The following is a 67,875-nucleotide window of genomic DNA, read 5'->3' on the forward strand; positions in this document are numbered from 1 at the left end:
CCCATGTGCATTGGACCTAAGATGGTTAGCCAGTCCGAGTTTTCGAGGGGGTCGACTGACATCAAAACGGGTAATTGATGAGTGAGCTACCCAGCTTTCCTGAGTTTAGACTTTTAGGCTCATTCATCAATAGGACATGGCTTATCCTGGAAGGCATGTAGATTCACTGGGGGCCTGTCCTAAATGTGGCACAATGTGCCAAAGCTTTGGCTAAAATTAAGTCAACCAATAGGTGGTGTAAACCAACAGTGTCTAAAGATGCACCAAATTCAGCCACTGTGATAGATGTAGAAGAAAATTATTTCAGCATTTCAGTAATAGCATTGATGAATAAACCCCAGCATGGGTATTCAACTGCTTACATGTTCCGAGCGGGAGCTTTTATGCCATGACTAAGAGCTCCCGCTCGAAACATGTAAGCAGTTGAATACCAATGTTGGGGTTTTTATCCATGCTTTTACTGGAATGCTTAATTAAAGAAGCCTTTTTATCCATGCTTTTACTGGAATGCTTAATTAAAGAAGCCTTCTATGCTGCCTGAGTAGCTCAAAAAATGTTCTTTTTTTTATGGTTATTAACAGTGGCTCTCTGCTTCTGTGCACTTGGTGAAGTGGAATAGCAAGGCTGGGCAAGCTGACAATTCATTCAGTACTGTGGTAAATTAGATGTATTTTTAGACTGCCTGGTTTGGATTTACGTCTAACTAGTAGACAGGATTGGTAAATTTGCCCCAATATTTTTGCCCAGTGCAATGATTTGGTGAAGAATTGCATAGTGTGATGAAAATGTGGAGCACTTTTGGTCTTCAGAACATTTGGGTAAATGTATGTGTAGTTTTGTAATCTTATATTTTTTAGACAAGCTTTCCAAAATTTCCAATTTTATTTTGAAAATGCATACATGCTAAAATACATTGTGATGATATAAGTAATTTTTAGAGAGGAAATCACAAAAAAACAGGATGCGCTGCTATTAGAGATGAGCGAACGTACTCGGTAAGGGCGATTTTGCAATCGAGCACCGCAATTTTCGAGTACTTCACTACTAGGGTGAAAAGTACTCGGGGGCGCTGTGGGTGAGCGGGGGGTTGCAGAGGGGAGTGGGGGGGGGGGAGGGAGAGAGAGAGCTGCCACCTGTTCCGCGCTGCTACCCCCCACGCCCCACAGCGCCCCCGAGTACTTTTCACCCGAGTAGTGAAGTACTCGAAAATCGCGGTGCTCGATTGCGAAATCGGCCTTACCTAGTACGTTCGCTCATCTCTAGCTGCTATTATCATCATCCGTACTTCATTACTAAACTTGAATGTACTGTTATTTGTATGATAGTGGGATTGCATTTGGATTTTCTCTTGTCTTGTTTAGTCTTCAGTCATAAGAATATCCATGAAAAAGCATCAATTATACTAAATTGCATTGGCAGTAGCAACACGTTGTGGCTGTGAGACCCTGAGGTTATTGTCCTCTCTAGTTACCTCAAAACTCTCTGCTTGCTTTACTGGCTCCAGTACAATTGTACAAAAGAACATACTGATAACATTTTGCTGTAAGTATCTACTCAGTGTTCCAAATACATCATGGGGATTATATCTTATTATTGCTGCTTAGATGATCAGAAAATCTAAAACATGAGTCCAAGGGAAAGATATCCATAAAGACTGGATTTGGCAGCCATCGAACAAACATCGCTATTTTTTTATATCCTAGTAAAAGTCATTCTGCATGAACAATTGCATTGTTCTTTAATGAAAAAATTCTTTGGCTGTGACAATTGGCTTTAGTAAGCAAGAAAACAGAAATTTGTGACTAATACATTTTCTGACCAGTAGAAAACATTGCATTGAGGCTTTATTCACACAAGTGCCACGATAAAACGCTCTCCGAAAATCACCACCATCTAATACATTGGATTCCAATGCATTTGTTCAGATGGGCGATTTTTTTATTTTTTATTTATTTATTTTTTTATGCGTAAAATCGGCCAGCCAGAAAAGATAGTGCACACAGTGTGCATTCTGGCCAGCCACATTTACGCTGACTGGAAAAGATAGGCATGGACCTATCTTTTGCTGGCACATGCTGGCCAGTCCCATAGACTCCTATGGGGGCCTACGAGAGCTTCCGGAAAAGGGGGAGTGGCTCTGCTAAACTTCCCCTTCCCTTGCCCTCTCCGCCCCTTGCCAGCTGCCAGCAGAGGGAGAGGGTGGAAGAGGGTGGGAGATTAGCACACTAGCTGTGCTAAACTCCCACCCTGTCCTGCCCCCTCCCCTTGCCAGCAGCCGCAAGGGGCGAAGAGCTCCTGTCCCATCCGGCACGCTACCTTTGCCGGAAGCCGGCAGAGAGTACCATCTTGGCAACTCTTCTCTGAACTTACTCTAGTTTGTCGATATCTTTTTCTTAAACTGGGGTGCCAGAACTCAACGCAGTATTCCAGATCAGGTCTGACTAATGGCCCTTTTACACGCACCGAGAATCTACTGATTGTCATTTGACCGACGGAATGAGCAGGTAATGTCATCACTAGCTCATTGGCTCTTGGGCAAAATGTTTAGATTGCACAATTCTCTTTGAGACTCATGCAGTAAGTGGGCACTTACCATTCATTGTTTCAAATTCCTACATGAATCACTGAACGAACAGTGTTTAAATGGCATGATAAGTCCCCGAGCCAGTGCTGGATTATATCCCAGCTGAGACTGAATGACCAACGAGAAGTGCGCAACTCTTATTAGTTTCAGTTTCGTTTGTTTGAAATGGGCATTAGGAAGAGTAGAGGGAGATCGTTACCTCACGTGATCTAAACTCAATGCTTCTCTTAATACATCCCAGACTTGTGTTTGCCTTTTTGGCTGCTGCTTCACATTGTTGAGGCCTCATGTCCACGGGGAAAATCGTGCCCGCTACGGATTCTACATGTAGAATCTGCAGCGGGTCCCTCCTGCCCCGCGGACATGAGCGCTGAAAATAAGAATAAATGACAATAAACTCACCTCCCATCCGCTCCGTTTCTTCTCTTCGCGGCGGCGTCATCTTCTCTCGTCGCGGCCGGATCTTCATTCTTCGGCTCGGCGGATGTGCACGATGACGTCGGTGACGTGCCCCGCGCATGCGCCGGGCCGAAGCAAAATGATCCGGCCGCGGCTGAGAGAGGATGGCGCGGCGCCGAAGAGAAGAACCGGAGCGGGTAAGTAAAATGTGATTTTTTTTTTTGTGTCCCGCGGATCCGGACGGCTTCCATAGGCTTCAATAGAAGCCCGCGGGAGCCGTCCCCGCGGGAGACCCGCATGAAAATGGAGCATGGTCTAGATTTTTTCATGCTCCATTTTTAAAAAAATCACTTTTATTGACGATCCGCGGGTATTTATCTACCCGCGGGTGGTCAATGCATCCCTATGGGGTGCGGATCCGCGCGCGGGAGAAGAGTTAAAATCCGCTGCGGATTTTAATTCTTCTTTTCCCCGTGGACATGAGCCCTGACTCATGTTCAGTCTATGATCTATTAGTATACCCAAGTCTTTTTCACATGTGCTGCTGCTTAGCCCAATTCCTCCCATTCTGTATGTGCTTTTTTCATTTTTCTTGCCCAGATGTAGGATCTTGCATTTCTCCCTGTTAAATACCATTCTGTTAGTCGCTGATCACTGTTCAAGCTTGTTTAGATCTTTTTTTTCTCTCTCCCTCTTCTCTAATGTTAGCTATCCCTCCTAGCTTTGTGTTAAATTTAATCAGTTTCCCCTCAATTCCCTCCTCTAGATCATTTATAAAAATATTGAACAACAGTGGGCTCAGGACGGAGCCTTTTGGTACTCCATTTGACACATTCTTCCACTTGAATGTGCAGCCATTTATGACCACTCTTTGAGTACGATCACTCAGCCAGTTGTGGAACCACCGTTTTATATTTGGTCATTTTTTTCAATAAGTATGGTCTGAGATACTTTGTCATGCTTTACTAAAGTTAAGATATACTATATAGACCACATTTTCCTGATCAACCCAATTCCGTGATTCTGTCATAGAAGGAAATTAGATTACTGTAGAGTGGCATAATGTGTTTGTTACAAATCCATGCTGGCTCTGGTTAATTACTCCATTCTCATCCAATTACTTAGATATATGCTGCTTAACAAATTGTTTAAAGATCTTTCCCGGTATAGAAGTCAGGCTCACAGGTCTGTAGTTTTCTGGATCCACCTTATTCCCTTTTTTAAAGATGGGGACAACATTTGCCCTTCTCCAATCTTCTAGGACTTCTTCAGTTCTCTAGAAATTTTCAAAGATTATGGCGAGTGGTACAGAAATTACCTCTGCTGCTTACTTTAGTATCCTAGGATGTAATTCATCTGGACCTGTAGACTTGAATTAATTTAAGATAGCTAATGGTCCATTTACACAGGATGAATGTTGGGCAAATGATGCCCGACACTTGTCCTTGTGTTTTACTGAATGGCCGCTATTTACACTGAGCGATTAGTGATCAGCTCATCGTCCATTGTTCAGTGTAAATAGCGGGCATTCAGTACTGAACGGCTGCTGTATTAAGTCAATGCAGAGGGAAGGGGAGCAAGAGGAGAGAAATCTCCTGCACTGCCCCGCCCCTCTGCTGGCCACTCTGTGAGCGAGCCAGCTCTGCTAGCTCCAGTGCAACAGCATGAGAGCTAAGCCATGCAGAGACAAGTGTCAGGCAACGTTTGCCCGACATTCATCCAGTGTAAATGGACCTTAAATGTTCCCTCACTATCTCTATGCTTACAGATAGCCTGCATTCTTTTATTCACCCAATAGCACAGAGAAGATCAGTTGATGTTCCATTTACTTTCTGAGAGAAAACAGATACAAAATAGGAAATTAAATGTTCGGCCTTCTCAATATCATTCTTAACCAATTCACTATTTTCCTCTTGTAAACATCCTATAGCATCTTTGTCTTTTCTTTTGCTTTTGACATACCCCAAAATCCATTTTTATTTATTTTGGCCTCTGTTGCAAGCCTCAATTCATTATCAGCTTTAGCTTTTCTGACACTTGCCCTGCAGCTTCTGCAGACGGCATTACATTCTTCTTTAGATATTCCCCCCCTCTTTCCATTTGATAAACATATTTCTTAGGTGTTTAACGTGTTCAAGTTCTGTGTTTATCCATCCTGGTCTCTTTAAATGCTTCCCATTCTTCCTTCTTTTAGGGATTGTTAATGATTGTGCTTTGAGATTCTCATTTCACAATATTTACCAACCTTCCTGGACATTTCTTTCCTTGAGGGCCCCTGCACACTAGCATTTTTCATGCACTTTTTTTTACGCGGTATCGCTGCGTTTTTTTAACGCAAATGTCAATAGGACTTTCTAATGTTAAAAACGCATTGCTCAAAAGTCGCAAAGCACAAACTTGCAAGTTTTGTGCAATGCGTTTTTGAAATTAGGAAGTCCTATGACTTTTGCGTTAAAAAAACCCAGCGATATCGCCTGAAAAACGCTAGTGTGCAGGGGCCCTAAGGGCTCTATCACACTAGTGCTTTTCTTCTGCATTTTTTTGCACGCGATATTGCTGCATTTTTTTTTAGCACGAATGTCAATGGGACTTTCTAATGTTAAAAACTCATCGCACAAAAATCGCAGAAGCACAAACTTGTGCTTTTTGTGCAATGCATTTTTAACATTAGAAAGTCCCATTGACATTCGCATGAAAAAAAATGCAGCAATATCGCGTGAAAAAAACGCAAATAAAACTCACAAGTGTGAGAGAGCCCTAAGAACATCCAGTTATTGGATCCTTCCTTCCCTCTTTCTGAGTCCAAATCTGCCTTTCTGAAATTCAACCTTGAGGTCTGAGTTTTCTCAGGTCTTCCTCCCCTTTTTATCCACACTGCAAGGACACCATGATCACTGCCTCCTAAGGTCCCAGCCACCCTTACTTCCTCAACCATTTCCTCCCTGTTGGTAAGAATTAGGTCCAAGATAGCAGATCCCCTTGTTTTCTCTTAAACCTTTTTGGAAGATTAAGTTGTCAGCAAGCTCAGATAAGAATTTGTTGGATCCATTACTTTTACCTAAGAGAGATTCCCAACAAATGTCTGGATAGTTAAAATCTCCCATAATCACCAAAGTCATGCTTTTTTGAGAGTTTGGCCATCTGATGTAGAAAGAGTTCCTCAATATCTTCTGCTTTTCCAGGTAGCCTATAGTAAATGCCTACAATGGTGTCCTTTCTGTTGTTCTCTCCTTGTATTCTTAACCAAACAGTTTCTACAGAACTACCATGCTCTGAAGCTTGAATCTCTGTGAAGATGAATGTTTTCCTAACATACAACACAATACCTCCTCCCCTTTTTTTTTTTTTTTGTTTCTTTTAAATAAGTTGTATCCTTCAATCACTGTATTCCAATCATGTGTATTAGAGAGGAGCGAATATACTCGTTTCGAGTAATTACTCGATCGAGCACCACGATTTTCGAGTACTTCCGTACTCGGGTGAAAAGATTCGGGGGGCGCCATAATATCCATCTGCTATCCCACCGCACTGCAGATTTCAAGAGTTAACCATCTCAGTACTTTGATTAAGCCTGATGGGTATTATTGTACCTTGACGCCACCAGAACTGGTGGGTGTGCCAGAGGGGGAAGGTTGTTTGACAGCCAGGTGATGACCCTGCATGTGATTGGCTGCAGTCATGCCTCCACTTTTTCAGGTTCACAGGTCCTAGTAGTCTGCACTTCTGCTACTCACAGGCCACTTATTGGAGTGTTCTGCTGTGCTGCCCCCGCTGTCAATCTAACCTGTGCCGGCCTCCACTGGCATTGTCCCCGCTGGAGGTTTAATGTACTGCGGCGGCCCCCGATGCCGCAGACATTGTCCATGTGCTGTGGTGCCCTTGCTCGTGCCCTGGCTCTCAGCGTAGCCGGCGGCGGCAGACGCCGCTCCCACTGTCCCTGCTACAGGTTGCATGTGGTGCGGATCCCCCGACGCTGCAGGCACACTCCCCGATGGAGCTACCATGTGCAGCGGCCCCCTGTTCCTCCCCCTGCTGTCACTATATCCGCCGACGCCCTGGCAGCTGTGCTGTGAGTGTGGGCGACGGCGGAATGCCATCTCCCCTTACCAGCTGCCGGAGCCGCTCTCCCGCTGCACAGCATCTGCGTGTCAGCGGAGACCCCAGGACTCAGTGGGTGGACAGGAGAGGTGCAGCACGGCAGGGAAAAGTGAGGCCGGAGTGATCATTGACTGTCAGGACCTGTGAGTTGGAGCACGGCGAACGCACCCTGCAGCCATATAAACAGGGGGGCGTCACCTGGCTGTCAAACAGCCTTCACCTTCTGCACACTCACCAGTGGTGTCAAGGTACAATAATACCAGCCTGATGACTGCACGGTAAAATGGGAAGGACCAAGAGATTTCCATACACGTGAAAAGAAAATGCATGTTCTTCCAATGGTTAAAAAGGAAAAAAATCGCATGCAGATCACATCGCAGCTGAGTGTACCTCTACTTAACATGCACAATATATTATACAATATGATTCAGCAGACAGCGTGGTACAAAGGCATAGCACTAATGCAACGAACAAAACAAAAACAGAAGCTACATAACAGTAACAAGATACCCTTAGAGTGATTGGTGCCCTTGGGAGTTTACAACCTAAAATAATTGAGTGACAGAGGCAAACAGCTGCTCATAGTGCTAAGCTGTTTCACGGAGACAGGAGTTCTTAAATATGCATAGCACTTGTAGGACAGACAGAAATCAGAATGACATAGTTGCATAGTACAGTTAAAAAAAGACCCGTGCCCGTCAAGTTCAACAGTTCAAGTATAGAAGAGGAAATGGATGAAAAAGGAGGGGGTAAATCCTGATATACTCATATCAGATTAAAGGGTTTGTACCAGAATTTCAAGTTATCACTTGATAGGGAGTAACTTGCTGATCGGTGCGGGATCTCACTGCTAAAACCCCCAGCAATCTCAAGAAGGGGGTTCACTGTCCTCTTCACTGCAGGGTTAACGCTCCCCCTACAGTGAGGAAGAGACTCGAGTGCACCCGCGATCCATGTGCTTTCAATGGGACTCCCGAGATACCCAAACGGCACCTGCTCGAGTATTTCTGTCAGCTCTATTAAAATGAGTGGAGTGATGACCATGCATTTGCAACCAGCGCTCTATCCAGTACACCACTGCGAGGGGAATAGTGATAGGGAATACCTTGAAATTCTGGTACAGCCCCTTTAAGGCAAACAACTTAGAAGGCCTGTGCCAGATTTAATCAACTCTCAAACAAGTTTTCCTTATTTTAACTTTTTCACTATAAGCTGATCTATAGCCCTGCAAATTGATAGTGCAAGTAGTACTATTTTTTTAAAATACTCTGTTCTACCACTTCTGTACTGAGAACTATAGCTCCTAGATGAATACCGGGAAAGATCTTAGAACAAATTATTAAACAGAATTTATGAAAGCACTTGGATAAAAATGGAGTAATTAACCAGAGCCAGCATGGGTTTGTAAGAAACTAGTCATGCCAGACGAATCTAATTTCCTTCTATGACAGAATCACTGACTGGGTTGATCAGGGAAATGAGGTGGATATAGTATATCTTGACCTTAGTAAAGCATTTGACAAAGTATCTCATACCCTATGTATTGAAAAAAATGACCAAATATGGAATTGACAAAGCAACTGTTAGGTGGATTCACAACTGGCTGAGTGATCGCACTCAAAGAGTGGTCATAAATGGCTGCACATCCAAGTGGAAGAATATATCAAGTGGGAACCACAAAGCTCTGTCCTAGGCCCAGTGTTGTTCAACATTTTTATAAATGATCTGGAGGAGAAAATTGATAGGAAACTGATCAAATTTGCAGACGACACAAAGCTAGAAGGGATAGCTAACACTAGGAAAGAGAGAGAGAGAATTCAAAAAGATCTAGAAACGCTTGAACAGTGGGCGGCGACTAACAGAATGGTATTTAACAAGGAGAAATGCAAAGTCCTACATCTGGGCAAGAAAAGTTAAAAAAAGCACATGCAGAATGGGAGGAATTGAGCTAAGTAGCAACACATGTGAAAAAGACTGGCATACTAACAGATCATAGACTGAACATGAGTCAACAATGTGATGCAGCAGCCAAAAAGGCAAACTGAATTCTGTGATGTATTAAGAGAGCCATAAAGGCTAGATCACGTGAGGTAATTATCCCCCTCTACTCTTCCTTAGTCAAGTCCTTCCCCGAAAATCATCGCTGCGGGGGTTGTCTGCAACCCACTACCTTCAAAAAGACATAGACAAACTGGACCAAATTCAGAGAAGATGTACCAAAATAGTGCAAATGAGGAACAGTTAAAGGATCTGGGAATGTTTAGCTTGCAAAAAAGAAGGCTGAGAGGAGACTTAATAGCTGTCTACAAATATCTGAAGGGTTGTCACAGTACAGAGGGATCAGCCCTATTCTCATTTGCACAAGGAAAGACTAGAAGCAATGGGATGAAACTGAAAGGGAGGAGACACCAATTAAATATTAGAAAAAGCTTTCTGACAGTGAGGGTGTTTACTGAGTGGAACAGGTTGCCATGGGAGGTGGCGAGTTCTTCAATGGAAGTGTTCAAACAAAGGCTGGACAAATATCTGTCTGGGATGATTTAGTGAATCCTGCACTGAGCACGGGGTTGGACCAGATGATTCTGGCGGTCCCTTCCAACTCTACCATTCTATGATTTCATGAATTATGTGGACCTACACATATCTATCTACAGGTTATCATCAGGATATCCCACTCCTCTTTACTATCAATAATTTTTCATTTTTGCCAACTGGTAATATTTCAGCCTGGCATTATATTTAAGCATATGGCAAAGGTGAAATAGAGGTTGTTACATCATTCACACTCACCAACTGGCGAAACTCTGGCGGAACTCGGAAACAGCGGACATCACTCATGGACAGACATAACACACTGACTAACAAACGCTCAAAACATGAACAAGCATACCCACATGCATAGACAGATGTAAATTGATATAATGCGAGATATTGGTTTGTATTTTGGCCAACATATTTAAGCCCCCTAGCCCACTTAAGGGGTTCTCGTTGTCTCGCGGGTCCCTACTCTAAGGAAACAACTTCCACATGAAACTTGCCTGTATCCTGGGCGATTGTCCTGACAGGGATTACTCCGCGCTGGAACCTAGGAACCTACCTAGATGACAAATGAAACACAGCAGGACTGAATGCAGCTCACACCAACACGCCAGGGATTTACATACAGCACAGAACACCATGCACCCTGAACAGGACTGCCCACACCTCATGTCCGGCACCCTGCATCGGCACCGGCACGCAGGAACATGACATTGTTTATACTGAACAGAGGAAAGCCCCAGCAGCCTTTAGTAGAAGAGCTGATTTATATGAGCAGCAGACCTGGGGGATTGGCTGGCTGGAGAAATCCACACCCAGCCAGTTCAATCAACCTTCACCTGTGGGACTGTGCTGCTGGAAACCCATGTAGAACAACAGATCCCAGCAGCACACCCTAACAGTACCCTTCCCTTAGAGAGGGGCCTCCGGAGACAGGCACCCAACATACAGGGGTCTGAGACCCGGGAGACTGGCTGGCTGGCTGGAGAAATCACCACCCAGCTAGCTCAATCAACCCCCACCTGGGATTGGGCTGCGCTGTGCTAGAACCTAACAGAAGTCTTCACACAGTAGATGTACTGTCTCTTTCATCTTTATTGAGATTGTATTACTGGAGCTTTGGATCAAGCCCTTCAGAAGACCTGCACCTTTATACTTTTTAACTTCAGTGCTACAATACCTTTACGTTGTCGAACCTGATGCGGAGCTTATATAGCCCATTGCCCACCCACTGTCAAAATCCTACTTCTCAGTCAGTCTGCATTGCCCATTCCATGACTGTCTGCCAGTCCCAACTCCTTTGTTTCATCAGTCTTGTCTCCAGCTGATGAGGTACCACCTGATGATCGGTCCAGATACCACAAGCAGATCATCTATTTACCTCTGATGTTGCTATGGGAGTTTGCGATGCCACTACATTCTCTAGCAAGGTCAGGATTTATTTGCTTCCTGTTTTATCCTCAACATTTACAAGGTTAGTTTGTATTATAAAGTTTTATAGCTGCATGATCTTGATTTCTTATTGAAAAGACTTTTTAACAGAAAACACTTTCCTAAAAAAAACGAATAAATAGAACATATATTTTCATATATACAGACAATCAGGAGTGCCTGATTAGGATATATATAGGTATATATGGGTGGGTGCTGGTGCATTACGTCTCCATCAGATGTATGGGTGGAGACATGGGTTGGTCGCTGTCAGTGACACGGAACTCCCAGGCCACGTGGGTTGACTAGTGTCACTGACAGGGAACTTCCAGGGCATGCCTCCCTCAAATCCCGCATCCTCCTGAAATGGCCCTGGCTGCGCTTATACCCACATGGCTGTGGAAGCTGACACATGTCTCCGTCGGAGTCCCATCTGCACTGGTGTCCCCCCACCGCCATGCCCATACCTCACCTCCGCTCCTGTTCCCCTCCTCCCCGCTGTCACTCTGCATATCGCTGTGTCAAACATCGCTCTCTCTGGCCATGTCCCCCTAGTGGCTCTGTCAGTATCCTCGCTGTGCCACTGGCGCAAAGACCGCTCTCACCCTGCATCTCGTTGCTCGCCCCACCTTCTCCCCGCCGGCTTACTGAGATCGGAGGATCCACGGATCTATGGCAGTTGAGGGAGCGTTGGCTGGGAGTTGCCTGTAACTTACAGTGGCAAACTCATGTCTCCACCCATACATCCAGTGGAGACATAATGCACCAGTACCATATGGGTGTTAGTCAGACTCCGAAGGTTAAAGTTTATTTATGTTCATGTGCTAAATTATCACGTCCACTGTAGATAGCTATGGTCCATTTTGGACTTTATGCTATGTTTCTAGGGCAGTACATTTTTTTTTTGTTTCATAGCACTGGAATGAAACTTAGACAACCAATTTATATCAGGTCCGCCTATTATTTTCAGTATATTAAACAAGACGTTTGTTTGCAATGTTGTTTCAAGCCTAAGGCCTCATGCACACGGACAGGTCGGATTCCGACTGCGACATTCTCACAGCGGGATGCGACCCGTGCGGTGACCTCTCGCTTACCTGTCTGGCGTCTTCTCTCTCTGCCCTCGATGTGCCGGCTGGCGCGCATGCACAGAGCTGGTGCATCAGCGGTGATGTTTCTGAGCGAGCCTCTGCGAGGCTTCCACAAAAATAGGACGTGCCACAATCAAAATCGCAGCTGTCTGCATGGGATTGCAGCGTGTAACAGCAGAAATTCTGCGTAGAATCTCACTGCAAAATTTCCGTCCGTGGGCATTGGGCCTAAAGGTTACATATATTGAATGAGAAGACCAGGAATCGGTAAAAAATCAACTATAGTTGTCACAAACTGTGACACATTCATGTGCAATCAATAAAGCAAGCAAAAGACTGTTGTTCGTTTAGATCCACTGGGCTTTCCAACCTCATTTTTTGAATCCACATGACTTCCTTCCTCAACAATACATTGTCCCAATTGCCTTCTCTTTTTTTTCTGGGGAAGGGCAATATGCCCAAAGAATAGGGCTGATCCCTCTGCACTATGACAGCCCTTTAGATATTCGTAGACAGCTACTAAGTCTCCTCTCAGCCTTTTTTTTTTGGAAGCTGAACATTCCCAGATCCATTAACCGTTCCTCATAGGACATGATTTACAGACCACTCCCCATCCTGGTAGCCCTTCTCTGGACTTGTTCCAGTTTGTAAATGTGGTTTTTTTTTTGTTTGTTTTTTTTAAATTGGGATGCCTAAAACTAGACGCAACATTCCAAATGCATTCTGACTAACGAAGAGTAGAGGGGCATAATTAGCTCACTTGATCTAGACTCTATGCTTCTCTTATTACATGGCAGAATTGTGTTTGCCTATTTTGCTGCTGCATCACACTGTTGACTCATGTTCAGTCTGTGATCTATAAATATATTTATAGTCTTTTTAACATGTGTTGCTTCCCCAATGCATCCCATTATTGGTATGTGTTTTTTTTTCATTTTTCTTGCCCTGATGTAAGACTTCGCATTTCTCCCAGTTAAATACCATTCTGTTCAAGCTTGTCTAGATCTTTTTGAATTGTCCTTCTCTGTTCTCTAGTGTTAAGGCCCTTATTATTGTTAGTTGTTCAAAACCCCACGCTCCCACTGGGTTTTGAACAATAGTCACCCCTTGCACATGCATGCAGAGACTGAATGACTGGACAAGAGTTGTCCAGTCATTAAGCTTCAGCATGCTTGAAAACCAAAGACTAGCCGTTCAGTGTAAACAGCAGTACTAAGCGATCCAACAATACTCGCTCCTGTGTAACAGCACGGGAGCAAGTATAGACGGGGATGAGTGTCGGGCATTGTTTGTCTGACACTCGTCCCATGTAAATGGGATTTTAGCTATCCCTCATACCTTTGTGTCGTCAGCAAATTTGCTCAGATTTCTCTAACACGCATCAAACCTTTATGCAATTAATGATCGTAATGGACCAACATATACATAAATTGAGACACCAACACATGGGAAACTCAATATAGGAGTGGGAACGCTTTCCCTAACCAACTTCAGCTTGGCAGAACCAACATAAAAGCAGGGTAATTGTCCTGATAGGGACAGCTCCATTTCTCGAGCCTAGGGAACCTAGTCTGTCCCTAGTTGGAGAATTTTATATAAATCTTGTTACTTGTATAGCACCAACTTATTCCACCCAGCAGGCTGGGTACTCACCAACCTCCGAAGGATGAAAGCCTGAGTCAACCTTGAGCCGGCTACCTAAACCTTGCGGGGATTGAACTTGCAACCTACAGGTTGTAAGCAGAGTTTAGGACTGCATTTCTGCTGCCTTAACACTCTGCGCCACACAAGGCTCTAGTGAATATATATATTATATGCATATATATCAGCATATATATAATAGAGCTTAGCAAAGATGAGTAAGCCCCACAATAAAAGTATCACCAGACACCTCAGACAGAAAAATAAGCAACATCCATGTAGAGGTAGGCCCAGGATAAATACACTTCCATTATGGCTGATTCGCTATCTAAAGGAAACATCTCCATTGTTGTCCAATCAGTTCATACATCACAGGAGAAATTGTAGCAGGGGAGCGAAAAAGGGAACATTAAACACTGAGGCATTCCTGACATACAACACCTAAGGGAACTTCGGCAGTGACAAAAAAGAGGCACTTATTGGCACTAATTGCTGAATGACAGGGCATCTACTGAAGGTGCGACTATCTGGGCTGGGGCTGACATCTTGACGCCACCTCGGTTCTACTTCCTGATTACAGCCAGGGTGCTGCAACAGTCCATTTTCATTAACTTTAGTCTAATGTGCATGAGCACCTTTAGCTCACACAGCAGCCATCTTGAATTTTATCTATGTATATGAACAAAGTGAGTACTCATGAATATACATTAATGCAGAGGCCTCGTAAAAAACATCAATTTGCAGCTTATTAGTTGATAATATCACCTGACATACCTTCCTTTAACTGGTTTAACTGGTCACAGCCCACACTGCAGCTCAAACCTTTAGACTCGTTCAAACACAAGTCAATCCTTTATACTCATTCACTTCAAACTGTAAGTTACTGAAAATGGCACAAAAGGGACACTAAAAAGTTGTTAATCGTTTAGTAGTTCACGACCCTCGGTGACCGTAAAGGCGAGCTCCATGCCTCTTTTTTTTTTTTTTTGCACTGCTTCTTTCAGTTGTGTGATATCCATGCCAGTATCAGCTCTGACAGTATCAGCCATCGTGTTCTTTGGCAGGCAGGGCTTCTTTTGCTACTGATCTGTCCAAGCATTATAGATTTTTCTAGAGACTCTACTCCTGTTACATGGCCAAAATCCGTGAGTCTGATCATCTTGTCCTCCAGCGATATACCGGGTCTTATACGATTCAGGACTTCTCTGTTTGTTACTCTCGCCGTGCAGGACATACGCAGCAGCTTTCACCAGCACCACAGCTCAAATGCATCAATCCTCCTCCTATCACCTTTTTTCGAAGTCCAGCCTTCACATCCATACATGGCTATGGGGGAAACGGTGGTTTGCACTATTCTGCATTTAGTTGCTATGTCGATCTCCCTACTTTTCAAGATTTTGTTCATGTTTAGCATTGCACTTCACTCTAATGCTATCCTACGTTTTATCTCTGGCATAGATTCTCTCTCCTTGTCAATTTTTGAACCAAGGAAGATGAAGTCTCGCACACATTCTATGGCCTCATTGTTGATTTTGATTTGAATTTGGCCTTTTTTGCAGTTGTCATAATTTTAGTCTTCATTAAATTCAGGTAGAGGCCCATTTCTTCACTTTCAGTTTTAATCTTACATATCAGCGGCTTTAGACCTGCTTCTGTTTCTGCAAGCAGAGTTGTGTCAACTGCATAATGGAGATTGTTGATGTTTCTGCCAGCTATTTTCACCCCAATTTCCACTTCGTCTAGGTCAATTTTATGCATGATCATTTCTGCATACAGGTTAAACAAGAAGGGTAAGAGGATGAAGCCCTGTTGGACACCTTTGCCAATCCCAAACCAATCTGTGTGCCCATACTGTGTTCTCACAGTAGCTTCTTGATTGGTATGAAGTAATTTTTTTCAGCTTGACTAGATGTGCCGATATGCCCCACACTTCAGCAACTAAATGCCAATTTTCATCAAGTGGCAAGGAAAGAGAAGGAAATGGACTGGAATGAGTGTTGCAAACAACTCGAAGCAGAAGCCATGAAAGGCCATATCTGAGGCCTATTCTCACAGGTCAAGATAGCCCAAAAATAGAGCTGAGCCAGCGTGCTCGCTAAGGCAAACTACTCGAGCGAGTAGTGCCTTATGCGAGTACCTGTCAGCTTGTCTCTAAAGATTCAGGTGCCGGCGGGGGAGAGCGGCGAGTTGCGGGAGTGAGCAGAGAGCAGCGGGAAGGGGGGGGGGGGGGAGAGTGTGAGATCTCCCCCAGCCCCACCCCCCTCCCGTTCCTCCCCGCTCTCCCCCGCCGGCACCTGAATCTTTAGAGACGAGAGGGCAGGTACTCACATAAGGCACTACTTACTCGAGTAGTTTGCCTCGCTCATCTCTATGCAAAAACCTTTCATAGTACAAAATGGTTCAATCAAAGGTAAAAATGGGAAGGAACTGAATGATCACTAAAAGATATAATTCACTTGAATATATAACCAGGGAATTTATCAGGAATTGATTATACAGCAAAAATTGATGACCGATACACTTTAATATGTAACATGATATTGCTACACTTTTTCAATATTTAACTAAATACACACTGATGTAATATTTATTTTTTGTTACCTTGTCAATGTGAAATAGTATTTAGCTTCTGAAAGACAGAGATAAAAAACAGCAAGCTTAGTAAGATCTCAGGGACTCTTAAGGACAATGAACTCTGAGGCTCAGCCATTTCATTTGATCGCTGACACCTTGAATCTGTGCCAGTACAAATCTAATACTGCATATAGTATCCTGAGTGCTAGCCAATGCAAATGAGCAATATACTGTCCAGGAATAAAGCACTGACACTGGGATGTTGGCCAGTTACTACCTGCCAAAATGTAGCGCACACTGCCTAACAATTTTATAGAGTAAGATAGATAACATGCAACATATCAGTCGTGAATGATGAAACGTGGCATAGACACAATGATATTGCCCTGATTAGTCAATAACTAATATTTTTGATTATTGGAATATTTCTCTTTTTTTGCTACTTTTTGGAAGGAATTTAGGCTGTCTTTAGTATTGTAGTCCAGTTTTATTCATTTGCAATGCACACCCTTTTTTCTACTTCTGGACAAACCCTTTTAAGCAATTCATAAATTTCCAATCACATGTCACATATAACTTTTGAATTCTGCAAAATGCATGCTTATGACGTAAATCAGAGGCTGCAACCCCTATCAGCAGCAAAGGTCGTCCAAAAGTTACTTTCTAAAGGTAAATGTACCCTTTACCCCTAGGTTCCATCATAGAGTAAATGATCATTAGATAGGTTAGGGGTGATCAGCCTTGAGGATAACAGACTTTATTTAACTAAGTATATAGCAGCCAATTACATTTAGTAGTTTAAAGGGATTCTGTCATCAGGTTCATGCTGCCCAATTCACTGACAGCATGAACCTGGAACAGAGATGCCTATTGCCCCCTGCCCACATCATGAGAGTGACAGCTCTCTTCCTATAACTGGTTTGGCAGAATGACCCCGATGACAGAATCCCTTTTACTGCTTATAGTGCAGGAAAATGACTTTTCGAAAAAAAAAGTTGAAATGCAAAAAGTTCCGTTAATTGCTGCACAGCAATTATCAATAGAAATTCTTGAATTTGCTTGTGCCATATACTGCAAGACAGTGATGCAAGCAGTAATTTAATTGAGTTGGGAACATTATTCCTAGTGAGCTGACCTTTGTTCTGCCCCCAGCCTTTGGATAAATACGACTGGGTACAGGGATAGAAAATTAGGCTTTTTTTCAAATCCGATACTGTTGGTGCAAGTACTTCTTCCCAAGGCAGCTCATACACTGCTTTCCCCATTTCATGATTGGGGTTATGTTTTATCTTTTTTTGTTCGTGTGTCTATAACTTAGGATTTTGAGACACAAAATCCTTTTTATTTTTTACTTTGAATAAAAGTTACGTTTTAGAGACTACAATTGAACCCTCTATGTATTTTGCCATCACCACATCCTCAGGCAGAGAGTCCCACAGTCTCACTGCTCTTACAGTAAAGAACCCCCTTCTGTGTTGGTGATGAAACCTACTTTCTTCTAGACGTAGAGGATGCCCTCTTGTTACTGTCGCAGTCTTGCGTATAAACAGCATATGGTCATCATAAGTCATCTAATCAATGACAAACGAACAAATTGTCTCTGTTCATGCAGTTGCTACACATTTTACACTGGACAATGATTGGTAATATTTGCTTGATATAACAATTTCTACACAATAGTTGCCCAATCAAATGGCCCATAAACTTCCCTTTTCCTTCAGAACACATGCACACCGGCATGTATATGGGGGAGGGTTGAAAGGAATAGCTGTGGACAACTGTCTGAAGTGTATGGGCAGCTATTGCCTGGGGGAAGGAGCATTAGCATTGTTGTAACTTTACCCAGTCATTCTTTATCTATTTGCTTTGTCTATTGACTCAGACTGCTATTGTTGAGTTCTTTGTTTTCCCCATTCCCATACATTTAGTAGATTTTGTTCTTTTGATCCAGTATTTACAGAATACAAGCGTGGAATTCCAAATAAATCTGCCTGATGAATGACACAAACGATTAAATTGTTGCTGTGTTTACTAAGGGTGCTCAGTAAACTGGCCGATTCTCATTTACATGAGTGAATGAGTTTGTGATATTCGCTCTCCTGCAGCCTATTTAGACAATAGGATTCATTATTGACTCGTTCAACAAGAATCGTTCAGTCTTTCGCATTCGCTGTATAAGCGAATGTGAAAGACTTATCAAGCGCGGTTTAATGTGAATTAGCAAGGGAAGATTTTAATAACTGCATAAAATTAATGACAAGCGGGAAGCAAACTATTCTTGTTCATTAGGTCGTTGGCCTGCGTTTGACTGAATTAGGGCTCACACACACTTGCTTTTTTTTTAACGCTGCGATATTGCTGCCTTTTCTTTTAACGCAAATGTCAATGGGACTTTCTAATGTTAAAAACACATTGCAACTTTATGCTTTGCAATTTTTGTGCGATGCGTTTTTAACATTAAAAAGTCCCATTGACATTCACGCAAACACACTGCAGCGATAGTGCAGCGTTAAAAAACGCAAGTGGGTGTGAGCCCTTAGTATCATTCACTTTCGCTCATTTGAATGATCGTTCCGCCTGAAAGCACCATAAGAGCTCCTGCACATGTGCAGATGCGCATGCTTCTGCGCTCTGTATTTGCGCTAGGACGAGGTTGATTTGCGTGCTTATTGGCACATTTTAATGTACATTGACAAACACAGCCTGATTTAAATAGCTACTTAGCCATAATGCTTAATACAAGCAAACAGCTGAGCTAAGGAATTTAGTGGCTGCTGGAAACTAGCCTATTTGTGAAAGATTTGCTAAAAATACATAAGAGAAGTGATCATTAATGAACGTTTGGATAATTAGGGGCTTCCATACTGTTTCACAGACAAGTTTTTTCAGAGCTGCTGTGACAGTCAGTTCATTGCTGGGGGTCTATATCCTGAGACCCTGACAAGCAGCTGATTTTGATGTGTAAAAAATGTGGCTAGCTGCCCACCTGAGATGAATGGCCATCCAGTTTATACATGGACAGCCCAAATCCCTGGCGCTTGTTAGAAGTTCTCCGCACTAGCGCATCGCCCTGATGGGACCCCTCTAACAATATTTGCTGAGCATAATATTTGCTTCTATAAGTGAGCCTTGCTTTATCAGATACAAATTCCAACGTTTTGTTTTTCCAGTACACCTTAGGACCGCTTTACACAGGGTGACCTGTTGGATGCAGATGCTTGACATGCAGTCCCAGCGATGAGCGTGCTTTTACGCTGGAATGATCATTTCTCAGTGAATGGAGGGGGAGTGGGGCGGGGATTGTTCTGGTCCACCAGCTTCCATTTACAGTAAACAGGCAGTCATTCATAGATGAACATGGCCAGTTTACATGGGCTCATCCGTTGTCCAGTTTTCTGCTTTGCATTAATTGAACGATAATTGTTCAGATTCTTGCTAGATGTGGGAATCTGAACGATTTATCAGCCTCTGTAAAAAGGCCCTTAGGAACACAGATTCACTTTCTGGATGGAATCTTCATTGAGGAAATGACCCAATTCTCTTCTATTACATAGTATTTAATTTTTTTTTTTAAACGGAAGATTTTATTATACATTTTAAAATGTATTCTCCGCCTGTGACTGCAGTTTATACCCATACTACAGGGGAAGCGTCTGCAAAAAAGAACTACTCCTTGGGACTGCGTCTACTGTCCTACTGTTGGAATATTTCTAATACGGAGCTTGCCAGTTATACAAGGGTTTTCCTTCGTTAATGACAGATCTATTGCCATAGTACAGACGACTAATAATGGTGTATTCACCAGAATAACCTCTCCCCTTCCCACATTAGAGATAATCTAAATATCCTGTTGTGAGATTTCCTACATGACAAACTTTGTCAGGATTGAACATCTTTTGTTGTGAATACATGCTGATATATTATATTACAAAACTCTCAGAAGGCAGAATTCTTATTCTAAATCTTGTTACAAATTTCATGTTGTGAAGGGACTTCTCTGGTTTGTCTATATATTTGGCTCTAATAAAAGCTATCATTTTATAAACCTCTGAAACAATGTAGCATTTGGAGATGAATGTATTCAGCTGTTCCTTGCATAGAGCATGTGCAGCCAAACACAATCTATGACATGTTGTGTTATTTGTTTATGTTTATCGTTGAATGTTAGCAATTCTAGAGCATAATATAATAAAATACAAAATAAATAACAATAAATAAAGCAAAGTATCACAAAGTGCAACACTGTCTAATATTGTCATACATTCTGGACCTAACTTACATTAGGTCAATGAATGACGTGAAATAACAAGACTATATTTTGCATCTATAACACATTGTAGCCTGCAGGACACAGCATGCTTCCAGTTCTGATGGACAGAGCATGAGACTCCACTGTACAACCACCAGATGTTCCCCTCAGCAGCTGCTAAGGTCTTCACTGTTAGAAGTTTGGGCAGAACCTGCAGATGTTCTTAGGTCTTATGTTATTACATTGATCCCAACTGTCTTGTCCCAGCTAAAAAAGGGAAAAGTTATTATGTTTCTTGCAAGAGACACTTTCTAATCTGGGAATTTGTGACCTTTAGCTCTGACACTGTCACCACCTGTTATCAGCAGCAGCCAATGGAGAGGGTTGTGGAGTTCATATAAAGGGCTTTTACAGCCCTGCAGGGCTCCATACTACTTGGCTTAAGTAGGGATAACACAGGGCTGCTAGCTCTTTCATTGAGAGAGTACATTCCCACCCATAGGTAACCCAAGAACCATGCTGCGAGTGAGGTGTGTGAGAGGAGGAAGCAGGGGAGCTGAAGCTGTGCATTACATGGGATCCATGGTCTGTATTCCTATATTTCATGCCTGTTCACATTGCATAACCCTGGCTCAGAGATATTAGGAATAAGTGTCTGGTTAGTGCAATTTATACACAATTTCATATGCTCATGTGCAGTTGTACATATTTTTTTTAGTTATTGCCTGCCTTATTTCTCCTTTCTATAAAAAAAAAAAAAACTTGTCCTTGAAATTCATTTTAGTCTTTTGTAAATTGGCTACATTATCTTTTATGGTGATTGCGCCAAGGCTGCAACATGTTGAATGCCTCTTATCAGATTTGCAATGTTCTTTCCATATCCACATTGTCAAATGGATAGAGTTCATTCATCATTTTCATGTATTTGTCAATTTAGCCTGGAAGTTAAGGATCACAATTCCACCACTAATTTACTTCTGTTGGATAATTCAAGAACAAAAAATCTTGATTTCTCCTTTTTTGAGATCATTTCATGGTTTCTGTATGCATAGTAAAAGCATGCCTTCCCCAACCCCCTGCCTGACTGATGTGCCATAAGCACAAACAGAAATACGTTTTGCAATGGGAATTTGTGCTTTTGTAGCCATACACACTGGTGAATAACTTCTTTCTCCTGGTACTCCAAATGGGATAGTGTTTAAATATTGCAGATGTTTTAAGGGCCTTTCAAGTGTGCGAAATATCCCTGCAAGAGACCTCTGCAGACGCAGCTTAACCAGCTGCAGCAGATTTCTGATCTAGAAGGACTTCTTCAGACGAGCGTTTGCGCAAATAGTCAGCACAGCGTATTTGCTCATGAACGATGTTTGGAGAGCCACGTAATCAGCATGTGTGTCAGCACATTACTGTAATATTTGCGAGTGCAGGGCCAGTTCACACACGCGCATGACATTCCCTTTCCGTGGAATTGATTAGCTATTAAAGCCTATTGAGGGCCAGCTGTCTTCTTTTCCTGTGTTTTGTGCAGTGTTTCACCCTTTCCCTTGCGTATTTACGCACCTCCCACAGACTTCAATGGGGCTATTGCGGCGCAAAACACATGAAAATGAAGCAGGCCCTAATTTTTTTGTTGCACGTGCAGGTTTTGTGCGCACAAAGACACACGCCAACACGGCTGTATGGAGGACCCTAACTCACATGTATACATGCGGACTTCAGGTGCGTCTTGCAGAAATATTCCACATGGTCCCTTAGGCTGGGGTCACATGAAATGGAAATCCCGCAGAAATCTTGTAGAATGACCACACCGAAAAACCGCAGGATTTCCACGGGATAAGTGCAACTTTAAAATCCGCGGCCTATTCTGGGTTCTGTTCTGTGTTTTGCGCATGCAAATACCTGTGCATACATGGTTGTGTGAGGAAGCCCTTCTTCACACAGGCATATGTTTTTGCGCATGGAGAATATTCATGCGCTAAACATAAAGTATAGAACCCATTGATTTCATTTGGCCTACTCCCAATAATGTGTTTTGCACGTGCATTAAAAAGTAGGACCTGCTCCATTTTTCTGTGTTTTTGTGCAGTAAGAGTCCCATAGAAGTCTAAGGCTCATGTGAAGCTGCCCTAAGGTTATTCACAGTTTTGCACCAAGTTTGATCAGATTTTCATATAATGGTTTTGCAAAAGATGCGTGAATAATGATGGATTAGATACACTGAATTTAATTTTTTAATATTTTTTCCATTTGTTACTATGCGCTGATTGCTTGTATTTATGTGTTGCTTTCCCATAATGCACCACTACAGCTACACAACAGCTAAAGTACTTCTCTGAGCAATATTTTAAATATGTTTTTCTAGTATTTATCAATGCACAGCATAACATTCTTACTTATATTTGCACATTTACGGTTTTTTTAACAGTGTTTTTCAGAACCCATTTTTAGTTGAGTTTTTCTGAGAGTTCTAGATCAACAGGGAAATATGAAATGGGTACTGATCTTCTGAAGCAACCTCCTGGGCCCCACCAGCAAATGCCGCTACTGAGGCAACAGCCGCTGCTGGCCGCCCACCTCCTCCAGCATCCCTCCAACCCTCCTGCTCCTCACCCAACACATACTGCTGTAACCGCCGTTGTCTGCACTGAGGCAGCGGACACTACTGCTGTTGCGCACAGCAGCTGTTAGTCCTCGCCACAACCGCCGAACACTGCGCAGGACGGGGTGCTGAGTCGCACCTCTGTCCACCTCAGGGTCTGTGCTGTTTTCCCCCTACAGGGTCTGTGCCACGGTCTTCTGCGCTGTGCATCGGGTTGTCAGCCGCCACCACCGTCGCTGCTGTCTTGGAGATGGAGACAGCACTAACCACCAGCAGCCAATCGGCAGCTAGGGGTGTGACAAGGGCGTACCTCCAGATAAGCCTGGTCAACCCCTAGCTTCCAGTGGAGACATGATGCACAAGTACCTATGAAATGCACCATCAGGGCTTATTCACACGAGCGCATATCGGCCAGCCGTTTTCACGATATACACTACCATGTGATTCACAGGGCAGCGAATACGCCATCGGGCTGTCTTACCCTAACCTCCCCCTCGTCAGCTCTCTGCAAGGGGAAGAGGCGGGATGGGGCGGGAGCTAATGTGCCGCTTGCCGCTGTTGTCAATGTGTGTGTGTGTGTGTGGGGGGGGGGGGGCTAGGCTGGGGGTAGCTCCGCCCCATGCTCCACCCCTCTCACTGCAAACAGCGGCGAGAGGTGGAGAGGAGAAGAGAACAGGGACAGAGTTTAGCCGCTAAACTCCCTCCCACCTCCTTTCTTCTGCAGCTGTCATTGGCTCCCATAGAAGTCAGTGCAGCTGTCGCCGCCGACATAAAAGCGCCTGACCAGGGCGAGATACATCCCTGTGCACTGATGCATTGTAAACCAATGCATCAGAAGGGCAGCATATATCGGGTGAGCGTGCAAACCCGGCCGATATAATCCCGTGTGAATAAGCCCTCAAACTGTTTTGTTTTTTTTTGTGGCGTTTTCTTTTTTTTGTCGTGTTTTTTTGGGTCAATTTCGTTTTTCTGCAATTGCAGCAGGCTGTAGGTTTGGCGTTTTTTCAGACATTGTTTACATTGACTTCTATATAGGGAAAATGCCAAAAAAAATTCCTATAAAAACATGTACAAATTAAAATTGCTAGCTTTTTAAAATGCATTTTTAGGGGAAAACTACTGCCAGTGTATGTGTGAAGGAAGCTGTGCTTTTTTCTTTCAGTCTGCTCATAGGTAGACAAGATGCTGCTATCCTAAGGAAATGGATCAGCACGCCCTGCTATACTCTGCTGCTGACAATGTATTTACATAACAGCTAGACAACAAAAGGGTGTATTCTCCCCTTAGGCCGGCTGCACACAAACTGGTCGGATTTCGCAGACGGGAGTCTGCAGCGGAATCAGCCCCTGTGCCTGGCCGGCATCCACACGTACCTGTATTCATACTGCGAATGGTCCGGACGAGCGCAGTACAGATTTTTCCTTTTAAATCCCTGCTTTTCCTGCACCGTCACTAAGCTATGAAGCGGAATCCGCAACATTTTCGCAATGTCAATTGTGAAAGTACTGCTGGTTGGATGGCTTCCATTGAATTCAATGGACGCTATCTGCCCGGAATCCACGCAAAAATAGTACATGCTACAATTTATTTTACGCAAGCAGAAATCTCAATTGATGTCAGCTTGTGTGAGTAGACATGCGATTGTTCTACTCTTCACCTGTGCAGATCGTCTGTACGGGTGACTATTGAGGATTCACCAATCCAAATCTGGCATTGTGCAGCCGACCTTAGGGTATGCTCACATATGAAAGATTTGTTGCAGAAATTTCTGCTTGCATGCATTTGAGTGTGGTATGTACAAATCTATGCACGTGCTGCAGAAACAACCCCATTCAAATACATGGAACAGTCACAGAAATGTCTGCAAGAAATCTTCCGTGTGAATATACCATTACAGTACAGACCAGAAACTCATATTTATTGCACTACAGGCTCCACCATTAGGACAGCTTCACATGGGTGTATTGCAAAATACGTTAGCTCCTTAACAACTTTTTTGCACGGTGAACTATTAATCCAAAAGAGGTGCTGATGTGCGCGGGTTTGCACTGTGTTTTGCGAATACCCGCGCGCACATATATGCGCACTTGCACACCTCCAATAGACTTCTATGGACGCACAACATAGAGCAGGTCCTATTTTTTGGCGTCTGCGAGAATCACTAGTGCAAACTAAAGAAATGAGAATGAACCCATTGAAATCAATGGATTCTATTCTCCGCGTTTTATGCACAGGATTTTTCTGCGCACTAAAATACGATCGTCAGAAGAAGCCGTTATCATTGAGAATCAAATTTGCAGCTCCAGCTGGGGAGCGCAGTTCTCTAGTGACTGTGTGTGCGTGTTTTTAGTTAAAAGCCATGCCAATTTTGTGTACCCATGGTTCGACCAGGCTTGTATGATGAGAGGCCGTACACATGGATACAGATGTAGCAGTGTTTAATGGTTTATAGTGAGATAAGTTGTTGCAGAAAGTTATCACAAACAAGTTAAAGACCTATTATTCCCTTATTGCAACAAAACCCATTGTAAAGTAACTGAAAGGGTAAACAAACTGTGGCACCACATGTAACACCTTAAAGCTAAGTTCACACAGGGCGGAATCCCACCGCAGCTATAAAAACCCACGTCACTTAACTGCAGGTTTTGGAGCGGCTTGGCCGCATGCTCTTCTGTTGTGGCCGTCTCCTCCACAGAGAGGAGCGCGGCCGCAGTGGGAAAAAAAATAGACCTGCTGCGGCCGGGAAATCCGCGCCGCAGCGCCGGCTTTGCCGCCACGGATTGGCTGTCCCATGTGGACGAGATTTTTGACAAATCGCGGCCACATGACTGGCTAATCCCGGGATTAGCGGCCGTATGCGGATTTGCCAGAGCGAAATTCCGCACGGAATTTCCGTGGCAAATCCGCCCTGCGTGAACCCAGCCTCAGAGTCATGTTAAACATTGCTGCATCTGTAGATGAATAGCTGGATATTTTGTGTGTATACAATATGTAACGTATGTATGTGCCACACTAGTTTTCCTAACATCGTTACTATCTTCAGTAAATTCCCCCATTAAAGTGGTTTCACTAAATGCTATTACTATGTATACCTCTGTCAGGCACATCAATGAAATATTCTTTCTGTACAAAAACAAGCTCTGCTCCGAGGTTTTCGATAAGATACTGGTTACATAGTTTACTTTGACTGCTGGTTATTTTAAGATTAAAGGGGTCACAGTTCAAGCCTCCAGAGTGCTGGATAAAACTAGTGACATGTGTACGTGCTGTGTGACATGCAGGAAAGTCCAGAAATGCACACAAACATAACCATCAATCTCCTCTTAGACAAGAGGCCATCATATGTAGCAGGGCGCTTCCCTTCTACTCTCATTGTCAAAAATGATCAAGCACCTAGAAACAGGTGTCGGTTTGCTGCAGAACGGCATGCAGTTACATCTCAGGCAGATATACAAATGATGTGGTGTGATTAGATGAACGGTCTTGCCACCCGAGGCCCTAAAAGTGGTTCCACCCTTGGCTTATAAGAAGGCTCTCAGAGGCTACTTGTGTTTAGTGACCTCTTTTTCCACTTGTGTAGAGCTTGTTGACCACTAGATGCCTCAAGGATGCCACTTAAGAGAGTTTGAGAGGGGCGCATTATTGGAATGTAAGAAGTTGGATGGTTGTACCAATGAATTGCCGCCAACCTGGGTCGTTCTGACCAGACTGTTAGGAGGTATCTAGTTGATGCATAAGGGCACACAAGGCAACAGGGCTCAGGACACCGTCAACAAACCACCAGTAGGGAGGATCGTCTGATCGTATGACAAGCACGAGCAATTCCAGCTGTTTTGTTTTCCACCATCCTGAGACAGTTGGCACCATTGTTACACCCCATGTCTGTTGGAACCATTTATAGACGTTTGGCTGAAGGACATTTGGTCTCATGGTGCCCACTATGTGTATTGCCCTTGGCACCCACCCACAGTCACCTCTGTTTGCAGTGGTGTTGTGAATGATGAAACTGGACTGCTGTGGAGTGGAACTGGGTTGTCGTCTGCGACAAATCCATGTATAGTTTGGGCATTGACGGCGGCCGTGTTCAGGTCTTGGGTACCCAGGGGTGAGCGCCTCAATCCTGCCGTTGCTGTCCAGCAGCACACTGCCCCCACTGCTGGTTGATGTTCTGGAGGGGGCCATCGCCTATGACATTCTGTCACCCTTAGTTATAGTACAAGAGACAACGCAGGTCAGTGATATGTGCAGGACATCCTGCAGCCAGCAGGATAATGTTTGGCCGCTCACAGCAAGGTTGTTACAGGAATGTCTCTGCAACATTGCCACACTACCGTGGCCCACCCGGTCGCCAGATTTATCACCAGTGGAACATGTATTGGACATCTGGGACGCCAATTTCGACAGTCTACGAGTTTGCATGATCTAGAGCAGGAGTGTCAAACTCCTTTTCATCGAGGGACACATCAGCCTTATGGTTGCCTTCAAAGTGCCAATTGTAATTGAATAGTAGGGCTCGTTCACATGAGTGTATTTGCGCAGCGTATTATATACACAATTTTTGCGCACGTAATGCACAGTGAATAGAATAGAACCCATTATTTCAGTAGGTTCACTCACGATTGTATTACGCACTGCAATAGGTCATTGAAGTGAATGGGTGGGTGCAAATACGCATGGAAACCTGCATATTCACACACCATTTCAATGAGCCTGTCTGCCATCTTTTTTGCGCGCGCAAATATGCAGTGTATTTGTGCACAAAAAAAACAAGCCAGAACATCTGAAAAATGCAGATTTTGGTTGCACAAATGTGCAGTATATTTTTACGACCGAAAAGCGCTTACGCACGTGTGAATGAGCCCTGATAGTGGCCCTCATAGAGGCCCCAGTAGTAAAAGTGACACCTATATTGGTCTTAGTAGTAAGAGTGACACCCATAGTAGCCCCAGTAGTAAGAGTGACCCAAGTAGTTAGTGTCCCCTATATTGGCCCCAGTAGTAATAGTGATCCCCATAGTATTCCCAGGGATGCTGCCTGGCCAAAGGCCAATAGCAACCCACATATTGGCCTGTGGAGAGGCAGCATCTTTACACGCTTTACACTCACCCAGTCTACAGCTCTGGTCCAGAGCTGCCTGAATAACCGCTTTAAGGTTTAATTCAAAGCCGGCGAGCCACGTTAAATAAGACAGCAGGCCGGATTCAGGCCGCGGGCCTTGTGTTTGGCATGTGTGAACTAGAGGCTCAGTTAGAGCAAATGTGGACCAATATGCTGCAGGATACCATACAGAACCTGTGTGCCTACATACCTGCCCGTATTCCATCTTGCATCCAAGCTAGAGGCGGTACAACAGGCTACTAGAGCCTCCATGCTCACCCATATCACATCTTACATCCAAGCTAGAGGCGGTACAATAGGGTACTAGAGCCTTCATGCCCACCCATATCACATCTTGTATCCAAGCTAGAGGCGGTACAACAGGCTACTAGAGCCTCCATACCCGCCATATCACATCTTGTATCCAAGCTAGAGGCGGTACAACAGGCTACTAGAGCCTCCATACCCGCCCATATCACATCTTGTATCCAAACTAGAGGTGGTACAACAGGGTACTAGAGCCTGACTTCAAGGGGTCCGTTTTTCAAAGCAAATTATTCTTTTGCTCGTATATGTAATCCCTTACCTATATCAACATTACAATCACACATAGAAAGTTTCATTTAACTGCGACAACTCCTTCTAGGGGGGGATTTTTTTTTACAATGAGTGTATATACTGTATGTTATAACAGTGTCAAACATGAATACATGTAATACCATGAGACACCACCAGGTGGCTGCACACATGATTAACACCCAACTACAAAATTGCTGCTTAAAAGGACACTAAACTAAAAGTTTAAATCAATACAATTTTTTTCTGCAATTCCAGCATATAAATCTGTCCCTGTGATCATTACTCTATCTGCCATATCTCCATTTCTAAGGCTCTCCAGAAACATTCACACACATGTATCTTTGACAATAGCAGCTATTTTAAAAAGTTTCCAACTCTAATGGCCCTTTAATATATATGAAGCAATGGGAATTCCTTAGAACTGTTTAACCTTTCATTATACCAACGGCGATATATTTACTTATTCTATTCTTTCAGCTGAAAAAAGGCCTCGTTGGATGGGTGCAGCGAACTTTCCAAAGCACCCAGGCAGCTGCAGCAAGCCAAAAAGCCTGCACTGTCGATGACACTGTCCCCCAAGACAGTCCTGTCTGCTCTTACAATGAATGGGACCCATTAGAGGAAGTCATTGTGGGAAGACCAGAAAATGCAAGTGTTCCTCCATTTACAGTAGAAGTGAAGGTAAGCTGCTATAATATATGCTAATGCATATAACAAACATATTAAAACAAGTTCAGAACTGTTGTAGGTAAATATTACAATGTTATTAATACCTAGGTCTTCTAGCTCTACCATATAGATAGCAAAGGCAATATCAAGGAAACAGGAGTTAAATGATACAATTTGTATTTTATTATATATTTTAATTTGGAAAAGTCTTAGAAATTGGACAACTCTAAATATGTGTTGGGAGGGTTACCCCAGAGGAACCTGATTATTGAGTGATTCATCACTGTCATGATCAGCCGTAATCCATAGATCCAGTCGCAGGTGTTCACTTGCCCTGCAGAACCACAGTGTTATTGGAGCATTACACAGTTCCCATTGAAATCATTGAGCTTTCTTTATAATGTCCCAACATGCACAGACATGCCAAAAGTCATGGGACAGCAGTATGAATAAGGATTATGAAGTGGTGTTATCTCAGGTGACGTGTTGGGAACGCCACATCTGTATAAGTTAGGTGTTATCTTGTGCGTGAAGCTGAACACTGGCCAGGGTGCTCATGGCAAGGCGCCATGAATTATATCAGACTTCGAACAAGGCATTTCTTTTAGACCGTTTCATAAATGACTCCTGATCATTACTACACACAAAAAAGGCATATCGATCCCTATATGGAACTTAAACGTGAACATAAATTTAATCACATCAGGTTAGGCCGGTTTCGCATCTGCTTTGGAACCTCTGGTTGGAGGTTCCATTGCAAATCCGACTGAAAATACAGGAAAAAGAAGCGTTGCATGGAGTGCTTTTTCCTCCATACAAAAGCAGGGTAGCTGGGCTGAAACCGAACAGACCCCATTATAGTCAATGGGGTCTGTTCGGTACTGTTCTGTTCTATCCTGGAACTGAGCTGTGTGGCCATGGGGATTCCCCTTTCCTGCACCCCGAAAAGAGTAGGAAAGCGGAACCGCGAGCGCAGGACTTTTTGTTACATATTTCACTGTAGCATTCAGAAAGCAGGCACAGCTATACAAGGGTTAAAATATAGCTGTCAGCTCAAGTGACAATTTTGGTCTGGCAAAGCCATTAAGTAGCGTCGGAGGCAGCTGTCCATGACATCTAGTGTTGCATCTGGTCCTTAAAATATTTTCACCAGAAAGGACAAGGGAGATTGTATACTATAGTGGAGACGGGCAGAAGCATAGATGATGGTGGCAGATGAATACAATGTTTCAATTATATATAGTTTCTTTCTGTCATTAGTAGAAGCTACTTCCATTAGAGAGTTATGTGATGGACTCTATGGAAAATGCATAATTAAATGTATCCTACTGCTATTTGTAGGCAAATACCTATGAGAAGTATTGGCCTTTCTACCAGAAGTATGGAGGCAATAGATTTCCTCATGAACATGTGAAGAAAGCCATTGCGGAAATTGAGGAAATGTGCAATATTTTACGCCATGAAGGTGTTGTTGTACAAAGGCCTGAAGTGATCGATTGGTCAGTTCAATACAAAACACCTGACTTCGAGTCTACAGGTATGTTATTATTCAATACCAGATGCCAAGGACCTGTGCTGTATGTATAACTATAAGTAGATTTTAGATAGAAAGAAAGATCATTTTTTATTTTGTGATGGCGATCCCCTTAACTCCTTGGGGCTAAAGGGGATGTCCAGGACTTTTACTATTGATGGCCTATCCTCAAGATAGGTCATCAACAGTTAATTGACAGGGGTGTGCTGCTCAGGATCCCCACTGATCGGCGGGCCAGCTGTCAGTATGCACAGCACTGGAAGCAGATAGCACTGTTTGGATTGTAGTGGCTGGGTTTAGTACTGCAGCAGCTCCCATTGAATTAAATGGAGGCTGTGCCATTAGTAACAAACAGGGCCGCTGCAGTGGTGACAACGCTATGTTTTTCAGCACAGTCCACATTGGCAACGGGCCTGGTGATCAACACACCCTCGACGTTCAACTATTGATAACCTTTCCTGAGGACATCAATAGCAAAAGTCTCCGATAACCCCTTTAAGAGGGTCTGTCATGTCCCCTGATAGGACAGGCTGCCCACATATAGTCGAATCCTCACTGATTCCATCACCATTTCTATTTCAGTTTTAGTCCCTAGCCACCCTATTTGGCCACAGTGGCTCTAGTTACTTTCAGAGCCTGACAGTCTACTGGCAAGTGAGAGGTCTCCACCGCACAGTGTCAATCAGACGTCCCATTACCTATTGACACTGGGTGGTGGAGACCGTGCACTTGGCAGTAGACTAATGTCAGATTCTGAAAGTAATGGAAGCCACTGCAGCCGAACAGGGTGAGGGCTAAAACCAGAATGAAACAGAGATGGAACTGTTGGGTTCCCGGCTGTAAAGGTATGCAGCCCGTTCCATTTGTCAGAGAATGTGTCAGGTCCTGTTTAACCTCTTTCTTTTGACACATCAGCAGTATTTAAGGGACATTGAATTGTCATCTTTTAATGAATGATCTGTTCTGGACTTTGCTCCAGGTAATGTGCAGCTCGTTCAGAAGAGGTCAGCTTTGTTCATAGAAGAATGACTAATCTTTGCTTTAGCATGGGAAATTCACAGCAGGCCGATAAGAGTCTCAGAATAAAGTCCCTCATGCTGGAATACTTTAGAAAAAGTTTGCACGGGTAACTTTATTTTCCATCGTCTTCAGTTCTATACGCTGGTCTCGTATTATTTTATTTTGAATGATGCGGGTTATTATTAGCCGGTGTAAGTCTGAGGGCACATTGGTCAGAACTTCTTGAGTTGGCAAAGAACAGTGAGGGGCACTTATCTCACCACAAGCAGCCAGATGAAAAGGGCATTCATTAAGCCGTCCTCTCGAAGCTCATGAGTACAAGCATTGTTGCTGGACTTCTCATGCCAGCGCCTGTTGTCATGACAGCAAATGGCTTTCAACCATAATCACCAGTTCTACGATCTGCGTGGGTTTGCACTAACCATTGAGGGAATTTCTGCTAAATGATGTAACTATTTAAAAAGCTAACCAGCCCTCTGCCACATGACAGGGCGCACTGTACAATACGAGAGAAGTTACTGCGCCTCATAATGAATGCTAGAAAGGAATATCCCTCTTAAAGGGCCTTTTCAAATATTGTGTAAATAAAGCTTAAAAAGTTTTTTGCTATTCAATGTTGTGGAATATCACGAGGATATGGCATAACATTACGGCCAATGGGGATCTGAACTCTGACTTCCACCAGCCTGGAGAATAAAGGGACAGACTTCCCTTTGGCACTTTTCTTATAGTGTGCACTGCCGGCCACCCGCTGTGCAAGTAACTGGAACACAGTCCTGTTGACTCCTCTAATGCTGCAGGATTGTGGAGGTCTAGACAGCTGGACTCCGTTGATCAGTAAGTGATGGCATATTCAAGCAGTATCCCATTATATACTTTAATTGGAAAACTTTCCTATATGGTTTGTTTTAAAAGAACTTATTTGCACTCCATTTTCCTTGTCAATGAGATGTACTCCTACAAACTTGCACTGTCTAACCAGTGCTGACTGTATCAGATTATGGATTATTTATCTTTTTCTGCCAATTTAAAGGAGTTGTCCAGTTACATTATAGTTTTTACCGAATAATACACAAGGCTTAAAATAACTAAACAATTGGTACTTGCTTGTCTTCAGCCCCAGCGATCCAGCGCTGCTGCCCCACGGTCCTCCTGGCTTTAGTTTTGGAATGCACACCACGTGACCGCTGCGGCCAGCATCACAGTTCCAAACTCCTGGTATCATGATGTGAGCACTGATGCCAGAACAGGTCGTGACACTGTGGCCTCTGATTGGCTACAGCAGTCACATGGTGTCCATTCTAAAACCCGCCGTGAGGCTGCAGTGCTGGATCGCTGGTGCTGAGGATGAGTTAGTACCACTCATTTTATTACAGCAGTCACTAATAGGCTTTAAACCTGCACATTGTCACTAATAGGCTTTAAACCTGCACATTGTCATGTCCGCTGGGTGCTAGAGCACCGTGCCTCAGCATGGACGCAGGGCAGTAAACCCACAGTATATGCTGGGAAAGAATACACCACATCATGCTTTAGAAGATGGACGTAGTTAGCCCCTACTACTCAAGAGGATTGGAGAAACCTTGCCTAAAAGCGGAGTTAATGTCCTGGTAAGGACAGCCCCACTATCTTCTTCTAGGGCCTGACTATCCATATAAAAATGCCAGGAAGGATGCACTAAATGTAGCAATGCAACTGTGCAAAAACACCAACACAGTGAGGAAAATAAACCAACACTTATCTGGCAGTAGTCGGCTTTCACCTAGAACAGAGGCTCTAACCACCACCACCTAGTGAACTGATGACTAAAACACACCAAGCATACCCACACACATAACCAAATGGAATAGCTATAAAAGTATAAGGTATTGGTTTATGAACTGGCCAAGTCACTTAAACCCATGAGCCAGCTGACAAGGGTCCTCGTTGTCTCGTAGGTCCCTACTCTCCCAAGACAACTTCCATGTGAAATGTGCCTGCATGGGAGCAATAGTTACAACAGGGATGGCCACACGCTGCAACCTAGGAACCTACGTCATCCTAGATGCCAAACGATCCAAAGCAGGACAGGACACAGCTCTCACCAGCACGCCAGGAATTTGCAAGCAAGATAGAACAGGACTGTTCATACACCTTGTCTGGCCATCTACTCATACCCAATGAACACATCACTGTTCACACACAACACAGAACAAACATGCAAGCAAAACCCTAGGGTGAAGGGAACCTCACTCAGAACTCTCATGCATACAGATATCAAACCATAGCTAGCACAAGTGTCCTCACACCAAGGGGAAAGAGTCAGACACCGAACTGACATAAGACATGCCTGAGTCCCGGAGAGGTGAGTATATATTTTTTTAAAGTTTTTACACCAGATAGGAATGATTTTTAGGAAGGTCTTATATTTAAAGCCCTTCCCTGAAAATCACTGCAGGGGTTGCCGGCAGCCCATTGCTTTCAATGGGGCCGCCAGCAGCTGCCACAGCCCCATTGAAAGCAATGCTGCATGGACCTGCATTCACACGTGTTTGTGCACACACGTGGGCGCGCTGGTTTTGTGTGCACCTATGTACCACCACCCTAAGGGTTAAGCCATTTGCACCTATCAGTAAAAATGTTGTAACTTGACAAGCCCTTTAACCCACTTCAAACACCAGATATGTAATCATAATAGATATGGTAGATATAGGACTTTGACAAGTTTTTGCTGTGCTGTATTTGCAGGTCTATATGCTGCTATGCCTAGAGACATCCTGCTGGTTGTTGGTAATGAGATAATTGAAGCCCCTATGGCATGGAGAGCCCGCTTCTTTGAATATAGGGCCTACCGTCCTCTAATTAAAGATTATTTTCAACGGGGGGCAAAATGGACCACTGCGCCTAAACCAACAATGGCAGATGCACTCTATGACCAGGTATATTTTTATATCTTTCTTTCTTCTTTTTTATTATTTTGTGAAACTTTTTGCCATGGAAAAGGGCTAATGTGCTGCATTTTCCAGTTTTCACTTCCCCATTGGTACTTTCTTTCCTATATCGTTGGTGGCAGGACTGCCAACTGGGCTAAAGGAGAGGAGATGCTGGCAGTGTGCAGCTCTCTGCCGTCTCCAGTCACTAGAAGGTGCTCAAGAGGCTGCGGCTCCTTGGGGGGCCCTGACTCCTCTGCAGCATAATGGCAGGTGTGTTTTGTGTGTGCCAAACTATCATATCTTCTGTCTATCCTATCTCTGTGCTCCATGTGTCTGTTTGCAGTTGTAATCCATGTTATGTCATTTCACGTGACTGTTGTTTTACATTAATCAATGGAAATACAAAACTCATCACATATTTTTACAGAAAGGTGCATATCTCTGTCTCATATCTTTCTCATCTCTCTCTCTCTCTCTCTCTCTCTCTCATATCTCTATCTTTCTCATCTCTCTCTCGCTCTCTCTCATATCTCTATCTATCTATCTCATATCTCTCTCTCTCTCATATCTCTCTCATATCTCTATCTATCTATCTATCTATCTATCTCATATCTCTCTCTCTCATATCTCTATCTATCTCATATCTCTCTCTCTCATATCTCTATCTATCTATCTCATATCTCTCTCATATCGCTCTCTCTATCTATCTCTATCTCTCTCTCTCTCTCTCATATCTCTATCTCTCTATCTCATATCTCTATCTCTCTATCTCATATCTCTATCTATCTCATATCTCTCTCTATCTCATATCTCTCTCTCTCAAATCTCTATCTATCTCATATCTCTCTCATATCTATCTCTCTCTCTCTCATATCTCTATCTATCTCATATCTCTCTCTCATATCTATCTCTCTCTCTCTCATATCTCTATCTATCTCATATCTCTCTCATATCTATCTCTCTCTCTCTCATATCTCTATCTCTCTCATATCTCTATCTATCTCTCTCATATCTCTCTCTTTCTCTCATATCTCTCTCTTTCTCTCATATCTCTCTCTTTCTCTTTCTCTCATCTATCTATCTATCTATCTATCTATCTATCTATCTATCTATCTATCTATCTCATAGATGCTTCTACACAACACACGGCCTATTTCAAGTTTTAACTTTATTTGAGCATAGTACTATTTTTATCCACCAGACATTCCCAATAAATCTTTTTTGGCGAGTTGGTGAACTGTCTAGTAGAAAACAATACTAGGAGATGACATCACTAACGACCTCTATCTTGAGGTGACTCACAACTTCTATAAAAGTTACACAAATGGCTATGCACAGACCCTCATTGTGGCAAAGTAATGCTGTTTCTGATTAGTGTTTGTTTTTTTAAGCTCAAAGAATGTCTGTATTGACAAACAGAAACATAATCCTATATATTATTGTGTATTAAACTTAGAGCATTATTACATTGCAGTCTCTAATGTTTAAATCACGAGGCTTTATATACTTTGTATACATTGATTCGCTCACATCAATGAAGAAGAAAATCTAGTCAAGGTGAATCTGGCGATTCCCACACCAGCATTGTGAAATATTTTAGGAAGGAAAAGTGAAACATCCATCTTCTGTCCACTAGAGGGGGCTGCTGTGCAATAATACAAGTTCCTAATACAGGCCGCTATGACCACAATACACATGACCTCAGCAGACAGTTGCAATCACCATGACTTAGTGCTGTTTGCTGTACTTTCAATTGCTCTAAACTAAACTTACTATATGAAGCCAAGTACTGTAGCAGAAGGTTTTTGAACAGAGGCTTACCCACATCCAACCAAAAAATAAAAAGATTTTACAACGATGTAACAATTATTACATTTAAAAAAAACCTTTTTAAAATTAAAACAATAACCTCATCAGAATAACAGAATTTTCAGCAGCTTAGATACATTTTCCATCTGGATGTGATCATTCTCCCCATTTACACACAGGATTACCGCTATAATCGCTAAACCATCAAATAATACAACGTAAACTATTAGCTGATATCTGCAATGTTTTACGGAGTCCTCAACATGTATGCTAATATAGCAGAGCTGAATTTGTTAATAAACTCTTTGGCGTAGTAACCGTTTTGCATTGCGAAAACTCTGAGACATGATGATAATGCAGTCAGTTTATTAGATAACACACTGATATCAAGAGTTGTGTTAAATGACAAAGCTCAGCTACATATATTATGACATGGCAATATTTATAAGGCACAGGGACTTGTTGAAATTTCTATCTGTCCTTAATTGTGCTTTACATTAATATGAATGACCCCCATCCCTGTATATAATAATTTTAAGAACGAGCGATATACAAACAAGCGACACAAAAAGCGTATCTTCGTGTCACTGGTAGAGCAGTACGTGGTCTGATCATAGAACTATAAAGTTGATAACTCACTATTTCAATGTCTTCATTTCAGGAATACCCTATTCGTACTGTAGAAGACAGACACAAGCTCGCCGCTCAAGGGAAATTTGTTACTACAGAGTTTGAGCCCTGTTTTGATGCTGCTGACTTTATGAGAGCTGGAAGAGATATATTTGCACAGAGAAGCCAGGTAAAGCCCATTTTCTACCACCCAACAGCATAGGGCCCCTAGTACCACTTGTTGTTGGAATATTATACATGATAATGAATTGCACTGTGGATTATGTAGGTACTAGAGATGAGCGAACGCGTTCGTCCGAGCTTGATATTCGTGCGAATATTAGGGTGTTCGGGATGTTCGTTATTCGTAACGAACACCATGCGGTGTTCTGGTTACTTTCACTTCCTTCCCTGAGACGTTAGCGCGCTTTTCTGGCCAATTGAAAGACAGGGAAGGCATTACAACTTCCCCCTGCAACGTTTAAGCCCTATACCACCCCCCTGCTGTGAGTGGCTGGCGAGATCAGGTGTTCGCCTAATATAAAAGTCGGCCCCTCCCGCGGCTCGCCTCAGATGCGGTGTGAGTTAGATGAGGGACAGTGCTGTTTATACCGGAGCTGCTGTAGGGAAAGAATTGGTAGTTAGTGTAGGCTTCAAGACCCCCCAAAGGTCCTTATTAGGGCCACTGATAGCTGTGTGTTGGCTGCTGTTAGCAGTGGCATTTTTTTTTTCTCAAAATCGGCTCTGCAGAGCGTTGCACCTGGCATTAGGGACAGAAGTGCTGCATAGGCAGGGAGAGTGTTAGGAGTGAGTGTAGCCTTCAAGAACCTCAACGGTCCTTTCTAGGGCCATATTTATCCGTGTGCAGTACTGTCCAGGCTGCTGTTAGCTGTGCTGCATTTTTTTTGGGCTTCTCAAAATCGCCTCTGCAGAGCATTCCACCCTCCATTGATACTGCAGGGAAAGAATTGTATAGGCAGGGCCACAACACAGTTATTATTCATAGAATATACGCAGTGCTGCCTTTTGGTGGAAAACAAGTGAAAACAAATCTATTTGTCCAGCCTCTGTCCGTCCTTACGGGCGGTGGACACGTGTGAGCTGCGTGAAAAACATTGCTAAATCATACGCACCCAGCTACGCTTTACTGCTGGCTTCGCCATTTGCTTTCCTTAATTGGGAAAAAAAATACCTGCTCTGCCAGAGTTATAATAACTCTGCTACCCTCACGTTCTGTGACACATTAGCAGGGACACAGCACAGTTATTAAACTTCTCATGTTCATTGAATATACGCAGTGCTGCCTTTTGGTGGAAAAACAAGTGAAAACAAATCTATTTGTCCAGCCTCTGTCCGTCCTTACGGGCGGTGGACACGTGTGAGCTGCGTGAAAAACATTGCTAAATCATACGCACCCAGCTACGCTTTACTGCTGGCTTCGCCATTTGCTTTCCTTAATTGGGAAAAAAAATACCTGCTCTGCCAGAGTTATAATAACTCTGCTACCCTCACGTTCTGTGACACATTAGCAGGGACACAGCACAGTTATTAAACTTCTCATGTTCATTGAATATACGCAGTGCTGCCTTTTGGTGGAAAAACAAGTGAAAACAAATCTATTTGTCCAGCCTCTGTCCGTCCTTACGGGCGGTGGACACGTGTGAGCTGCGTGAAAAACATTGCTAAATCATACGCACCCAGCTACGCTTTACTGCTGGCTTCGCCATTTGCTTTCCTTAATTGGGAAAAAAAATACCTGCTCTGCCAGAGTTATAATAACTCTGCTACCCTCACGTTCTGTGACACATTAGCAGGGACACAGCACAGTTATTAAACTTAGATTATTCATTCACTAGAGGCAGTGGGGCCTTTCGTTTTCCAAAAAGGGAAAAAATTATATTTGGCCTGCAGTCTTGCGCCAATTTATTTCCTGCCTGTGAAATCAAATCACTGGTAATACAGCATGCTGAGGGGTAGGGGTAGGCCTAGAGGACGTGGACGCGGCCGAGGACGCGGAGGGCCAAGTCAGGGTGTGGGCACAGGCCGAGCTCCTGATCCCGGTGTGTCGCAGCCGACTGCTGCGCGATTAGGAGAGAGGCACGTTTCTGGCGTCCCCACATTCATCGCCCAATTAATGGGTCCACGCGGGAGACGGTTATTAGAAAATGAGCAGTGTGAGCAGGTCCTGTCCTGGATGGCAGAAAGTGCTTCGAGCAACCTATCGTCAACACGCAGTTCTGCGCCGTCCACTGCTGCAAATCCGAATCCTCTGTCTGCTGCTCCTCCTTCCTCCCAGCCTCCTCACTCCACTACAATGACACCTGCTCAGGAGCGGGAACACTCCCAGGAACTGTTCTCGGGCCCCTGCTTAGATTGGGCAGCAGCGGTTCCTCTCCCACCAGAGGAGTTTATCGTCACTGATGCCCAACCATTCGAAAGTTCCCGGGGTCCGAGGGAAGAGGCTGGGGACTTCCGCCAACTGTCTCAACAACTTTCTGTGGGTGAGGAGGACGATGACGATGAGACACAGTTGTCTTGCAGTGAGGTAGTAGTAAGGGCAGTAAGTCCAAGGGAGCAGCGCACAGAGGATTCGGAGGAAGAGCAGCAGGACGATGAGGTGACTGACCCCACCTGGTGTGCAACGCTTACTCAGGAGGACAGGTCTTCAGAGGGGGAGTCAAGGGCATCAGCAGGGCAGGTTGCAAGAGGCAGTGCGGTGGCCAGGGCCAGGGGTAGAGGCAGGGCCAGACCGAATAATCCACCAAGTGTTTCCCAAAGCGCCCCCTCGCGCCATGCCACCCTGCAGAGGCCGAGGTGCTCTAAGGTCTGGCAGTTTTTCACAGAGACGCCTGACGACCGACGAACAGTGGTGTGCAACCTTTGTTGCGCAAAGCTCAGCCGGGGAGCCAACACCAACAGCCTCACCACCACCACCATGCGCAGACATATGATGGCCAAGCACCCCACAAGGTGGGACGAAGGCCGTTCACCGCCTCCGGTTTGCACCCCTGCCTCTCCCCCTGTGCCCCAACCTGCCACTGAGATGCAACCCCCCTCTCAGGACACAGGCACTACCGCCTCATGGCCTGCACCCACACCCTCATCTCCGCTGTCCTCGGCCCCATCCAGCAGTGTAGTTCAGCGCACCGTTCAGCCGTCGCTTGCGCAAGTGTTCGAGCGCAAGCGCAAGTACGCCGCCACGCACCCGCACGCTCAAACGTTAACCGTCCGCATAACAAAATTCATCAGCCTTGAGATGCTGCCGTATAGGGTTGTGGAAACTGAGTCCTTCAAAAGTATCATGGAGGCGGCGGCCCCGCGCTACTCAGTTCCCAGTCGCCACTACTTTTCCCGATGTGCCGTCCCAGCCCTGCACGACCACGTCTCCCGCAACATTGTGCGCGCCCTCACCAACGCGGTTACTGCCACGGTCCACTTAACTACGGACACGTGGACAAGCACAGGCGGGCAGGGCCACTACATCTCCCTGACGGCACATTGGGTGAATTTAGTGGAGGCTGGGACAGAGTCAGAGCCTGGGACCGCTCACGTCCTACCCACCCCCAGAATTGCGGGCCCCAGCTCGGTGCTGGTATCTGCGGAGGTGTATGCTTCCTCCACTAAAGCACCCTCCTCCTCCTCCTCCTCCTCTGTCTCGCAATCAAGATGTGTTAGCAGCAGCATGTCGCCAGCAGTCGGTGTCGCGCGGTGTGGCAGCACAGCGGTGGGCAAGCGTCAGCAGGCCGTGCTGAAACTACTCAGCTTAGGCGATAAGAGGCACACGGCCCACGAACTGCTGCAGGGTCTGACAGAGCAGACCGACCGCTGGCTTGCGCCGCTGAGCCTCCAACCGGGCATGGTCGTGTGTGACAACGGGCGTAACCTGGTGGCGGCTCTGCAGCTTGGCAGCCTCACGCACGTGCCATGCCTGGCCCACGTCTTTAATTTGGTGGTTCAGCGGTTTCTGAAAAGCTACCCACGCTTGTCAGACCTGCTCGTAAAGGCGCGCCGGCTCTGCGCACATTTCCGCAAGTCCCACACGGACGCTGCCACCCTGCGCACCCTGCAACATCACTTTAAGCTGCCAGTGCACCGACTGCTGTGCGACGTGCCCACACGGTGGAACTCTACGCTCCACATGTTGGCCAGGCTCTATGAACAACGTAGAGCTATAGTCGAATACCAACTCCAACATGGGCGGCGCAGTGGGAGTCAGCCTCCTCAATTCCTTTCAGAAGAGTGGGCCTGGTTGGCAGACATCTGCCATGTCCTTGGTAATTTTGAGGAGTCTACCCAGGTGGTGAGCGGCGATGCTACAATCATTAGCGTCACCATTCCTCTGCTATGCATCTTGAGAAATTCCCTGCAAACCATAAAGGCAGCTGCTTTGCGCTCGGAAACGGGGGCGGGGGAAGACAGTATGCCGCTGGATAGTCAGGGCACCCTCCTGTCTATTTCTCAGCGCGTACAGGAGGAGGAGGAGGAGCATGAGGAGGATGAGGAGGAGGGGGAAGAGACAGCTTGGGCCGCTGCTGACGGTACACCGGCTGATTGCCTGTCATCCTTTCAGCGTGTATGGCCTGAGGAGGAGGAGGAGGAGGAGGAGGAGGATCCTGAAAGTGATCTTCCTAGTGAAGACAGCCATGTGTTGCGTACAGGTACCCTGGCACACATGGCTGACTTCATGTTAGGATGCCTTTCTCGTGACCCTCGCGTTGCACGCATTCTGGCCACTACGGATTACTGGGTGTACACACTGCTCGATCCACGGTATAAGGAGAACCTGCCCACTCTGATTCCCGAAGAGGAAAGGGGTTCGAGAGTGTTGCTATACCACAGGACCCTTGCGGACAAGCTGATGGTAAAATTCCCAGCCGACAGCGCTAGTGGCAGAAGGCGCAGTACCGAGGGCAAGGTAGCAGGGGATGTGCGTAGATCGAGCAGCATGTACATCCCAGGCAGTGCAACAGTCTTTAAGGGCCTGGCCAGCTTTATGGCTCCCCACCAAGACTGTGTCACCGCTCCCCAGTCACGGCTGAGTCGGCGGGAGCACTGTAAAAGGATGGTGAGGGAGTACGTAGCGGATCGCACGACCATCCTTGGTGACGCCTCTGCCCCCTACAACTACTGGGTGTCGAAGCTGGACATGTGGCCTGAACTAGCGCTGTATGCCCTGGAGGTGCTTGCTTGTCCTGCGGCTAGCGTGTTGTCGGAGAGGGTGTTTAGTGCGGCTGGGGGAATCATCACAGATAAGCGTAGCCGCTTGTCAACCGACAGTGCCGACAGGCTAACACTCATCAAGATGAACAAAGGCTGGATTTCCCCAGACTTCTGTTCTCCACCAGCGGACAGCAGCGATACGTAAGCAATACGTAGGCTGCACCCGCGGATGGAAGCTACGTTCTCTCTCACCATCCAAAACGGGGACATTTCTGCTTCATCAATCTGTGTCTAATATTCCTCCTCCTCCTCCTCCTGCTCCTCCTCCTGAAACCTCACGTAATCACGCTGAACGGGCAATTTTTCTTAGGGCCACAAGGCTCACTCAAATAATTTTTCAGAACAATTTTTATAAGTTTCAATGCGCTTAAAAGCATTGGAACTTTAACTTGAACCAATTTTTCGTTACACTGGGCTGCCTCCAGGCCTAGTTACCACTTAAGCCACATTAACCAAAGCGATTAATGGGTTTCACCTGCCCTCTTGGCTGGCCATGGCCAATTTTTGGGATGTACATTAGTACTGTTGATACAGCAATTTTTGTGGGCCCTCGCCTACAGTGTAATCAAATTAATTTTTAGGCCACCTGCATTACAGCTGACGTTACCTCAGCTGTGTTGGGCAATGCAATGGGATATTTTTATGTACCGCCGGTGGGTTCCAGGGAGCCACCCATGCTGTAGGTGCACACTGAGTTTTTAATACATCTGTACACTTCTAAAGAACCCGTCTGACTGGGGCATGCAGTGTGGGCCGAAGCCCACCTGTATTACGCACGACATTACTACCTCAGCTGTGTTGGGCAATGCAATGGGATATTTCTATGTACCGCCGGTGGCTTCCTGGCACCCACCCAGGCAGTGGGTCCACAGGGAGTTTAACCTACATGTGTCCACTTGTAAAGAACCCCAGTCTGACTGGGGCATGCAGTGTGGGCCGAAACCCACCTGCATTAACCCTTTCCAGTCCACTGTGTGACCTGTGAAGACATTAGGGTTTAAGGCTGTACAGCTCCGTTGTTGGTAGACGTCCGTCGGGGTTCTCTTACTGTATATTGCCAGCCTCTCTGCTGTCGGAGCCTATCCTACGTGTCAGCTCATGCAGTACTGGCTTTAGCCAGCATATAGCGCCGTTGTATAACAGCAGAAAAAGAGTAAGCCCCCTAGGAAAACCATATACAAATTGGATTGGAAAGGGTTAAGCACAACATTACTACCTCAGCTGTGTTGGGCAATGCAATGGGATATTTCTATGTACCGCCGGTGGCTTCCTGGCACCCACCCATGCTGTAGGTGCACACGGAGTTTTTACTACATCTGTACACTTATAAAGAACCCCAGTCAGACTGGGGCATGCAGTGTGGGCCGAAGCCCACCTGCATTAAGCACGACATTACTACCTCAGCTGTGTTGGGCAATGCAATGGGATATTTCTGTGTACCGCCGGTGGGTTCCAGGGAGCCACCCATGCTGTGGGTCGACAGGGACTTCACAATAGGGAGTTGTGCCTGCCTGTGTCTATGAATTAAAAAGCCCGGTCTGACTGGGGCATGCAGACACCTTGACAGAATGAATAGTGTGTGGCACATAGGTTCCCCATTGCTATGCCCACGTGTGCAGCTCCTGATGGCGGTGGCACAGGATTCTATTTCTCATTGCTTCTGTACAGCATTGTGGGCTATCGCTCCGCCACTTTTAAAGAGGGTCGCTGCCTAGCCGTGCCAACCTCTGCAGTGTGTGCCTGCGGTTCCTCCTCATGGCAGACGCACTTCTAAATAGACATGAGCGTGGTGTGGCATGAGGGCAGCTGAAGGCTGCCCAGGGACACTTTGGTGTGCGCTGTGGGGGGGGAGGGGGGGCGGTTGGGCAGCATGTAACCCAGGAGAAGTGTCAGCGGAGTGTCATGCAGGCAGTGATTGTGCTTTGTTGGAGGTAGTGTGGTGCTTAGCAAAGGTATGCCATGCTAATGAGGGCTTTTCAGAAGTAAAAGTTGTTGGGAGGGGGGGGGGGCCCACTCTTGCCGGTATTGTGGCTTAATAGTGGGACCTGTGAACTTGAGATGCAGCCCAACACGTAGCCCCTCGCCTGCCCTATCCGTCACTGTGTCATTCCCATCACTTTCCTGAATTGCCCAGATTTTCACACATGAAAACCTTAGCGAGCATCGGCGAAATACAAAAATGTTCTGGTCGCCCATTGACTTCAATGGGGTTCGTTGTTCGAAACGAACCCTCGAGCATCACGGGAAGTTCGTTCCGAATAACGAACACCCGAACATTTTGGTGTTCGCTCATCTCTAGTAGGTACTATTAAAGAAAATTGAAGATACCCAAATAAGTTATGCTGAAGTGTGCGACATTATGCATACGCTCATGTGTAGCTGCCCGGCTGTCTTCACACACAATGGAAATGCTGTGGAATTTCCACTAATGGAACTATAGAGTAAATTCCCCAACATTTATAATCCAAGCCATCTGGAAGAAATTTATAAAATCTCCTTCATATGCCGTGGAAATCTTCGAAAACGAATCGCTGCAGATCCTAAATCCACAGCTTATCTATTTATGCTGCAAGGGTTCTCTGCATTTCCGCAATTAAAAATGTTGCCAAATCTGCAACATTAAGGTTTGAATTTGATACATATTTGTTGTGGGAAAGCAGATATGTGCCCTGTGAAGGCGCCCTTACTGTGTCCTGGCTGCTAATATTCTGAAATCCTATTTCCAGGTTATTTGTTCCCCTAAACATATCGCATTCAGACATTTCTGTCATTTACTGCAATTTTGTTTTTAGGTGACAAACTATCTTGGAATTGAATGGATGCGCAGACACCTGGCACCCGAATACAAAGTGCATGTTATCTCATTTAAGGACCCTAATCCTATGCATATTGATGCAACCTTCAATATTATTGGACCAGGCCTTGTGCTCTCTAATCCAGATCGCCCTTGCCATCAGGTGAATCCATATCTATCCTATCTATCTATCTATCTATCTATCTATCCTCGCATCTGTCTATCCTCGCATCTGTCTATCCTCGCATCTGTCTATCCTCGCATCTGTCTATCCTCGCTTCTGTCTATCCTCGCTTCTGTCTATCCTCGCTTCTGTCTATCCTCGCTTCTGTCTATCCTCGCTTCTGTCTATCCTCGCTTCTGTCTATCCTCGCTTCTGTCTATCCTCGCTTCTGTCTATCCTCGCTTCTGTCTATCCTCGCTTCTTTCTATCCTCGCATCTATCTAATCTCTTTCAGATCATACCTTACATTTACTAATACTAGTAATAACCCCATTAAATACTTTTTTAATAGATTGACCTGTTCAAGAAGGCTGGCTGGACTATCGTCACTCCTCCCACTCCACTCATCCCAGATGGTAAGTGTAATATATGCTTTTCATAATTTTTCTTATTACCTTTGATAAAACACATTTTCCATAAAGGTCTTGACAAGTCCAGCCCAGGCCTAGGACCCTACTGAGAAAAGTTAGGAGCCAGTGCTAACTTAAAGAGAATCTGCCGCCAATGTTTAGCCCTATCAGCTAAGCTTATGGTCTGAATATAGGTGACCCGTGGAGCCCGGGGACGTAAGTGTCATACTTGACTCCCCCCGTTGTTTCCTCGGTGTGAGCACTGAAAGCTGCCGCTCAATGCATTGAACAGTGCACTATGTCCGCTCATTATAATTTTACAATGGGCGGACTACTTAGCAGTGCCGCTCAACGTATTCAGCAGCAGCTTCCAGCGGTGATACCGGGAGAACAATGGGGAAGGTAAGTATAACACTTACCTCCCTGGGCTCCATGGGTCACCTCCATTCAGAACATAAGCTTAGCTAATGGGGCTAAATATAGGTGACAGATTCCTTTAGAGACACTATAGATAGTCATGTTGGTATTTTCAGGAGTATATTGCATCTACTGAATGAATGGAGTCTAGTAATTAAGTAATTATCAGAATCCGATTGGATGCATAATATGTACAGTGAACTCTACACTAATGCACTACAGAGAAAAATCTATTAACTCCTTAATGCTATAGAACATACAGTTACATCCTGCAGTATTGGGGTATGTATGAAGAGAGATTGCGCAGCGATCTCTCTTCACACACAACACAGATGTTTCTTAGCTGACACCCAACTGTAACAGCTCCGAAAAACCGGGCAGCTCATCTGAGCTGTTAACCTTTTAAATGCCATAGTCCGTTCTGACAGCAGCATTTAAAACCCCGGACCGCTGTTCTGGGATCCCGTACAGCCCCCCGTCATGAGATCGCGAGTTGCCTTGCGGGTGTCACGGAAGCCGGGTGCCTTCTGAAAGGCCCCAGGGCTGTCATAGCAGAATGCCTATCAAACCATGCGCTTAGGGTGGCTTGATAGAATGCCTGTCCGATCCCAGTATGATGTAATGCTGTGGCCTTACATCATACTGCAGGAGCGATCAAAGAATCACATGTTCTTGTTTCTCTCTGGGGACTAAAATAAAGAGTAAAAATAAGTTTAAATAAGTTTTCCTATTTAAAAAAAATAATAACAGGTAATAAAAGTAAAAAAAAAATCCTTTTGCCATATTTATAATAAAAGAATCTAAATAGTAAAACAAAAATACATATTTGGCATCGCTGCGTCCATAAAAGTCCGATCTATCAAAGTAATGCATTATTTACCCTGCACGGTGAACGTCGTCCGGAAAAAAAAAAAGAACACCAGAATTGCGCTTTTTTGTTCACCCTGTATCCAAGAAAAAATGTAATAAAAAGCGATCAAAAAGTCATATGTACTCCAGGGCTTATTTTTGTCGTAACCAGCAGTAATTTCTATTTGTAGCATTTTAGCTTCGATATGGCTTTTTTGATCACATTTACTATGTTTTTTTTGTAAGACAAAGTGAACAAAACAAGTATTTTGCCTTTGTTTTTTCGTTTCTTTTTAGTTCTATTTTTTGTACAGGTCATTATGGATAAGATAATACTAAATATTTTTATTTCCCTGTAGGGGACCTGAACCAGAAAAGCTCTGATCGCTATAATAATGCATAGTGGTACTTCTGTACCGCAATGCATTATCGCTCACAATAGCAATCACAGGCCATGGTAGGCCCGGACACCAGGGTCTGGGCATCCAGTTGCCATGGCAACCCATCGGCCCTCTGCGATTACATATAGGATGACCAATGATGTCACAGAGGGAGCACGCGTCCTCTGTGAATCCTTTTCATGCCACGATCTACACTGATTCACATCAATCCTCGCTGTTGCAAATGGGAGGCACTGCCATCTTGCCAGGACATAAAAAAGTTACGTCCTGTGGCATTAAAGGGTTCAAGGAGTTGCACCACCAAAAGAAGTTATCGCCTAACCATAATGGCGGGATGGGGTATAACCCCACCAAGCACAGAATCAGGGCTCCTGAAGGTCCCCAAATGAATGGACTGGTGATCACGCATGCAAATCCCTTTGCTATTTATTTTAATGGGGCTGCTAGAAAAATGAAGTCCAAGCACTCAGCTACCTCCAGCAGTCCCACTGAAATGAATGGAGCTACTGGTCAACTGCTGCTATATTCATTCGGGGACTTTTGGGAACCCCCTCTCTTGGGTACATGGGAGTCATAGTGGTCGGATCCCAACCGATCAGATAATTATCCCCAATCCTGTGGATAGGGGATTAACTTATTTTGATGGGACACCCCCTTTAATGTTCTCACCAGCAAGGAGATATTGTTCCTTCTAGAATGCCGTCTTCAAATATTTTTATTTTCCCACATGTCATTCTTTGTGTTGTTCCTTTTTCAGATCATCCTCTTTGGATGTCTTCAAAATGGCTTTCCATGAATGTCTTAATGCTGGATGAGAAACGTGTAATGGTGGATGCCAATGAGACTTCCATTCACAAGATGTTTGAGAACTTAGGTTTGTATTAAATATGATGACAAATCAATTATGTGCATACTGAATATAGAACAATGTATACACCCCTATGTCAAGTATTTGCTACCATGTGAGTCATAACTCCCTATGTTTAGGACCATATTTAACCCGTATGTGGCTGTCTGTGGTTAATCTAATATGAATTTAAAGGGAACTTCAGTTTTGAGCTACTATAAATAAAATTAGGGACTCGGATTCCAAGAACTTGCCCAGTATTATCAGAATCATAGCAGGAGTGATCTGGACATAACCTCTATAGCAGTGAAGAACATGTCCACATGTCCTGCAGCTCTCCCACACCACTCCCATTTTTAAAGGGAAAGCTTTGTTAAAGAAATGGTAATTCCTAATATAATCTTTAAAGCAAACCAGAGATTACATTACAAGAATAAGAAAATTATCAGTACATAACGGTGTAGAAAAATTCTACACCAAGGGGTTGTACCAAAATCAACTTTGATCACCTATCCATAGGATAGGTTATAACAGTCAAATCAGTGGGGGTTTCACTGCTGAGACCCCCACTGATCCTAATAATTCTGGTCCTGTGTCCCCCTCTCTTGTATACTGCAAGATCATTGTGCCTTCTGCAGTGAGTAGGAGATTGAATAGAAGAGCAGTCGAGCAACGCAATGCCGCCCCATTAATTTTCGATGGGACTGCCGAAGACCGTCACCTGCTTATACTGGGTTACTTCTGTCAGTCTCATTGAAATTAATGGAGCAGCGCTGCAACTGCTGCTCCATTCAGTCTCCACATCACTATGGGTGGGTGCAGAGAGCCTGTGGTGAGGAGAAGACACAGAACCCCTGTTCTCGGGATCGGTAGGGGTCTCAGCAGTGATAAGTCTATTGTGGTACAACTCTTTTAAAAAATATATATTCGCCGTATATACTTGAGTATACACCAAGTTTTTCAGCACAAAAAATGTGCTGAAAAAGCCCCCCTCGGCTTATACTCGAGTGAAGTAGAAAAAAAAACAAAAAACCCCGCAATCCTCACCTCTTAGCCAACGTCTGTGTCCCCGGCGATATGGTCTCCCCGGCGGTGCGGCAAGATGATTCAAACTTTTCCCCGCTGTCATCTCCCTGGCACGGTTTTCAATTCTCCTGTGTAAGTAAGCGCTGTGATTTGATCGAGCGCCAGCCAATCACAGCCGACGCTCGATCATTCAACAGCCATTCAGTGAACGACATCACTGAATGGCTGTGGTTGGTTTATAGAGTGCCTGCTGTGATTGGCCGACGCTCGATCCAATCACAGCGCTTAGTTACACAGCGCTGACGGCAGGAGAATTGAAAATCAAGCAGGAAGATGACAGTGGGGAGAAGTCTGAAGCAGCTTGCCACACCGCCGGGGACACAGACACCGGATGGGAGGTGAGTATTGCGTTTGTTTTTTTTTTTACCTGGTATATACTCGAGTATAGCTTGGCTGATACTTGAGCCAATAAGTTTTACCAGTTTTTTGTGGTAAAAGTTATTGACTCGGTTTATACTCGTGTCGGCTAATACTCGGGTATATACAATAACTTTTCCCGTAAAGTTCTTTTAAATTCTGTAATTGATCTTTTAATTTCTTTTCTTAATTCTAGGCATCTCCACCGTTAAAGTGAGTATTCGCCATGCGAATTCGTTAGGAGGTGGATTCCACTGCTGGACCTGTGATGTTCGTCGCCGTGGAACCCTGCAGTCCTATTTAAGTTAATACAATAGCTGGAAACTTGCAGTAAATCAGCTTTTTAGCACCTCAATATATAAGCAAAGCTAGTTTTAAAGTGTTGACTTTCCAGTGTGACCTGCTTGGAATTACAAGCTCTTCTGACCTGGAAGAGTCTAACAAAAAATGTGATTCTTTTGCTCTCCAAATTATGCTTTTTTTAAAGACCAAAATCACTGAGGTAAAACATTTTTTAAATGTTCCATTTGCATTTATGAATTGGCTATGAAATCCATTAGTACAGGACTGCACGGTGACAAGGAGAACAGGTGCACTCATTTTATGTCTACCTCTGTCTTATCATAAAGGCAGCTGTGAATGTAGCATGTCATTTTCTTCCCCTTTTCCCTACACACATGCAAGCTATTTTAAGGGGATCATAGATAGTGATCCTAATTCAGTCTTGGATTGTATTTTTCAGAAACAAGTGTTTTGTTACCAATATGCAAATCTCTTTTAACCATTTTTTTTACTGTTTCTCATAAACCTAAAACTTTTTTACCTGCATGATTCTACTTCTTAGTAGTAATCACCACTTACCAGTTCATGCAACGCAATAAGATGCTGGTGTTACTGCTATTTATGGTTTTCATTAATGGCGATAGTGACACCTAGAGGTCAAAGAAACCTGCTACAATCTAAAATACTAAAAGGAGAGACAATAAGTCTCATTTTATAAACTGAACTAGTACTGAGAATGTCTAATAACCTTTTGTGCTAGTGACTCCCAGCTGGATTCTCCGGATCATAGTTAAATATGATTACATGGCTTTCTGCATGTATTTATACATAAGTTTTATGGTTTTTATACTGTGAAGAAACAGTTTTATAGATTTGCCACGTATGTGCATAACATTGCATGCTGTATGGTATATACATGGATTGTTACTTGCTGAATATTTCCATAATAAAGGGCAGCAACAATAAATGAATTGCTTTAAAGTAAAATAAGTGAATTGTCATGGATTTTCTTATTATGGTGGTCTTGTTTTGGGTAGTGTTGTACACTTACTCATCTCATGAGGGTGTCACAATTGATGACATTTTAATATGTAGTGTCATTTTATTTACAAAGTTCTTTGCCCCTTCAAACATACAGATCAAGGAGGTCGCAATGCTGGGAACCCAACCCATGAGTTACTTACACAGGAACTTCATGTAAATGTCTATTGTCATTGCAGTACAACTTAAAGCCATTTTACCATGGATGACCTGTCAGATGCAGATGTCCAACAGGTCGTCCCAGCAATAATCGCTCTTGTGCTTTTACACAGAAGCAATCATTGCTTAGTCAATGGAGGCAGAGCTGCCCAGGGATCGTTCCGGCCCGCCCCACCCACCTCCATTCACAATGAACAGGCAGTCGTTCATAAGTAAACTGCCTGTTTACATGGACTGATATGTCCATTTCTCTGCATGCAGAAACTGAACAATGAACGAGAAGTGAACGAATTCTCGTTTGTTTAGTTACAAGTACTTCATTAGGGCATTCTGAGCTAATAGTATGGGATCCCCATATAGCTGGAATATAGAGTGACTACAAGTGTCAACACTCTGTAGAGGACTTGGTACCTCTGCGCATTGTACAACATGTTCATTTTCCCTGTGGTGGTGCTGCATAGTAATTGAACATATTCTTACAGGTTTACCTGTAGATTACAGCTGATTACCTGAAAAGTTTACTTAGAAGAGACTGACCAGAGAGCATAGCTGCCTATTACACTTTGGGCACTGTATTTGTATCAATGGCTTTGCTTCCACTGATAGACTCCCTGCTCAGACCCCAATGACAACATCTGGCCCTGTTGCACTGATAGTGGCCCGAAAAAACAGTTGATCACTGGTGAACCATAGCGGTAGATCATCAGCGATTATGAGGATAGGTCATCAATATTATTTTCCTGGAAAACCCCTTTAATATAAAAGATAGCTATTACATTACCCTCCCTAATGTGAGCAAATTCAAAGCAGAGAGCTATGTTGAACACTGATTTCAGCTGTAGATAATGGAAGGGAACCCAACTTGCCTCCTCCCTCCTCAATGGAGGGGCAGGGAATGTCTTTAAAGGGGTTGTCCCATGAAATAAACTTATTCCCTATCCACAAGATAGTAGATAAGTGTAGTGTACCAGAGTTGTAAACTCCATTAGTAATGTGGTTACTTCTTAAATGTGTATAGTTTACTTTACGATGTTCATATTTTGCTGGTTTCCACTCATAGTTTAATTGGCAAATCACTCCACATCTCATTGGTTAGTTAGGTAGCAGAAGATAGCTGCACTATAATTTGACGATAAGTCCTACACACTGGTTAGCTGAGAAAGGTTAGATAATAGGAGAGAGAGGAGTGGCAGTAGAGGGGGAGAGTTCAGAGTCTGAGATGGAGTTGAAGACCTGATGAACAGATGAAAGTCAGTGTGGTAGGAAGGGGAAAGTGTGAGTACAAAAATCAGCATGGTATGTAAAGAAGAATTATGAAGAGAATCCGTTTCAAGAAAGAAGAAAAACTGATTGAGAAATAGTCACTAGAGGAGACAAGGAGATTTATGCCTAAAGACATAGAAGAGGAATAGAAGAAAAAGGAAGAGAAGCAGGAGGGCAAAACACAGTGGAAAGAAATGGATTCCTGTGCTTTTGACTCATTTTAGTACCCTAGTATACAGACGAGGTCTCTGTACTTAATGGCTGCATGTCAATAGATGTGTATATCTACCTTAAGCAACGAAGTAATGCTAAATGTATGAAGTAACTGAAGATTGTTCCATTGATTCAAAATTTTAAATCCTGCCACCTGGAGTCTCTTCTGACCACACTAACATCTGCACTGATGTCCTGCACTATTCTCCGGGTGAAAGAACAATTCCATTTTTTTTATTTTTCACATTTTTATTTTATTTTATCCGGCACAGGTTTCGGCCTGTATACGGACTCGCATCCAGAACGTGACAAATTCACCATCATATTCTATACGACTGTATAGGTAGCACCCATTATACCACTTTTAGTTTCTTTATTTTTGTGCATTGTCAGCTGACGCCGTTTGTGAGGGAGGCAGCGTAGCCACAATGATTACCGCCATTTCTGCCTTCCCCATCATAGTCTGGCATGCTACATAAGTGTCTGATTATGCGAATCCATCCACTAGGGGGCCCCAGAGGACATTGAAGGAATGGACTAGTTAACGCGTATGTGCACCGCTGCTCCATTTATCTCTATGGGAATATTGGAGAAGGCAGATCGTAAATTGAATGAAATTGCGGTGCACATGCGTGTCTTCTGCTCCATTCATTTAGTGACCTTCGGGACCTCTGTTCTTGTGATCAGTGGGGTTTCAGTGGGTGGACCCCCATGATTAGACCCTTATGCCCTTTTCTATGGATTGGTTGTACAACCTTTTTACTTCTACTTTTCCCTTTATTCAAAATTCTGATTAGAATAGAAATTAGCAGTAGTTACAGTTATTACATAGAATTGCTTTAGAAACTACCTAGCATAGACTTTTATTATTGTAAGTCAATAAGTATATAGCAGACATAGAGCGTCTGTTGTGTATATTATAGTTGGCAATGTGTGGTACAAATTTTTTTAACATAATGCAACAAATCCGCTGCAACTTGTTAAACGGAAGGTGAAAACATAGAACAAGTATCTACAACCACAGGACAGAAAAGGCATCATTTAAAATGGGAAAATGGCTCATAGTCCTCATAGTTACCCTTAATATTGTTCTTCACTTTTTTTATGCTATTGTAATCCATCCATTCCTTATGTACCACCTAAATAGTGATGTCGCATTTGCACAAGGAAAGACCAGAAGCAATTGGATGAAACTGAAAGGGAGGAGACACTAATTAGATATTAGCAAAAACTTTCTGACGGTGAGGGTGATCAATGAGTGGAACAGGTTACCATGGGAGGTGGTGAGTTCTCCTTCAGTGGAAGTGTTCAAACAGAGGCTGGACAAATATCTGTCTGGGATGACTTAGTGAATCCTGCATTGAACAGGGGGTCGGACCCGATGACCCTGGAGGTCCCTTCCAACTCTACCATTCTATGATTCAATGATTCCATCATGTAGGTCATAACTTAACTACATACTGTCACAGAACTGAGTATTCACATTCTAATAGACTGTGCCTCTTTACACATGGACTTGAACTATATTCCTTTTCCCCTCTAACAATGTTCCAGTGCTCTCCCACTTCCTCTCTTTTTGTTGCTGACATCAGCATTATCCTTCCCCAGTAATAAACAAGCCTATATATTTGGTTCTCGGCATGCTTTCTTGCACAGGAATAGATTTATATGCAGATGCAATTAGTGTACTTATTGCCCACTGATAGACGTCAATAGTGCAGTATGCAGTGAACTTTCAGGCTTCCCCTTGTGGTGGCTTAACACAACATGATGATAAGAGATATAAATTCAGTTTTAGCTGAGCATAGTCTGAGTTTTGATCTCAATGGACTGAGTCAAATTTCAGGCTAGCCGAGAAAGGCACTGATCATTGATTTTCATTTTTTGCAGCTGTAGAGAGGCAGTGGACTGTTATGAACTATCTATGGTTATTCCCACTTCATTAATTGCGTAGGAAATTGGTTCATGCAGTAATGAAGCAAGCTTAACAAATACATGAGTGAAATGAATGTGGTCTTTTGGTGCCACCTATTGGTTAATAGGAAAAATGACAGGAAAAATTCTGTTCTGCATGATTAATTCACTGATTGGCTGGCAGGTCATGTGTTGTGAGTGGAAACAGAAAGATTGGTGCATGCTTTTGAGAGACTTGGTGTGCTGCTCCCCACTGTCTGGGCTAACGTTGGGCTAAGGGAACACTCCTAGAGGTGCAAAGTTGCATGAAGCTACATCACCCCACAGCTTATTGGATTGGAAGTCACCACCAGACTCTGGGAAACCCAAAACTACCAACACAATACTGGGGATGCCCAGAGATGTAAGTGAGGATGGATCTCAGTAAAATCTAAGTGGGCACACAATAAACCTGGTAGGAAAAAGACTCTGGCGCAGCAAGTGTAGTCAGTGCAATTGGCTCCTCTGTTCCTGTCCCAATCAAGGCATCCCATGTACAGGGTAAAGTGACTTTAACTTCATTCTATTGTCCTACATTTACTGCAATGGCCTTGTGATTTAGATATGTAGTCTATCCCTGGACCCCATGTTATACCCTGACTAGCCAGGCCACTGGTTGAACTGATGTGGCCAAAGCCACTGTATGCTGTCCCTATGCCTTTTAAGGAGGAGGTAAATTCTCTGGCTCATTCATGTAACAAAGGCATAAAGATTGTAAGCCCGTGCGGGCCCTCTAACATTGGATCTGCTGCCCCCTCTCTCCTCTTGGCCCCTCTACACATGTACATGAGATTTTCATGCAACTGTAATGATACAAATCTATCAATAAGATGTGTGCAAGATGCATGGAAGTTGTACATAAATCTCATACTTGCCTTCACATGTGAGTTGTGCAACAGTTGGAATTGGAGCCTTCGCACTACAGAAAGTAATGACCTGAGACACTTGATATTGCACAAATAGTAGCTGTGATTTAGAAAAGGGTCTGCAACTTCACCAAGTTTAGGCTTGGCTGTGGAGCAACAGTAGCACAAATGCTCAGCCCCTCTTCCATACAACTCTTGTCCATTATTACCGCTCTGGTGGGGAGGGAATGAATAATGAGATTCTAGAGAACTGTTAAGGGGGGTCCCAGAACACCACCTACTTAACATTCCCAATCTTGTATGTGATAAACTATGATGAATGAAATACCTTCTTTCATTTATATTTAGACTTTTTCAATCACTTCTTTTACACGCAGGAATGTTCTGATATCAGAGCAACATCTAGTAACCCTTGGCAGCCGTAGTAGGGTCAAACGTCCCACCTAATATATTGGTGTGGGTTCACTTAAGGTGAATTCTCATATTAAGATAAAGTAGTTTGACCTCACACTGTGCAGTGTGTACAGTTATCTTCCACAGGTGCTGCTTGCTGAGCTGAGCTTGACAGTCCTGAGTAGGATAAACTAATAAGAAATAGTTTCCTTTGTTTTGTATTCTGCTTTCATGTTTGTGTTAAGTACAATCTAATGAAGTCCTTTGAGGGCAATTTTAGGAAAAGTACAGTCTGTCTTTTGATACACATTAGTAGGCACTGGAGCGTGAATTTGGCTGAATAGGAAATATTTTGCAGTTCACAAGATTACGGATTGTCTTAATGATTGTGTATGACGCACTTTACTTTTCCAAATAGTAAAACTTTTTTTTCCTTTGGCAAATATTAGGCAGGACACATGCATCTTGCTCTGTAGCTGCAGGGATTATATCAGTTTCTACCAATAATCCTTAATGACCCGCTGTCTTTTACATGTTAAACTTAGCCTGTATGAATTACACTATATTATGTTTAACCCTTTAAGGGCACAGCCTAGTTTGATACTTTGGGACTGAATGATTTTTGGGGAATTTTCATGTTCACTTTTCAAAAACCATAACTTTTTAATGTTTCCGTTAACATAGCCATATAAGGGTTTTATTTATCGCAGGGCGAGCTGTAGTTTTATTGGTACCACTTTGGGGTACATATATATATATTTTTTTTTTATTACCTTTTGGGGGTGGTATAAAGTGAAAAAACTATTCAATACTTTGCCTTTTTTTATTTTTTACAACGTTCACCTTTCGGTATAAATGAGATGAACTTTTTTTCTGTGGGTCGATACAATTACAACTATACCAAAAGTTTACTTATTTTTTTAGGTTTTTACACTTTTGCACAATGAAACCCTTTTTTTAGAAAACAATTTGTTTTTGGCATCTGTGCATTCAAAGACCCATAATGTTTCTACTTTTCCATCAATGGAGCTGTGCGAGGGTTCTTTTTTTGCATTTATGAGCTGTAGTTTTTATTGGTACCATTTTTGGGTACATATAACTTTATTGGTCACTTTTGTGCTTTTTTGGGAGGCGAAATGAACAAAAGAAAACATTTTCTTTGTTTTTGTTATTTGTTTTGCAGTGTTAGCCGTGTGGGATAAAAATATGTTCAATTTATTGTATAGTTCATTATGGATGCAGTGAGGCAAAATAATTATATATATATTTTCTTTTTACACAAAACAGAAAAAGTGTGCATGAGATTTTTTTATTACCCACTTTTCCTGAAAATAAGACCCTGTCTTATATAAATTTTTGCCACAAAAGGGGCACTAGGTCTTATTTTTGGGGGGATGTCTTATTATATTTACATAGCAGTCTCAGTCCGGGTCCTTCTACTGCTCTCCGGAGCTCCAGAGTGTTTGCTTCAGTCCTCGGCTGCCAACAGAAGATTGCTTCCTGGTTATGGGATTCATAAATCCCGCGTCTGCTTCCAGGAAGTGATGGCTCTGATTGGTTCTCGAGCACTGCTCAGCCAATCAATGCAGTGCTCCATGAACCAATCACAGCCATCGCGTTGTGGAGGCGCGATTTATGAATTGGCTGAGCTGCAGCATTGATTGGCCAATTCATAAATCCTCATTCTACAACATGATGGCTGTGATTGGTTCTCGAGCGCTGTTCAGCCAATCAATGCAGCACCTGATGAAACAATCACAATCATCGCATTGGCTGAGAACCAATCAGAGCCATCGCTTCCTGAAGACGGGATTTATGAATCCCACAACCAGGAAGCAATCTTCTGTCAGTGGCCGAGAACTGAAACAAGGGTGCTGGAGCTCTGGAGAGCAGCAGGAGGTCTTATTTTCGCGTGGGTCTTATTTTGAGAGAAACACCAATTAGTTTTTTATTTCAAATTTTTTTTGACAATTTTATTAATTTTTTACCTTTTTCTATACAGCTGTAGGGGACTTGCACCTGCAATTCTATGATTGCTCAGATAAAACACTGCAGTACATCTTTACGGGGAAGCACAAAGCAGTACAAAAATCACATATGGTGTTTAATTATTATTAGGAAATAGAACGGACAGGGGGGTGATAAGGGCAGAAGATGTATATGACAGGCAAAGTGAAAGGTGAGGGGAGCCATGGGGAGGGGCAGGGGGCATGTTGTGGGGATGGGGGATTAACACACTGGCAATTTTTACTTACATCTGACTGAGCTTAGATTTATATCAAAGACCCCACTGTGTCCTCAAGGTGCTGTTGCTAGCAATGTTGCTGATGCTGCTGATGCTCTCCTTTTCCAGCTTCCGCCATGTTTCCTCCTCCTACTTTCCCCCCAAATGAAACATTTTTCAATATTTGGAAACATGAGCTACAACTCTCATGTGTCCACAAAGAGCACACACTGCCCTCAAGGTGCTGTTGCTGCTGCTGCTGGTGGAACTGTTGCTCTCCTCCCGCTACTTTCTCCATGTTTCCTCCTCCTCCTTTTCTCAAAATGAACCTTTTTAAAGTACAAAAACAGCTGCAGCTCTATAGCTTTTCCTTGGAGAAGGCCCATGCTTGGCTGTTCTGTTCACCTGGTAGAATTTGTCCTTTGAAAATGTATGGCATTGTTTAAAAACAAGCACAATGTCTGCTGTATTGCTTAGCATACTTTTTGCTAGCTCTACAAATGGTCCTTGGAGAAGTCCCTTGCTTGAGTGTTCACCTGGTATAATTTGTCCTTGGAAAGTTTATGACTTTGCTTAAAAAAAAATCAGCACACCTGTTGTCTTGCATAGTGTAATTTTTGGTAGCTGTACAGCTGTTCCTTGGAGCAGACCTATGCTTGAGTTTTCTGTTCAACTGGTAAAATGTGGCCTTTAAACATTTATGACATTGCTTTTAAAACAGTACACCTGCAGTTTTCTGATATAGGAGACTCTATGTGGGCTTTCATTTGTTTTCAGTAACACCTCTGTGCTACGATTCACCTCTATACCACTATACACTATTTTGACCAATTTTTGGAAGGGTGTTCCCCAGATGTGTGGCTGTATTCCCATGCATTTTGGAGGCCGGTGGCTGTATTAGGGACCTTCTGGAGGGCAAATTAGTGAACATGATATTTATTCCCATTGGCTTTTACGGGAATTAGCATCGTCTACAATGATTCATTATGATTTTGCTGAAATCGACCTGATCCTGAAGCAAACCGATTAATCCACTAATCACTCATCAATACTCTTAGGGCTGAGTCTCACGGGCGTTTGTACACACGTCTGTCAGTTGCGTTTTTTGGCCGCATCTAAATAGAACCAATGCTTTTCAAGGGAAGCGGGCACATGTGTAAATTTTACATGCACACAAACTTATGCGGCACAAATTATAGTGCATGCGTTTGCAGAATGCATGTGAAACCTCTGGATGCTGTCGCAGCATTGTCACAGTGTATAGTAAAAATGGGACTCCCCGTGGAGAGGAAGAAATCCTCTGCCACAGCTATAGCAGTGGATCGTGATGGTCTCTGTATGTCAATGGGGCCGCTGCTGCTGCAGCCGGCCCCATTGACCACAGGTGAAACCCCTGGGGTTTCACATCCAAGGAATCCGCTGCTGCAGCTGTCACAGCCGCAGCAGGGGATAGCGGGCAGCGCACTTTCTGAGCATATAAACGCTGCTAGCAGCGTTTTTTCCACCATGACGCCCGCTTCGGTCACGTGAACTTTTGGACGCATAACTGATGCGTTCAAAAATTTGTGCGTCAAAATGCCTGTGTGACTGAGCCCTTAAGCAGAGAAACAGTAGGGATTAAAATGAATAACTTACAGGCTATGAAGAATTTTTCTCACAAAAAAAAATAAATAAATAAAAATAAATAAATAAATAAATAAAAAAAAATTATATATATATATATATATATATATATATATATATATATATATATATAAAGCTCTTAAGCTTCTCCTGCTCTAAAATATCTGACCTGTAGATTAGGCACCAAAATCAATGTGACAGGTTCACGTTAAAGATGACTTGTCAGCTTACCTGTCAAGTCTGCCTTTATAGATACTTGCATTTCCCATTAACTGACAATGTTGGAATATGTTTACTTAAGGTACCTTTACACAGTAGGACGAATGTCAGGAGCTGCTGTGCCAGCAACTATTGCTCCTGTGCTTTCACATGGAAGGGAAAGTCATTCAGTGAATGCAGGCAGCTCGTGCCATAGATTTCTTCTAGCTGCGCACCTTCATTAAAGGGGTTGTCTCGAGGAAGCAGTGAATTTTTTTTTTTGCCCAGTCCCCCTAATTAAGCATACATTACTAAGCCCCCCTGTAAATGACTTTTCTAGCTGGTTTGTACTTACAGTTCCAGCGTTTCAGCAACTTATAAAAATTTTCCCAAGATGGCCGCCGGCTCTTTTCCCATCGCTTGCTGTAGCCCGACGTGCGCGCTCCCGAGACGCTACCAGCTGTGTCTCCCTGACAACCAGACGCCCCGCAGCCGCCGACCGGACCCCTGGATTGAACACGGCCGACCAGTCACCCACCGCCAGGCAGCAGGTAACCGGCGCAGCCCCCCCCCCAGCACAGCGACAGCCCCCCCATCGCAGCGACAGCCCCCCCATCGCAGCAACAGCCCCCCCATCACAGCAACAGCCCCCCCATCACAGCGGCAGCCCCCCCCCTGGCACAGCGACAGCCCCCCCATCGCAGCGACAGCCCCCCCATCGCAGCGACAGCCCCCCCATCGCAGCGGCAGCCCCCCCATCGCAGCGACAGCCCCCCCATCACAGCGGCAGCCCCCCCCCCATCACAGCGGCAGCCCCCCCCCCCCCCGGCACAGCGGCAGCCCCCCTATCGCAGCTACAGCCCCCCCATCGCAGCGACAGCCCCCCCGGAACAGCGACAGCCCCCCCATCGCAGCGACAGCCCCCCCATCGCAGCGACAGCCCCCCATCACAGCGGCAGCCCCCCCATCGCAGTGGCAGCCCCCCGGCGCAGCCCGCCCCCGGCGCAGCGGCAGCCCCCCCGGCCCATCACTTACCTGGGCGGCAGGACGGCAGGACGGCGGGACAGCTGGGTGGCTTCTTGGGACAGCTGGGCGGCTCTGCACCTTCCTCTAACAGAGGATGGTACAGAATGGCCGCTCCAGCGCGCTCCCGAGCAGTGACAGCTCGTCTGCGCATGCGCAGAAGAGCTGTAGCGGGGAGCACACTGAAGCGGCTCGTGCTGAAAGGAGAAGACCGGACTGCGCAAGCGCGTCTAAAAAAGCAAGCTGCCAGCGAATTTAGACGGAACCATGGAGACGAGGACGCTAGCAACGGAGCAGGTAAGTGAATAACTTCTGTATGGCTCATATTTAATGCACGATGTATATTACAAAGTGCATTAATATGGCCATACAGAAGTGTATAGACCCACTTGATTTCGCGAGACAACCCCTTTAACTATGGACAGACAGTCATTCAATGATCAACGACTGCTTATTCAGGCCTTAGTCACACGGGCGTTTTTTGCCGCGATTTGCGGATCGCATGACGGATGCGCATCAGCAAATCGCGTGACCGGGGCCGAAAAATCGCCCGAAAAAACTGCTCCTAGCCGCGTTTCAATAGAAACGGGCCGGAGCTGTCCAGCGCATTGAATTCAATGGAGCCGGCAATACAGCCGGCTCCATTGAAAGCAATGCGCTGCGGGCGATCTCACGATGAATTGTCGGGAAGGGCTTAAATATATAAGCCCTTCCCTGCAATTCATCCAGAAATGTGTAAAAATAAAAAATATATATATACTCACCTTGTCCCGGCAGACGGAGTTCAGCGCTGCCGGCCGGCAGTGGGTGTGAGTGGGTGTGAGTGAGAGCTGCCCCTGATTGGCTCAGCGCTGAGCCAATCAGAGGCAGCACTCACTCACACCCATTCATGAATTCATGAATTCATAAATGGGTGTGAGTGAGTGCTGCCTCATGAACAGGTGTGAGTGAGTGCTGCCTCTGATTGGCTCAGCGCTGAGCCAATCAGGGGCAGCTCACACCCACTCACACCCACTGCCGGCCGGCAGCGCTGAACTCCGTCTGCCGGGACAAGGTGAGTATATATATTTTTTTTATTTTTACACATTTCTGGATGAATTGCAGGGAAGGGCTTATATATTTAAGCCCTTCCCGACAATTCATCCCGCGATCGCCGACAGTCTATTGCTTTCAATGGAGCCGGCTGTATTGCCGGCTCCAATGAATTCAATGGGCAAACATCGTTCTTCTCTGCCACAGCTGTTACAGCTGTGGTAGAGAAGAATGATTTGTCTAGTATATACTCTCAATGGGGTCAGCGCTGCTGCCGCCGGCCCCATTGAGCGCATATAGAGAAGAGAACAGGAATCGCAGATCGCAGATAGGTGCGATCTGCGATTTCTGTTCTATAATTTATCGGACGAGCACATAAAAAGCGCTCATGTGTCCCATGCCATTGCAAAGCAATGGTTTTATAAAATCGCCGGACGCATGCGCAAATTGCGCGAAAAAACGCCCGTCTGACTAAGGCCTCACATAGAACAATAGTGACTTGGTTTTTAGGTGAGCTACAAACAAAGTGACGCTTTGACTACTTACCGATTTCTCGCTCAGTGCCCTGTTGATGGCAGTGTGTACACAGGACGAATGTTGCCCAAAATCACTATTTATAGCAATTATTTGTGCGATAATCCCCCAAGTAAACGTACTGTTAGAACTAGAAATTCGTTCTGTTAGAACTAGAGCTTGGAAATGTATCGATAAATTGATAAGTGGATACTCCCATTAATCTGGTCAATAAGGTACATCCCTATATAGTCTGACACTTAGCACTGATTCAGCAGTGTTAGAGTTTGTAGCAGGGGCATAACTATAGAGGATGCAGGGGAGGCGGTTGCACCTGGGCCCAGGAGCCTTAGGGGGCCCATAAGACCTCTCTTCTCCATATATAGGGGACCCAGTACTATGAGTAAAGCATTAGAGTTGGGGGCCCTGTTACAGGTTTTGCATCGGGGCCCGGGAGCTTCAAGTTACGCCACTGGTTTGTAGGAACACTTTCCTTTGATAACGGAAATGGTAACACCCAGTTGTCAATTTATGCATACATTTCCATGAAAAATATCAGTCTATGGGTGTGCTTAGTGTTTCCTAGTACCCGCAAATCCCACCTCTGAACAATTAGGGAGTTCAAATAGTCGGGGTTTCACTAGGATATGCCTGATCAGTGGGTGTCCAACTGCCATGACTTCCAAAAATCCTGAAAACTGGTTTACAACTGGAACCCCTTCAAAATGTTTCCTTACGATTTTCACAGTGCCTATGTTTCTTGGTCCAAAATGATCCTGATCGAATGGGTGCAAAGGTAATGGTTCAAAAATGGGAAAAGAAAAGTCTAGTGTGAACTTAGCCTTACTTGTACTGGAAAAGTTTAATTTCTGTTTAACGTCTTCAGGCGGAATCTACAGCCATCATACAATAACATTTTTCGTTTAACATTTTATATACCCCATTAAGTACACCATTGTGATCTACAGTAAGATTAGTCCAATAGGATAAGTACTAAACGAGACTAGTCACTGATGCCATAGCAGTGAAATGTGTAGTTACTTAGTAAATGGCTTGTCTGATCCAAGGCCAACATGTTGTGCGTAACTAGTGGTGTAACCTGTTCTTCCGGGCAGAATCTGAATTTATCTAGATAGAGGACCTGCGTCTATGACACTTGCATCATGTACGACAGGATGGAACTGTTATGTATTCAGATTACCCTTTCCTCTAATGGATGCACGTCATGAGTTCGGAGCTTATGTAAAACAGTTGTAGACATCATCGTATATAAGACAATTAAACATGAATCTACAAAAGGTTATTTACGGCTACAGATGGGCGAGGCGTGCACAGCTTACTGCCAGTTTAATTCACTATTTTTTAGCCATCAAACTGGAATCCCATGGGTGCAGGAAGGCTACAGATGAAGTTTGTGGTCAGATCTATTCTGTTTTAGTGGCTCTTTGCTGTAGCGTCATGAGACAACCTGTTAACAATTCAACAGTCACAGAAAATGTTCACTATTCACATTGTAATCAGATATCTTGGATATTACTGCAAAAGGAGCGTGTATGGGTTTATTGACTGATCTGTACTGTGTATTGCTATAGACCATAAACTAAAGTAAAAGTCAGATCAAAAATCCATCAGCAGCAATTAGAATACTTAGTTGTCCAACAGATTTTCTTATACACTGCACCAAAAGTAAAAAGAAATTACAAAATTCAACACTAAAAATGCACTGAAGATATATTACAAAAACACCAGATTTTATATCTGCTGACCATATGGCCAATGGTCATCAAAAATATAGCTGCTCTTTTATATACTACCGTGTTTCCCTGAAAATAGGTCCTACCCAGATAGTAAGACCTATCAGGTTTTCCGGGAAGGCTTCAAATATAAGGCCTCCACCAAAAATAGGACCTGACTCAGGTGCCCCAAAAATTTTTAAAAAAATCAATACTCACCTGGTCCATGGCATCCAGATGGTTCGCGGCGTCCCAAAGGTCTCTGGCGGCGCTGCGGCAAACGGCTGAGTCCTCCCCGTCTACCTGCTCAGCTTCTGCTGGTGACGGGGCTTTGAATACCCCGCCTCTAGCAGAGCGAGCCCTGTGATTGGCTAATCTCAGCACCATCTGCCAATCACAGCCATTCAGAGGATGATATCACTGAAAACGCAGCCAAGGAAGCTGAAAATAAAAAAAGCAATACTAACCTAGCAGGTGCCGTCTGGGTCCCTGCCACTAATCTCTAGCGCTGCTCCAGGCTTCCTGTGCACTGACAGATTATCTATTGCTGGTAGCAAGTTTTGAGAACCCTGCCTCCAGCAAGAGATTGCTGTGATTGGTTCTCGGCACTGGCTCGATGCACCAATCACAGCTATTAATTTACTGTCTCAGCCAATCAGAGCTGTCAAGCTGTACAAAAACATCTGTGGGAGGGAAAAAGACTAACAATGGAGGAAACCTCATGAAATGGAGGCCAAAATGGTCTCCATTTCACACATTAAACCCTATGGCTCCATCTAAGGTTTCCATCTTCATCCCATTTCCGGCATAATAGAAACCCAAGACAGAGAGGGGGCCAGAAAGCAGAGAGAAAAACATTGTCTGAACAGAACCTAAGTCTCCTAATCATTTGCTAAATCTTCATAAGGAGAATCAGTACAAACAGTTCAAGTGGTCAAATGTGGCAAAATGTGTGATACCCAACAACTTTCCATCAGTGCAGTTTTAGGTTTGGCTGGACTTTCCACAGTCATTTTGCATGGCTGTTTAAGGGGTTGGTCATTGACTTACAAAGTAGCCACCTATAGGTGGCACTGGAGAAACAGTTTTCTTCCTTCTAGTAGACAGCTCTTATGAAAGAAACTAGAGAAAGAATAGCAAAGATTTAAAATAATATCATAAATGCACCTATGAGACCCAGTATCACTTAATTTCTGGCTGTCTCCCCCATCTCCCGCCCCCGGTATGGCCGCCTGCAGGTGGGCGGGTCGGATCCGGCGGCGAGGATTCTCGCCGCGGGACCTGACCCGAGCACCTGCAGGGACCAGCGCGTACTCACCCGCGCCCGTGGCTCCGGCTGTTTGATGTGGCGGCTTGCCGGGCAGCTGGCGCATGCGCAGACCAGAGCCAGGTGAGTGACACTTACAGAAATAGAACATGCCGCGGCTTGTTTGCCGCGCGAGATTTCGCGCGGCCATCTGCATAGGATTGCGTTTTGTTAACGCAATCCTATGCAGGCTTCCAGTGGCGGAATTTCCGCTCATGTGCAGGCGCCCTATGGCAGAGTTTCTGCATCTTCTTAGCAGACCCAAATTGGCTGTCCAAGTGATTAATACAACCACATGGAGCTGCTTTCCCCTGTATCTTGGGCTCCTCTGAAGACCCTAATTACATTGAAAAGCTGCATAATAAAAAGTTGATAAACTGTCCTGAAATCTGCAAGACATAAAGTTGCTGTTTGTTGTGGATTTTGTGGCGCTTTTCTCAGCTAATGTTGCGTTTTTCAGTGCAGATTTTAGTGTGATTTTGATTTCTGTTCACTTTACTTTACTCAACTGCACCATTGGAGGAACTAAACCCCCAATGCCACCAATCCTTGGAAAAACACTTGGGGATTTAGCTTTTACATTACCTCTATGAGAAATTCTGCTGTGGAAATGTGCAAAAAAAAAGACGCTTAAATGCTGCTTTTCAGCAACATTAAAATCTACTCCGCAAGCACAATTATGCAACAAATATTTTGTGTAGACGAAAAATCACTAAAACTCATTCATTTAGCTAGGATTTCAAAATGCTGTGCATTGTACGCCAGAAACTCCGCAGCATATCTGTCCCATGTGACCATTGTTTAAGGGGAAAAATCTAGATCTTGATACAACCTCCTTAAGCCCTGCCTGTATTGTAGTGGGTGTATTGCATTATAATGTACAAGCGATCAAATGATTGTAAGTTCAAGTCCCTTATTGGGACTAAAAAATCATTAAAGGAAAGTTTAATAATAAGTAATCAGAAAGTTGTACGTACTTCAAAGTGGTACAAAAAAACTACATCTTGCTCCACACAAAACAATCCCTCACCCAGCCCCATCGAAGCAAAAATATGTTTAAAACGTTCTGAGTCTCAGGATATGGCAGTTTGGTATAAGTTTTTTATTTTAGGTAGCCAAACAAGAAACAATATAAATGTGGTATTGCTGTAATGATACTGACCTAAGAATAAAGTCAATACATAATTTTTACCACACTGTGAACACTGAATAAGCAGAATCGGAAAAAATAGTGATGAACTTTACTATATAATCATTCAACTTTTCTATTTCCATTTAACCATTCAATTAAAATCCTTTAAAACCATTTTCAATACATTATATGTACATTAGATAGCACCATTAAAAATACAACTCATCCTGCAAAAAACCAGTCCTCATACAGCTATGCTGATGGAAAAACAAAAAACGTTTTGTCATACACTGAAAAATCTATTCTCTTAAGAGAATGAAAGGGGTGATTTCATTTTGGCTTTTCTTGGCCAAGATGGGAACACCTAGCACTCTGTTTTCTTGCATGAGTATTCTACGCAATATGCGTGAGAGACAACATGGGAGTCTGTGGCAGATTGGTACAGCGTATTACGTGTGCAAGCCCTCGTGTGTAATACGCTGTCACCACATGCTTGTGTGAGCCTGGCCTTATATGCATCCCTATGCTGTCTGTGCGCCCAACTGATTTGACACAGACAGCAAATGGACCCCTAATAATTAATGAGGTTTTTAACGTGAACCCTACTCAGACTTATGATGATACGTTTCATCTTTAACATCCAATTCTCCATAGCCCAAAAGTCATTTTCTAAAGACCTGGACTGTTAGAACCCATGATAGAATACAGCATAGCAGAATGGTCCTAAGGACTTCTTCACATTAACTTTTTTCCAGGATTTTAAAACGCATGAATACATTTGAGTTGCAATTTCTTTTTACTTGTAAGTTTGTCATAAATAGCTCTGTGCATAGTGAGTAATGGTCAAGGTCTAGAACAAAGAAGAACAATTTCTGGTTCAGCAGTTTAATTAGCGTTTCTTTGAATGCTGATGCCGCTTGTAGAAATTAATTGAATAACAAGCT

At 44.1% G+C, this 67,875-nt stretch overlaps 1 protein-coding gene across 1 annotated transcript; it reads left to right on the forward strand.

Annotated features, from left to right (window-relative positions):
- The first annotated feature begins 21,042 nt into the window (after positions 1 to 21,042).
- Positions 21,043 to 51,249, forward strand: GATM (glycine amidinotransferase). Its single transcript, XM_066592660.1, has 9 exons — positions 21,043 to 21,190; positions 29,358 to 29,561; positions 30,891 to 31,086; positions 34,831 to 35,021; positions 37,486 to 37,623; positions 45,446 to 45,610; positions 45,963 to 46,026; positions 48,445 to 48,561; positions 50,174 to 51,249. Exons 1-9 carry the CDS (start codon positions 21,122 to 21,124, stop codon positions 50,284 to 50,286), a joined length of 1,257 nt encoding a protein of 418 aa, XP_066448757.1. The 5' UTR covers positions 21,043 to 21,121; the 3' UTR covers positions 50,287 to 51,249.
- The last annotated feature ends 16,626 nt before the right edge of the window (positions 51,250 to 67,875 follow it).

Source organism: Eleutherodactylus coqui, chromosome 2 (genome assembly GCF_035609145.1).
Source record: "Eleutherodactylus coqui strain aEleCoq1 chromosome 2, aEleCoq1.hap1, whole genome shotgun sequence".
NCBI lineage: Eukaryota > Metazoa > Chordata > Amphibia > Anura > Eleutherodactylidae > Eleutherodactylus > Eleutherodactylus coqui.

Excerpts from the sequence above, each read along its gene's own strand:
- GATM (XM_066592660.1), top strand. The coding sequence starts at position 21,122 with ATGCTGCGAGTGAGGTGTGTGAGAGGAGGAAGCAGGGGAGCTGAAGCT. Across the intron at positions 29,562-30,890 it reads CATTTACAGTAGAAGTGAAG|GCAAATACCTATGAGAAGTA; the intron begins GTAAGCTGCTAT and ends TGCTATTTGTAG. Across the intron at positions 48,562-50,173 it reads CAAGATGTTTGAGAACTTAG|GCATCTCCACCGTTAAAGTG; the intron begins GTTTGTATTAAA and ends TCTTAATTCTAG.